Source organism: Staurois parvus, unplaced genomic scaffold, assembly GCF_062004578.1.
Source record: "Staurois parvus isolate SC_StPar_1 unplaced genomic scaffold, SC_StPar_1.0 ptg000454l, whole genome shotgun sequence".
Taxonomy (NCBI): Eukaryota; Metazoa; Chordata; class Amphibia; order Anura; family Ranidae; genus Staurois; species Staurois parvus.
Window position 1 is genome coordinate 3,055,817 of NW_028318250.1, and position 72,089 is coordinate 3,127,905.

The following is a 72,089-nucleotide window of genomic DNA, read 5'->3' on the forward strand; positions in this document are numbered from 1 at the left end:
GCGTCGGAGGATTCAATTGGGGAATTTTATATTTGTTCGGCTCGATTACAGAAAGCAATCAATACATGGAAACAGAGAAAGATCGGACTCTGCTAGAGGAGAGAAATATTGAACCTACCCAACTTATTATGTTGAAAGGACATTACAATGTTTTTATCCTAGCTGTGCTCTATCTGGATTCACTAGCAAAAGCTTTAAAAATATCAATAACATATCTATTACATAATAGAAGTATATTGCTCTCGCATATGCATGTATACACATACAGTACATGCACTCACACACAGTAGGTTTGCCATACATAGACAGATTGTAATTGCTATTATTTTTCTATTACCATTTTATTCTGTAATAATGTAAGGAACACTGAAAGCATTGCAAAATGTATGAACCCTATATTGAAAAAAAGTTTTTTTCAGTATTGAACAGAACGGACCCAGAAAAATCATTTAATCTCACGTAGGCTCCAACAAGCCAATAAACTAATACAAACAACTCCAAACTTTCCATTTTTTGGTGGGACTGATTAGCCTAATGTGTGTGGATGAATTAATTTTGTGTAATATATTTCCTATTCATATTATTTATCATATAGTGGCATTAACATTTGGCTCCACTCCAAGTCCTTATAACATAAGGTTATGGTGACTTAAACGGTTTGATTTACTAAAATTGGAGAGTGCAAAATCCGGTGCCACTGTATATACTCAGTCTCCATGTTTCTTTGTCAAAGCCTAACTGAACAAGCTGAAGTTAGAAGCTAATTGGCTACCATGCACAGCTGCACCAAATTTTGCACTCATCAGTTTTAGTAAATCAACCCAAAAGTGTAACTATGCGTAAATTTAAAAAAAAAACATATATTGATAAATAATTTTTTTTTCATTTTAAATCCCCCCTTTATGTTTGTTACCTGCAAAACCTTCCAGTGGATCTGTTATGTTTCTGCTTCCTATAATAGGCCACGTTTTCCTGTAAGAGTGGCATTTGGAAGAGCTGGGACAAACCATTTAACACTGCAAGCTTACCAAAGTCTATTTTCTAAAATGGTTTAAACCCTTTTTCCAGAAGAAAGCACAAAAGCCTGTTGCTTTAACTACCTAAAAGTGTTATGTAGGCTTTAATTTTTTTTGTCTGTTACTTAAAATAACATGTCAATCTAAGACTACCCTAGCCAGAGGGTGACATTGCCGGTGTGCGATTTCCTTGCAGAATTAACAGTGTTGTCACCCTATTTCAGAAAGTGGAAAAATAACAGACCTACAGGCAAGATCAACAGGTAATAAGACTTCTGTATGTTACAGAGGGGCTTAGAAAGAAAAAAAAACCTGATGAGTTGATTCTAGTGACAGACTGCATCATCTATGTCATTTTTTATTTTGCCAACAGCTACAAATTAATAAAATAAACCAATCTCTCTCAAAAATGTCAATGGAAAAACATCTTACTCAATGATCAGTCTTTTTATGGTAATTCTAGTAAATGATCTATGTATGGGATACCTGGATGTAAATAAGTTTTACTGATGCTATACAATGTTAATTTTAAAAAAAGTATGGAATTTTTTTCAGCTAATTATTTTAAATTTTTACAAAATAAAAGGTACACAACATTGAAAGCTTCCCAGTGCTTACCAGTTAATCCACATCTGGACTACTATGTTTCATAAATCAGTAGTCATTCTGTACAGGACACAAACGATAATGTTTTGACTGTGTATGTCAATCTACTGTGAGATCAATTGCCAATTACAGTGCTTTTTTCCTAAAATAAGAATCAATTAAATGTTTTTTCAACAGAGTCCCTTCATCACGGCAGGTAATTTCAGGTCCTTGTGTCTAGGTTGCAAGCTTCTAATTAAAAACATAATTACATGTAAATGATGCAAGGCCGACAATAAAAGAAAAAAAGCTATTACTACTGTGCATTTCAGCACAATTCGAAAAAGCAAAATGTAGCATTACAACTGTAAGATTTATTCAAATATGATTGTTATTGATCGGAAAAATGAATGTTCCTGATTTGAAACGTTATCTGAGTTATTTCTCTACAGAAGCAATTTCAGTTGATGCAGGCAGCAAGTGTGCCAGTGCTGGAGCTCCTTTTAGCTTTCTTTCTGTGTAGTGGGGTTTCCTCAGACGCATGACATTTCGCCTGGTATATAACTGAAATAACAAAAATACTCAAACATTACAGCTAATATTGATTCATATCATGGAAATTATTCTCTCTGCTGGAATAATATTTTTAGGGATAACTAAAGTAACATATGGGATCTTCTAGCTGATCGGTAATATGAGGCACTTCATATGTCTTACTAAATTATATAACACGTTTTTTTTATTTTATTTATATTTTTTACTATACACATTATAAAATAAATATATGAAATGGACCCCTCTGCATAGTTTGTATCAATAAAGGCAAGTCACAGTGGGGTTGATTTACTAAAACTGGAGAGTGCAAAATCTGGTACAGCTCTGCATAGAAACCAATCAGCTTCCATTTTTTTGTCAAAGCTTAAAAGAGAAGTATGGCAATTTTCTTTTTTTTTTTAATCATACTTTCCTAGGTGGATGCAGCCTCAATCCAATGCTGCATCTGCCCCCTCTGGCTCTAAGAATGAGAATTCAGTGATCTCATGACTGTGGGTCGCTGAATTCTCAAAGCCGCAGTGAGCAGAGAGCGGTACTGTCAGTCACCTCTGTCTGCTCTGTCCCGCCCCCCGAGGAGAGAGCTGCTGGCTCAGGCTCTGGGGTGGATCCTGACCATATGATCGCGATCCTTCCCCAGCTTGCACTGGCTCTGTGACGTCAGCCAACAGCCTCTGCAACGTCAGCCAATGGAACAAACTACACTCCTGTGATCCATAAGAGAAGTACAGCCAAAAGAGCTTTGGCTGTACTTCTCCTTTAATTTAGCAAGTTGAATTTGGAACTGATTGGCTTCCATGCACAGCTGCACCAGATTTGTACTCTCTAGTTTTAGTAAATCAACCCCACAGTGTTGGGGTGTCAAACCTATGAGCACTGTGCACTCCTTGGTTTAAAGGGAAATGTTTTCTAAGCTAACTGCACTTAGCAGTGCTGCATGGCAAAATTAGAACCAAATTCCAAAGAAACTTTGGCATAGACAAAGATGGTAATTTCGCTGTTAAATAGATTTAGTTGAAATTGGCCACTCATCCCTCCTCTTTTCTCAATACAGGTCTAAAGTAAGAGACTGAATAATGGAGTTTAGGTTAAAGTATGAATTCTGTGGGAGGCTACATCTGCCTTTTGAAGATAAATATATCTAAGTACCCAGTTCGGTCACATGGAGTGAAGAGGAGACCCTACAAAAGGGCTGCCTTTCTTGACTTCCAATGGCCAAAAAGATCAGCAAGTGTAAGTCTGCTGTAGCCAGTGGGTCTGGATGATCTTCTTTTGTAAATCCTTTACTTAAAGAGTTTAGAGCCTGTGTATAGCCATTGCATGATATCGAAACAGATTACAGTGCAACTCCAAATCCAAACAATTTGAGGCAAAAGACATACTCAAGTAACCTGTTTAGACAAATACAGTACTAATTCCTCATAACATTGTAAAAGTAATTTAGTACATTTGAACATACATTTCTGACAATAGAAACAAACTACAACATTGTTGCACTTGTCTCCTGTACTGTAAGGCCACAGTCAAAGTGCATCCATATAAATGAAATTATCACTGTAATCAGGATACTAATCATTTTTCTCTAGGGATAATAAAAATTGTGTGGGTAAGGGTAAGAGGGTAGGGAAGAAAAAAAAGAGGTGGAGGAGGAGGACAAGAAGAAGACAGAAAACTTAGAAGAGAGTCAAAAGGTTCTCTGGCCACACGGGACAGAATACCAGGCACATTCTCATATTGGGTTCCAGAAGAGCTTTACCTTCATCTGAGAATATAAACATATTCCAAAACAACCATGTTTTATAATAGCTTTTTGGTTTTGTTTTGTGATGAAATGATTATATGTTCCATTACATTCAATTCTTCAACTTTTGAGATCTGTTGTGGGATGGAAGGGAGACTAGGGTTTTTCCATATGAGTGCAATGCAAGACTTGGCAGCAGTAAGAAGATGGTGAAAGACCAATTTCTTATACATTTTTGCCAGAATTTCCAAGCTGTGGAGAAAAAAAAAGTCAAGGCCCACTGTGGGGGTAAAATTCATGAATCTCCAGCTGCCTGGCTTTCTCTCCCTTCACTACACTGAGTTGCTATCTTAAAGTTTGCAGCAGGTGAAGTCAGAATAAAGTCAGAACTTCTGATTTTCAGATTATTTATTTCAGGTACTTATATAGCGCTGTCAATTTACGCAGCGCTTTACATATATATTTTACATTCACATCAGTCCCTAACCCTCAAGGGGTGTACAATCTAAGGTCCCTAATTGACATTCATACATACACATACTAGGGCCAATTGAAACAGGATCCAATTAACCTACCAGCATGTCTTTCATACGCATTGCTGGTCAATGGCTGAAAAAGTATTAAAGATAAGGGGGTTACTATTAAGGAAACTAGTGTTTCTAGAAGGAAAGCTCAGCAATGACAAAGTTTCCCCTGCCATTAAGAGCCTGTCCTACCATTATTTACATTAGCTTGGATAGGTATCCATACTGGTGAATGAGTAATTGCATAATCTAAACAATTCCAATGTATCTGTGTATGGTCCTTGAACATGGAAAATTAATCTTAAATGCATCTCAAATGCCATGTACACTATTCCTTGGTCTAAGGAGAATGTGTCTGAAGTATTTGAAAGGATTAATGGAATATGACCGAATCCATTTTGTGCACACTAATACAAGATGCTTGTTTAACATACATATATATATATGAACTTTGTACACACTAACAAAACTGTCTATGCCTGCTTTATGTAGAAATAAGTGTTTTAACAAACCTTACAAAAAAAGAAGATAACCTCTACTCTCATTTCTGAAAAGTTGTAACCACAGCTTGGGCGTTGGGCCAGATTATAGCCATAGTCTGGGCGTTAGACCAGATATGGTGTAAAAGATAAGGCAGAAACTTAGGTGTAATGCAGACATCATACAAATAATTGTTGAGTAAAGGTAAAGATAATGTACATGTATTTGATTGGATGGTCTGAAAGTGTGTTATCTGGAGTCTGCCCAAAGGCTACAGTATAAAAACTCTGATGTTATGCCAATAAAGCTGAAGTGTTTGCAGCTTGACTTGAGTGCACTCACTTTCTGAGATCTCATAGCTGTGTCCAGGTGTGACCATTGGTACCTAAGGTGGCCCCCAAAGAACAGGAAAAAGACCACCTACCTACCTGCAGTATTATCAATGAGAGGTTTATTTTGAAAGGAAAAAGCAGTTATTGTGGAAAAAGCAGTTATTGTTTTACAGAAGAAAGAGATCAGATATACTGTATTTCTAGTAACTGTAGTCTTCTCTTCTTGTTCTCCTCAACTTCATTTGGCTACAGAGAATAATGATTCCTATAGGGAGACAAATACATCTGAAGGGTACCTATGTCGAATTAAACTGGAAGTTACCTGGTTTCTTGTTTCTGTAATGCAGTTTACAGGTTTCAAGGTAACCAGGCACTATATAAATGAACTATTCATGCAGACAGCAGGAGGTACCTGTACTGTCATCTAACTGAATCTTCCCTTTAGCCAAAGTGGTCACACCTTTGCTTTAGTCTTTTGCATTTAGAACAGTGGTTCTCAACCTGTGGGTCACGACCCCTTTGGGGGTCGAACGACCCTTTCACAGGGGTCGCCTAAGACCATCGGAAAACATATTTCTGATGTGTAAAGAGCAGCTACTGTGTAGAAAGAAGCTACTGTGTAGAAAGCAGCTACTCTGTTAAAAGCAGCTACTTTGCTGAAAACAGCAGTATTGGAGGTAAAACGACACTTCATGAATTATAATTACTGGGTAAATAATGTTATGGTTGGGGGTCACCACAACATGAGAAACTGTATTAAAGGATCACGGCATTAGGAAGGTTGAGAACCACTGATTTAGAATCTTCTGTAATTGCCGAATGCCAGTATCTTTTTTATTTTTTTTGGAATGTAGTTTTTGATCTGTAAGATATACCACAGCTGTCAAACCCACCTGTGCAACGCATGCCTTTCCTTAATACACAAAGTATACATGTGCTGCTGCTTTATTCTCGTATGAAATCTGTACAGTAACTGAAAAGTAGTAGGGTGCTTTTGTAATAGGTAAATTAATATTGTCATCAAAACAAACCACTGTAATTCTGTATGGTTTCCTCTTAAAGTCCCCAACAGCTTAATGAGGACAATTTCAAAATAAAATAGCATGGAAAATAATGCATTTACATCACTAATTACAGGCTAATTAAGTGTGCATACTGAGTTAGTGAAGCAGTAATAGTGGTGATTAGGGCTAAGTTACGAAATTGTTATTTATACCCGTTTCCGCAACTGTGGTCTGCAATGAATTTTTCCTCTGGCAACAAGAAGTTGAAAAAAAATAGCTCCTGAGTAGTTCCTCATTTCTGACTGTGTGTAACCTGCTGGGCTGATCATGCAGTCACATGTGTTCACAATAGTAAGCTACAGTACATTACAGACTAAAAGATGTAAATGAAAGGTTTTATTGTGTTAGGTCTAAAACTAAATTTACTATACAATTCATAGAGATATCAATACAAAACACTGCATTCTTGTCATTCTAGTAATACCCTCTCTCAGAAATATTAGCCAAAAATAACCTTGGTCCTAAAAAGTCTAGTCTGCGGTTAATACCAGCAATGGCACTACACTTCCAGCTTTCAGTACCTTGGTCAGTGCCATGAAAATATAGGAATTTAAATTATGTGACATCTCACCCACAAGATAAATTGTACATCTGACAGTGATCTCCACTCATCTTCCAGCTAAGCTAAGCACTGCCACAAAACCTATTTATCCTATTGAAGGAGAATTTAGGAGCTGAGATTACCGATACACTAATCTAGTATTGGATTATGTGCAGTTATTGTGCAATTTTTTTTAAGACTACTTGTGCTATCTATTCAAAATAATTTCTCAGTATCAGTAGTGCAAATCAGTAGAAATGTTGTGGTCCACTTTTGGATCTAAAAGCATGGTTTTTAATGTTTATCCATGTCTAAGTGACACAGTTATTTGGCTAAGGACGGGACTGCGGAATGTGATTGGTCAGGAAATTCAACAACATGAACCACCTATGGAACAATAGACATAGTTGTACAGTATGTGAACAACATGCATTATCAGGTAGAAATGCATCTATCATACCTGAGAGTAATATGAGATATATATATATATATATATATATATATATATATATATATATATATATATTACAGGTACTTATATAGCTTTGTCAATTTATGCAGTGCTTTACACATATATAATACATTGTATATTCACATCAGACCCTAACCCTCAAGGAGCGTACAATCTAAGGTCCCTAACTCACATTCATACATACACATACTAGAGGAAACCGGAAGATCTGGAGGAAACCCACACAGGCACAGGAAGAACATGCAAACTCCAAGCAGGTGGGGTTAGGATTCAAATATATATATATATATATATATATATATATATACAGTCATGGCCGAAATTGTTGGCACCCTTGATATTTCTCCAGGAAATCATGTATTTCTCACGAAACGTATTGCATTAACACATGTTTTGCTATACACATGTTTATTCCCTTTGTGTGTATTGGGACAAAACAAAAAAAGGGAGGAAAGAAAGCAAATTCGACATAATGTCACACAAACCTCCAAAAATGGGCTGGACAAAAGTATTGGCACCCTTTCACAACTGCGGATAAATAAGAATGTTACAAGCATGTGATGCTCCTGTAAACTCACCTGGGGCAAGTAACAGGTGTGGGCAATATATAAATCACACCTGAAAGCAGATAAAAAGGAGAGACGTTCACTTAACCTTTGCATTGTGTGTCTGTCTGTGCCACACTAAGCATGGACAACAGAAAGAGGAGACGAGAACTGTCTGAGGACCTGAGAACCAAAATTGTGGCAAAATATCAACAATCTCAAGGTTACAAGTCCATCTCCAGAGAACTAGATTTGCCTTTGTCCACAGTGCGCAACATTATCAAGAAGTTTGCAACCCATGGCACTGTAGCTAATCTCCCTGGTCGTGGACGGATGAGGAAAATTGATGAAAGATTGCAACGCAGAATAGTCCGGATGGTGGATAAGCAGCCCCAAACATGTTCCAAAGACATTCAAGCTGTCCTGCAGGCTCAGGGAGCATCAGTGTCAGCGCGAACTATCCGTCGACATTTAAATGAAATGAAACGCTATGGCAGGAGACCCAGGAGGACCCCACTGCTGACACAGAGACATAAAAAAGCAAGACTACAGTTTGCCAAAATGTACTTGAGTAAGCCAAAAGCCTTCTGGGAAAACGTCTTGTGGACAGATGAGACCAAGATAGAGCTTTTCGGTAAAGCACATCATTCTACTGTTTACCGAAAACGGAATGAGGCCTACAAAGAACAAAACACAGTACCTACGGTAAAATATGGTGGAGGTTCAATGATGTTTTGGGGTTGTTTTGCTGCCTCTGGCACTGGGTGCCTTGACTGTGTGCAAGGCATCATGAAATCTGAGGATTACCAAAGGATTTTGGGTCGCACTGTAGGGCCCAGTGTCAGAAAGCTGGGTTTGCGTCCAAGATCCTGGGTCTTCCAGCAGGACAATGACCCCAAACATACGTCAAAAAGCACTCAGAAATGGATGGCAAAGAAGCGCTGGAGAGTTCTGAAGTGGCCAGCAATGAGCCCAGATCTAAATCCCATTGAACACCTGTGGAGAGATCTTAAAATTGCTGTTGGGAAAAGGTGTCCTTCCAATAAGAGAGACCTGGAGCTGTTTGCAAAGGAAGAGTGGTCCAAAATTCCGGGTGAGAGGTGTCAGAAGCTTATTGATGGTTATAGGAAGCGACTGATTTCAGTTATGTTTTCCAAAGGGTGTGCAACCAAATATTAAGTTAAGGGTGCCAATACTTTTGTCCAGCCCATTTTTGGGGTTTTGTGTGACATTATGTCATATTTGCTTTTCTGCCTCTGTTTTATATTTGTTCCAATACATACAAAGGGAATAAACATGTGTATAGCAAAACATGTGTTAATGCAATACCTTTTTTGTGTGAAATACTTGATTTTCAGGAAAAATATCAAGGGTGCCAACAATTTCGGCCATGACTGTATATATACAAAATCTTAAAATTATTCCCAAGTGTAGCTCGAGGTTAACTTTCAGTATCAGCTACACTCGGGATTACCCTGCAGCACTCCAGCACTTACCTTGTCCTGCGCTCCCGTGATGTCCCCCCTGCAGAGTCCCCAGCCTTCTCCTCCGGCCGATGCCGGCATCCGTCTTCTGGGTTCCATTCCCTGCAAGTGTCGGGACGTACAGAAGGTACAGGGGATGGAACTGGCGGGAAATTTAAAAATTCAAAAATGTGACATTCACTCAGTACACTAAAATCACATAGTAAAACATTACTGTATCAAACCATTTCACATACATTTTGTCCGGAGTGCTTTGTCCTGTGCCCTGCCTGCATTTTTACTGTTCTTTCTGCCTGGAGAAATTTCCATGGTGTCCAAAAAGTGTCCCTTTAGGTCAAAAGCAGTTTTAGACCAGCTAGAGAACAGTGATAGTAAATTAGAACCACTTGCAGAATTGAGTGATAATGATTTGTGGGGAAATTTGCCATCAAACACTGAAAACGATTTTGAAATTAAGATCAGTGATGTGCGAACTTGGCGCTATATTTCAAATTTCAGTGTTTTTGGTTTGATTATATTATTGAATTAAATTTATTATTAATATATTATGGTTTTTTATGATTATTTAATATATTATAATTTATGATTTCGTGTTTCAAATTTTATCATACCCGGGATGTTTACTAGACTCTTTTTCGGACAGATTCCAGTGAGTTATTCCTAAGAATTACAGGCCTACAATACAAAAACAACATATGTCCATGCAAAATAATGTACCACTTTGAGCACAGAAATATGGACATAATCAGACTGCTAGGGAAGTTAAAACAGAAGTGGATATGCAGCTTATGTACCCTACTGGGTAAGGGGCAGGGGCGGACTGACCATTCGAGCACTCGGGCACTGCCCGAGGTCCCAGGGTCAGTAGGGGGCCCCATGAAATGCCCCTGGTACCTTTTATAGGCTTTTTAGGGTGTTCTTTGAGTGTGGGCAAGGACACAGGGGACCCATGATCCCCAATTGCCCGGTGGCCTCATGAGTTGTCAGTCCGCCCCTGGTAAGGGGCAAGACCAGGCCGCAACATTTGCGCACTTATGTAATTGGGTCTTATTCTGTTTTGTCTCTGGATATTTTTGGTTCATTTTAGCAGGGAACCTGTGATTGTGAGAGGGTACAAGAGATGTTGAGAAGTGTCAGAAGACTAAGTGCAGATTAAGAAATATGAAAAAATTTCTCCTTTCCCTCTTTTAGTGAGTTGTACAGTTAAGTAGGTGGCAGTGAATGTAAAGCAGACATCATGAATGCATTAGATTTTGCTAAGATAATATCACAACACAAGGGGTGGAGCTTGAACAAAAGGGTGTCATTATCTGGGTGCATCTAGGGAAGCTGGGTGTCAAAATGCAGCTCTTACTATTTGGCAATACTGTACATAGTCTGTCGCTCTCCCAACGCACATACATGAGAAATTCCTGTATTTAGGAGCACACCACCGAAGCTTTCATGCATACCCATTTTAAGGACACATCACTGACACTGCTAGATGATAACTTTGCATATATGTATGATCTGATGTAAATACAAGCACAATACAAGCTGCTATTGTGTAGCTTTTTCCTTCTGCATAAAACATGATTGAGGTGCACTCTGCATTATATAAACACAGATCATCATTTTGTGTAACAGAGAGATGAATTGCTCTGTGTAAGTTAGAAGCCAACGGCTCTGCAAAAATATAATATCACTGCTTAACATTATGTAAACCAAATAAAAAATAATTAATTCTCAGGTAGACTTGTCAGCATTGTGTACAGTGTGATTACCATTATTCTCAGGCCATACAAGACTGGAAGTCTATGCACATGCTATAACCTCTAAGGACAGAGCAGACTGGGGGTGAGCTGTGGAGCAGTATATTTAGATAGCACGTTTTCACATGTGTCCCCAAGGAAATGTCCTTGCCATTGAGGTAAATAGCCGGGGAGCACAGATTAATGACTACCACTTGCCACATTAACAAAGGTCTGAGGAATGCACGTTCTGGGGACACAAATGCATAAACACAAAGTGCTTCACAAGTTTTTTATTTATATATATATATACATATATATATATATATATATATATATATATATGTGTGTGTATATATATATATACATATATATATATATTATATATATATATATAAAAATATAATATATATATATACATTTATTTATTTATAAATACTGTATATATATATATATATATATATATATATATATATATATACACACACATATATATATATATATATATATATATATATTTTTTTTTTTTTTTATTTTTTTTTTCTTTTGTTTAATGATTTTCAAGTAGCCTAATAGTGAATCGAATAATACAAAATTTTCCTCAGCCCTTCGAGGGTATGTATATGGTTATGTGGCACATGATTTCTAAGAGTAATTACACAGGTACATATTTATTCTTTAACCACTTGCCTGCCGGGCACGTATACCCCCTTCCTGCCCAGGCCATTTTACTGCTTTCAGCGCTGTTGCACTTTGAATGACAATTGCGCGGTCATGCAACACTGTACTCATATAAAAAAAATTTATAATTTTTTTCACACAAATAGAGCTTTCTTTTGGTGGTATTTAATTGCCAATTGGTTTTTATTTTTTGCACTATAAACAAAAAAACAGCAAAAAAAAAAGTTTTTCTTTGTTTCTATTATAAAATTTTGCAAACAGGTAATGTTTCTCCTTCACTAATGTGCGTTGATGAGGCTGCACTGATAGGCAGCACTGATAGGCACTGATAGGCGGCACTGATGGGTACTGATGAGGTGGCACAGATAGGCAGCACTGATGGGCACTGATAGGCAGCATTGATGAGGTGACACTAATGAGGTGGCACTGGTGGGCATTGATGAGGAGGCACTGATGATGCTGCACTGATATACAGCAATGATGGGCACTGATAGGCGGCACTGATGGGTGAAGGGCAGTGCTGACTGATGGCACTGACTGGCAGCACTGACTGATGGCACTGATTAGTGGCACTGATGGGTGACACTGATGAGCACAACTGCTGGGCAGCACTGCTGGGTGGCACTACTGGGCACTGGTGGCAGGCACTGCTGGGCATTGGTAGGAGGCACTTCCAGGCTCTGCTGGATGGCACTGCTGGGCAGCACTGCAGGGCACTGATGATCAGTACCCTGATGACCAGTGCAGATCTACTCTGTGACAGCTGCTGGTTATCAGCAGTACTTTCTTCATGCTGTGGCAACTGTATTTTCTCCGTGATCTGCTGTGTCATTGGACACAGCTGAGTACATGGCAAAAGGCCGCTGTAATTGTCCTTTTACCTCATCCAGTGGTGTATTTAGGTTTCGTGTTGCCCTAGGCAACAAAAAAATCAGCTCCCCCCCATGGAGAGCCCTTGACACTAACAAACACCCCCCTCCTCCACAATAAGAGCCTGAAATTGACCAACAACACCCCATTTCAGCCCCCCCCCCACGTGAGAGAGCCTTCCACTACCACCGCTCCATACACACTGGCAACCACCCCCACCCTGACGAGAAAGAAGACACTCAACTTCACAGCTCCAGACATCCCCGGGAACAAGAGTCAGGCTCTGCATACACCATCAAGCAGCCTCTCTCAGATCCCACCTGGTCCCCATGCTGTGTGTGTCCTTTCTTCCATCCCTTCTTTCGGGGGGCGGTGCTGCCCCCCTGAAAAATGCTGCTGCCCCCCTGAAAACATGCCGCCCTAGGCAAATGCCTTGTTTGCCTTGTGGTAAATATGTCCCTGACCTCATCACGTGATCAGCTGTGTCCGTAAGACACAGCAATCACGGAGATCGTCGGGTGCGCACCCCTGGGGGCACCCCGGAGGGTGCATTCTGGGAGGACGTCACGTGACACTCTCCCAGAACTGGATAACCACGCTGTAGTCATCACTTGGCTAGCAAGTAGTTAAACTGAAGGCTCCTGCGTGATGGTTAAACACAGTTTCTATGTGATTCACAATAAAGTAAAGTAAACAAAAAACCTCCTTTACTTTCCATTAACGAGCCAAAAAATCTTTTATTTGTCTCTCACATACTCCCCTTCCCAGACACTACAGCTTCAACTGGGAAGGTTTCAGCAACAGAGGCATTGCTATCAAGCCAGAAAGTAGTGGGCAGGACCAGGGGTGGACTGACAACTCATGGGGCCCCCGGGCAATAGGGGATCATGGGGCCCATGTCCTCGCCCACACCCAAAAAAGCCTATGAAAAAGCAAATGAAAGGTACCAGGGGCATCTCATGGGGCCCCCTACTGACTCCGGGCCCTCGGGCAGTGCAGGATTCAGCATGTTTCTACAGCTGGAATCACTGGTGTGTACATTTAGCTGTGGACGCTCTGCCAGTGTGACTGAAAGACAAGCTGATGGATATGTCCTTGGCTATCCATGCATTATTTCCCCTGGACTCAGACACTCAGTCCTTAACAACAGTTAACCACTAGTTCTGGGGATACTCCTCCCAACCTGTCATTGCTTTATACAGGCTGAGCAGCCCCCGATGTTTGAATACATCTGTCATCCTAGCTGCTAGTCATGTGCAGTTCCTTTCGTTCCGAATCGAAATTCGGACAAATTTTCTGTTATTTGGAGATTTAGATGTAACCAAATTCCGAATTACAATAGTAATGGATTTAAACAAATCTGAAATCATCAAGCAAAATTCAACCGAAATTTTAATCGATTCGAACTCGAAAACACATTTGAAAACACATTCATATTCAAATTAGAATAAAACAGAACAGAAAATAAAGTAATAGAAAATAAAAGAATAGAAAAGAATAAAATTGAAAAGAATGAAGAAAAAAGAACAGAATTGAAAATAAAAGAATAGAACAGAATGCAGTAGAAAAAAATATAGTAAAACAGAACAAAATAGAATAGAAAATAAAGGAACAGAAAATATTAGAATAAAATAGAAAACCAAAGAATAGATTAGAAAAGAATTGAAAACATTAGAACAGAGAATCAAAGAACAGAATAGAATAGAATAGTATAGTATATAAAAACAATAGAAGATAATAAAATAAAAAGAATATAACTGCTTTCCGAAATTCAAATTTAGAATAGAATGAATTTAAATTTGAATAAAATACATTAGAATGTAATAGAAAATAATAGAATAAATTAGAAAAGACTAAAATACTTTACAAAAAATTGTGAGCTGTGCTATGGCGACTTGAGTAGTAATCAACAAAGGCACTGTAAAAATTTTGCTGAAATAGAAATTTTCAACATGGTCAACTTTTCATATAGTCCATGTACCATCAAAAACATATATGGATTGTAGATTATGGATTGTAACGTTAGAATTATTATCAAATCCATTAGAATTATTTTCAAATCCATCTGAATTATTTTCAAATCCATTAGAATTGTTTTCAAATCCATTGGAATTATTTTCAAATCTGTTAGAATTATTTTCGAATCCATTAGAATTAATTTTGAATCCGTTAGAATTGTTTTAGAATCGGTTGGAATTATTTTGAATCCATTAGAATTATTTTTGAATCCATTGGAAATATTTTCGAATCTGTTGGAATTATTTTCGAATCCATTAGAATTGTTTTAGAATCCGTTGGAATTACTTAGAATCCATTAGAATTATTTTCGAATCCATTGGAATTATTTTCGAATCCTTTGGAATTATTTTTGAATCCGTTAGAATTGTTTTCGAATCTGTTGGAATTATTTTCGAATCTGTTAGAATTATTTTTGAATCCATTAAAATTATTTTCGAATCTGTTAAAATTACTTTCGAATCCGTTGGAATTATTTTTGAATCTGTTGGAATTATTTTCAAATCTGTTGGAATTATTTTTGAATCCATTAGAATTATTTTCAAGTCCATTGCAATTATTTTCAAATCCGTCAGAATTGTTTTCAAATCCGTTGGAATTATTTTTGAATCCGTTAGAATTGTTCAGAATCCGTTGGAAATATTTTGAATCCATTAGAATAATTTTCGAATCCATTGGAATTATTTTCAAATCCGTTGGAATTATTTTTGAATCCATTAAAATTGTTTTCGAATCTGTTGGAATTATTTTCAAATCTGTTAGAATTATTTTCGAATCCATTAAAATAATTTTATAATCTGTTAGAATTATTTTCAAATCCGTTGGAATTATTTTTGAATCCATTAGAATTGTTTTTGAATCCAATGGAATTATTTTCAAATCTGTTCTGAATCCATTAAAATTATTTTTTAATCTGTTAGAATTATATTCAAATCCATTAGAATTATTTTAGAATCCAGTGCAATTATTTTCAAATCTGTTAGAATTGTTTTAGAATCCGTTGGAATTAGTTTTGAATTATAGATCAGTCAGAACATATAGCATAAAGTACAGAGTGCAAGGGTCAGGACTTCATAATGTAAAACATTTCATGTAGAGTGCAGGGGTCAGCAGTACAACATAGAGTACAACACAGAATGCCAGCATATTAAAATGTAGGTTGTTTATGTAAGCAATGCCACTGGTATCCTCAGCAAGTAAATACTAAATCCGTGAGCACGTCAGGTGACGAAACGCGTAGGGAAGAGCTTGTGTATGTAAGCTAACAACGTTCCCTGATCTGCCGGCATCCGCGGATGCCGGGGGAGGTTGTGTCCCTCATTGCTGAGAATGCGGTTTTATGCTGGTGTCGGCTTAGACATCGTTTATTGTGAGTGCAATTATCTATTTTAATAAAATATGTGTTTTAAACGTTACTGCACTATGAGCTTCTCTTCTCTTACTTCCTGAGTACCATTCTGAGTTTATGAAGAAACGGGTGCCATACTGAAATATTCCATATATGCTGAACGTTCTCCTGCAGAGTATTGCTCCCAGAGCACAAAGCACCTATGCTGATTTATAATATGATCAGCATATTACTCTAGTGAGTTTATTCAATTTATTTGGTGGTGGATTGGTGCACGGTGATTTTGCTTTTTGCACAAAAAAGTATTTTTGGAACTGAAACTTGTTTATTGAACAAAGAAATATATCTTCGTTATTGGTGTCGGACTTTTTTGCACATTTAGTTGGATACTTTTAATAATTGATTGATATATAGATTTATATAATTTGTAGATGTGGATATATTTACATTTTTCGGTGATATTATAAGCGCAAACCTGTTTTTTTCATTAAATACTATAGATCTGTCCTTGCTGAAGCACAACTGAATCCTCTGTGCAACCATTATTTAGTAATATATGCACAGGTTCATACAATATAAATTAAATTACACAGCAGAAAACATCTGCAGTAGAAGAGATTTGGTCATATATATATTTAAAAATACAAACGATTTGGCCATATTCAATATATTTAAAATAAATAAATAAATAAATAAATAAATATATATATATATATATATATATATATATATATATATACTGAATGTTGAAATGCGTTTTTTATTTATTAAAAAGTATATGAAAAATAATTGTAAAAATACATTTTCAATTATATGTCTTTGAAAATACATTTATTGTAGTCTACATTTTTGGAATGCATTTATATATGTACCGTATTTGCCGGTGTATAAGACGACTGGGCGTATAAGACGGCCCCCTACTTTTCCTGTTAAAATGCAGGGTTTGAGCTATACTCGCCGTATAAGACTACCCCTCTTCCAACGCACACCAAATAAAAATGAAAAAACATCAGATTTGATTTCAATATGGTATGCTATTTCAGTATGGTATTCCAATGATGGGGTGCTATTCCTCCCACTGACACCAATGATGAGGCACTACTCCTCCCACTGACACCAATTATGGGGCACTATTCCTCCCACTGACACCAATGATGAGGCACTACTCCTCCCACTAACACCAATGATGGGGCACTATTTCATCCACTGACACCAATGATGGGAAACTATTCCTCCCACTGACACCAATGATGGTGCCCCATCATTAGTGTCAGTGTGTGAGGAATAGTGCCCCATCATTAGTCAGTGGGAGGAATAGTGCCCCATCAGTAGTCAGTGGGAGGAATAGTGCCCCATCATTGGTGTCAGTGGGAAGAATCGTGCCCCATCATTGGTGTCAGTGGGAAGAATCGTGCCCCATCATTGGTGTCAGTGGGAGGAATAGTGTCCCATCATTAGTGTCAGTGGGAGGAATAGTGTCCCATCATTGGTATCAGTGGCAGGAATTGTGCCCCATCATTGGTGTCAGTGGGAGGAATTGCGCCCCATCATTGGTGTCAGTGGGGAGAATAGTGCCCCATCATTGGTGTCAGTGGGAGGAATAGTGCCCCATCATTGGTATCAGTGGGAGGAATAGTGCCCCATCATTGGTATCAGTGGGAGGAATAGTGTCCCATCATTGGTGTCAGTGGGGAGAATAGTGCCCCATCACTGGTGTCAGTGGGGAGGAGGAATAGTGCCCCATCATTGGTATCAGTGGGGAGAACAGTGCCTCATCGTTGGTGTCAGTGGGGGAGGAACAGTGCCTCATCGTTGGTGTCAGTGGAGGAGGAATAGTGCCCCATCGTTAGTGTCAGTGGGGGAGAGGAGCGGCTGCTCCTTCTTCCAGTGCGGCCGCTCGATTTTCGCGGGGCCGCTCGGCTCCGCCCCCTCGCCGGTGATTGGTCGCCTGTGTGCCTTTCCAGTGCTGGTGCCCAATCACCCGTGAAGAGGCGGAGCGGCCGAACTGAAAGAAGGAGCAGCCGCGCTTCCTGGACCGTATCGTCGTGGGACCGGAGCCAGGTAAGGTACAGCAGCCCATCTGCCCACCCCTGTACTTGGTGTCTGTTGGAGGAGGAGGGGGGGGCGGCGCCGCGCTGCCCCTCGAAAAAGTGCCGCCCTGACACCGGCTCGCCCCGGCGTATAAGACGACCCCCGACTTTTCAGAAGATTTTCAGGGGTTGAAAAGTCGTCTTATACGCCGGAAAATACGGTAAATATATATGTTGAAATTACTTTTTTATATGTTAAAAAAAATCTGAAGTATATTTTAAAAATATATATATTTTTAAATATATGCCTTTAGAAAATATATTTAAATTTACATTTTTCAGAATAAGTTAAAATATATCGGCGCAGGCCAATATATTATAAATATATGTCACATATATTATTTTTTTTCTAAATGTATTGGTAATTTATTTCAATTCCATGTGGGAATGCTAACAGTGACCCAAACACTAAGACTCTCCACATGCTGTGGCATTAGTCCTACCACCTACTCAATACCAGCTGGTAATGCTGAAGTATGTAATATGTCTGCAGGCGGGGAATGGGGGAATGGGCAGGGTATAGGTCCAGCATGCCAGGTAGCAGTATATCAGGCACGATGAGGATGGAACTCTAGGGGCACCAATAGGCAGGAGACCATTCCCTGTGCCAGTAACATGCAATGTTTGCTCTAGCACCTAGCACCATCACATGGAGTCTACAGGCCCCAAGATATATTCTGTACTTTACAATCTGATTGTACAATCCCCTTTAAATCTGTCAAATGCAATGCAGTGCAAAGACCAGCTTGACTGGATGCAAACTAAATGAATTGTTTATGCTAGCCCTTACATTAACTACATTTGCACAGAGATTGTACAATTAAATTTGAACCAATTTAAAGATGAAAAATTTTTACAGGTAAAACAGATCCCAAATACTGTGTGTATTTAACTGGTATATTAAGTAGTTTGCCCATGGTTCAGTTTTAAAGGGACTCGTGCATAAGTAAGTTTGACTGTGGCCCAAAACATATAATGCCATATGCGAGAGCAGCAAAACTCTACCTACTGCCAAAAATCCCACTTAACAGGTTAATGTGGCTGGAGGGGTTAGACCTTAAATAGCTTTTGGACAGTGTTTTCACACCACTTGATAGCTAGAGATATTTTTGGATTTCATTTTTTCCACTTAATACATTGAGCCTTTGGGGTATGCAATCTGTGCTACATCACATCAAGTTCAAGTTTGCTGTTTTGCATATATGCCCAACAACAGCAGTAGAATGCATACAGAAGATGGATTAGATAAATGATTTCTGAAGAAATTAAGTACAGTTTGTCCATTCATGTACCTGAAAGGTAAATAGTCAATAAGCACTCATGTGTCTTGTAATGTAAAATGTTTGTCATTTGTTTTCTAAGAAAGCCTATCAATCTTCCACCAGCTAACAGGCCTGTCTGACTGATATTCTGTTACATGGTTATAAGTTGTGCTGCTCAGAGAAACTTATAGCTCCTTTGAGAAAGGAAGTTTGCTAAGTGATTGCCAGAGCAGAAGAGAACAGGTTGTATGACAGGTAGGGGGGTTTTCTGGTGGATAGGCCTCTCCATAACTGGAACTGGACACCATTTTGTTAGACAGATGCGTAGAAGGCTAACCCCCTGGGGTTCTTCTGGGTTACACTAGGCACCTTGGAATAGGGCCACTTCCCTGGCACATGGGGTACCTTTACTTGTAACATCAATGCCCTGGGACAAGGCTAAGGCTGCTTTGAGGGAATACTCAACTTTAAGATGGACCTCCAACTTTAGAGATGGCCTTGCACTGTGTACACTTGAACAATAAACTGTACTCCAGTTAACTCTCTCATCCCCATGTCAATGTACTCCTTTACTGTCACAGCTGCATTTCGGAGGGACACGCTGAGCCTATGCCCACTCCACCTGTCCAGCGTATTTCCGCTACCTCATACCCAGTAATAGAATGGGGTCTCACCAAGCACCTAGTGTGGACTTTGCATTAACTCTTCCTCTACCGTACCTCTACACAGGCTGAGGAACTCCACATTGCCGATCTGCTCCCATTACTATGGGAGACAGACCACTCACAGAGAGTGTCAACAGCATCTCCCTTGCTGCAAGAGGCTGTCCCACCTGTCACAGGCACATGCTTCACAACAGGCTGCTTTCTAGACCTCAGTTACCCTTGGTAACCACTTGCTTTACTCCACACCATGTTATACCTGTAGTGCTGTCTTCATACCCATGCGGACCAGGGGTGGACTGACCATTTAAAAACGTGGGCACTGCCCGAGGGCCCGGGGTCAATAGGGGGCCCCATGAGATGCCCCTGGTACCTTTTTCATAGGCTTTTTTGAGTTTGGGTAAGGACACAGGGTCCCCATGATCCCCTATTGCCCGGGGGCTCCATGAGTTGTCAGTCTGCCCCTGATGCTGACCCATGCTGTAGACTAATGTGTGTGCCAGTTACTTACATACACCCCTTTAGTAACTTCAGACCAGGAAGAGGACAAAGTTTCAAAAGCTTTACTGAAAACTTTCTATCCCAGATAGAAACAGAAACAGTCTTTTCCAAACACCCCTAATCCCAAACTTAGGCTTGTGGCTGCCCCAGCATACCTGAACAGGTTAGGAGTCCATAGATGGCAGAGTCCATAGTGGCAGAGCTCCAAAACTGGAGTCTTCAAGGTGGACTACAGGTCCTAGCAATCTCCCCATGCTGTGAAAAGCTCCTGAAGCCAGGTGATCATCAGCAGGAACTGTGGTCTTGGCATGATAATGATGACTAGTTCTGGCAGATGGCTCACAGGATCCAGAAATCTGTCCTTTTATATATCTACAGGATCACTGTGTCGGGCCCAGAAAAGCCTGCTAAGAGAGACCCGGGATGTGGTGGCACAGTGTTAACTCCATCTCTCTCAGCTGAGGCAGCACCTTTACTAAACTAATAGTAGGAAACCTCCTACAAGGCAACTGATCAAAGGTCAATGTTGGGGGCGTACACTTGGTAAGGAATAAAGCCAAAGATGAACAAGTGAATGCTCACAATTTGAGAGGTGAACACCTGGGAGCATGTATATGCACATAACCCTGTAAAAAGGATGGTAGCCAAGGTGAGGCTGCAGGTGCAGAAGGTAAGTGTATCACAAAGTAGAAACTAGGGAATACCTGTTCAACACAGACATGAGCAAACAGTACACATACATGACAGGAACACACTACACATTCATGACCAAGAGATTCTTGCCCAGCAACCAAATGTCCTGCAGTGTGTTAGCAGGTGCAGTTAGCTTGCTTGACACTTGGCTGTCCCCAATATAGTCTAGCATGGGGAAAATGGTAATTGGCTCTTAGAGCCCTTTTAGAGAAAACGTTCCTCTAGTGATGTAATGGTTGGAGTTAGTGCCCCTATAAGTGCCAGGACAGGAAGGGCCTACTGTGTTGGGGCATGGTAACCAAACACCTTAGAGCTATCCGGATGTAGTCCATTACGGCCCAAGGGGCCTTAACAGAGCTCAAACTCTAGGTGAGGTTGCTCAACACTCTGTAAGAACAGCTGTAATAACCCTGACTCTTTTAAAGTCTTCTGTAGGCTGTGAGCAGAATGAAAAAGGCCTTTCAGGCCAATTCCAGAGTCTTCTGAAGTGAGTAGTAGTACACCTGGGTGTATGCATGCCCCGCTGGGCAGAACTATGGAAGAGACATTAAGAGAGACTGGTGTACTAATGAGTGTACTTTCATTCTATGCAGTGATGGAAGCTGAATGCTATAGTTTTAGCATACATGGGGAAAGTGTTACCAACTCTGTGGTGCTCCCAAAGAGAGAAGAGGTGCAATATGGTTTACAGGTTATGTGCTGGCTTTCTGAGCCTAAATGACAGCTACAAAATTTTGTATGTCAATGTGATGTCAGATGTCACAGCCATCTTTGAGACATTACTGTAAAATGCAGAAAATGTATTTCCTGTGTGGACATTCTACTATTTCTAAATATTAGGGCTTACAGCCGGGAATGGCCCCTACCACAAAGAGTTTGATATGGTAAAGGGTTCCATCTAAAAGCAGGTGGGTAGTTGTCCTATCCAAAAATCAGCGAGTGGAGACCTGTGCAGTTTGGTGCCAACACACAGCCAATTGCAAGCCCCCTCACAGTTCTATGACAAATTGTATGAGCACCCAGCGTATGAGAAACTGGCAGGCAATTGATAGACCACAAAAACAAGCAACCAACAGGGGTTGACTGACAGATAGCCACCCAACTGATAGTCCCTGCTCCATTAAGCAAGGAGTACCCTTTAAGTAAAAAGGTTGGGAGAACCACAATCGGGCTCAGGGTAGGATTTCTGCTGCTGTTCCTAATTTTGAGATATGGATTGCGTGCACGCCGGAAAATAATTACATGGACAACTGTCCAGTACAACCACTTTCACATCATCTCATCTCTGTTTATTGCAGGGCGGTGCTTAACCTTTTATACATAGAGAACAATAGAGTACACGTCACTATTACGTATATACAGTCACATTCTCAAAGGCACATTTTGCTTGGTTGAAATATAGGAGAAATGTAGAAACTTAATGCTTGCTTCTCATCCCGTTATCTTTTCACTCCTCCTCACATTCCCAAAGTCTAAGTGAAATCGTCTCAGTGCGAAGGGAGGGGTTGAGAGCATCGCTCTGAACAAAACAAGTTAAGGAGGACTGCAAAGCCCAGCAGAAAAATATATATATATATATATATATACAACACATATATTTAGAAATATAAAAAAGTATAAAAGTAAATATGTATAAAATGTATATTTTTAACAGAAAACAGAATAGGCATTTTACCAAATCCATCACAGTCCCCCCTTAAAATGACTATTTTACTCTGTCCCTATGAATCCTAGCTCATCTGTCCTTATGTACCTTGGAACTCTTTTATGCTGTACGTTAGACGGGTGATGACTATTTCATCACCCCCCTTGCCACAGACTTTGTACATAAGGAAGTCAGATGCTATCCTTACAAAATTGTGAAATTACTATTGGCGGGGAGGGACCGTAGAGGAGTGAAAGGTTTATCCTCTTCCATCACAAAAGGGTCCTTCTCTTCTTGATGGAGAAATGTAGGTGTGCTGTTGTCTACAACCTTACTTATTAACTTCTTTACAAATTGTAGAATACAACATACAATCAGAGCTAAAAGAACTAGAATTATTCATACCGTTACCCCTATTTGGGCGAGCACTTTTTGCCACCCACTCATCCAGCTAAAATATTGGTCCCACGGGTCTGTGATACCTGAGTTCTTTTTCAGCTCCACTAACAGACCTTCTAATTTCTTTATAGCCAATGTAACCTTATTATTCGGGCCAGTATTGTCAGGAATATATGTACAACATGTTCCGGTTCCTTCTATCATTTTACAGACACCTCTTTTTTCCGCTAAAATCATGTCCAGAGCCATCCTATTCTGGAATGTCATGTAGGATGTAGGGGCTAACTGGTCAACGATTCCTTGGAGGGCATCCCTGGTGTAATTAACAAACCTCTGTTGGTTGTAGTATATGTAATTTATCCAATCTACATTTTTATTAACAGTTATTATGGGGATCAGAAATTCGAAGCCTGCTTTTACTTGGTCTCTTGCTTTGAATTTATTAGGCACCCCCCTTGGGACTCCAATGGCATCTATATACACATGTGGGTCAAAACTGCCAGAAGGAGCTTTTCGCTTCCTCCTACGGCCAGGCGTTGGGTCATGGGTATTTTCTGCTAGGATGTGGAGAGGCATAATGGCCTTTGCAAGGGCACACTCACCAGTCCAAATCCCTTCCAATCTGGTTCTAATCTTTTGGTTCCCAGTAATCATCCGTGACACATATGTATATTTGCTCACTACTATCGGAACATGCTCATTATGTCAAGATCATATAGATTATGGTCATAGCACCACATTGGATCTATACTACAGAAATCAAAGGTGAAAATAGCTACATGAGTATTGGATAAATTGTACCAAAATATAGTGGTGTCACCTATTTTGGTGATAGCCACCTGTTGAGCCTCTGTCAGACTTATAAGAAAAAGGATATACAACATAGTTGTCAATGTGTAGATGACGCCTTTTCCTCAGGGTTTGGGACTTTCTTGCAGTGGGAGGCGTGTATCCAAGTGTTCTTCCCGGCCACCTTGACAGAAGTGGCTGTGGTCAGCAGAACTTGGAATGGACCATCATATCTTGGCTCAAGGGAATATTTCCTCATAAATGTCTTTACTAATACCCAATCTCCGGGTAATAGACTGTGAGTTCCTGTATCTGACTCAGGATCTGGAATGGAGAAAACACTTGGACATGGATACGGGTTAATTCACGTGATAATACAGTCACATAATCAGTTAACACATCAGATTGTAATTGCAACTGTTGCGGAAAGTAACAGCCAAGTCTGGGGGGCTGAGCTAAACAAAATCTCATAAGGGGACAGGGCATGTTTCCCCCAGGGGGTGGGTCTGACACTAAACAGAGCAATGGGCAAACTGTCTGGCCAACTCATGTTAGTCTCTTGGGCCATCTTTAGCATCCTGTTTTTTAGAGTCCCATTCATCCTTTCTACCTTCCCACTGCTTTGAGGGTGATAGGGGGTGTGTAAGGCCAACTCAACCCCCAGTGCTGTCCAAATCTCTTTTGTAAGGGTTGCTGTGAAGGCTGGACCCTGATCACTCTCTATCACCTCTGGGACCCCAAATCTACAGACTACCTCACTCAGTAATTTCTTAGCCGTGGTCTTGGCTGTCATGTTTGTAACAGCATAGGCTTCCGGCCCACCAGAGAACATGTCCACCACCACTAGAGCATATTCATATCGGCCACTTTTTGGCATTTGTATATGATCAATCTGTATCTTCTGGAATGGATAGAGACGTTTTGCCAGATGTTTTTGCGGTGTCTTTTCCGTCCTCCCCGGATTGCATTTTGCACATACTACACACGAGGTGCAGTAATTTCTGGTTAAGGTAGTTATCCCTGGAGCTCAGTAATACTTGTTGATCAGTGAGTTCATTACGTTCTTAGAGAGATGTGCATGTCTATGCGCCCATTGGACAACTGCTGGATACATATGTTTTGGTAAACAAGTTTTTCCTTTCATCGAATACAATTCTCCATCCTAGTCTGTTCCTTTATCAATCCATTCCAGCCTTTCTTCTGTATAAGCAGCCATTTGCATAGAAATCAGGTATTGCTTGTCAGATGGCACATGCACTGCCAAAAGTATCTGTACTGAGGTCTCACTCTCCTCTTCAGCCACCTCAGACGTTTTTCGTTGGTTTTTTTGCTGCTTCTTTGGCAGCTATATCCGCCAAGTGGTTCCCTCTGGCCTCTTGAGAATTCAGTTTACCATGTGCTTTAACTTTCAAGACAGCCACTTGATCAGGCAGAAGCAGTGCATCCATTAAATCCTTGATGGCTGGGCCGTGTTGTACCGGTGTTCCAGCCTCTGGCTTTCCAGATGATACCGAAGTCATAAGCTACTCCAAAGGCATACCTTGAGTCTGTGTAAATATTGGCTCTTTTACCTTCCGCCATCTTACACGCTGTAGTGAGGGCTTGAAGCTCTGCTTCCTGGGCAGATAAAGTTGGTGATAATGCTCCTGCTTGTAGAATTTCAAATTCCGAGATCACAGCATAACCTGTGTGGTACTTGCCTCCTTCATCTGCATATCTGGAACCATCCACAAAAAGTGTGTAATCAGGGTTTTCCAGAGGAATTTCACTCACTGTAGGTAGATGTGTGGTTTCCATGCGCATCATTTCAAGGCAGTCATGTGGAGTAGTGCAGGGGTCTCCTTCTTCACCTTCACCTTCTTCTCCCCCCTCGAAAAATGGCAGAAGAGTGGCTGGGTTGAGGGTAAGACACCTTTGGAGGGTCACATTGTCAGGAATGAGGAGGGAGATTTGCAACCGTAGATGTCTAGCTGTGGACAGGTGTCGGGGATGTACCTGATTCAGGATGGCGGCAATGTCATGCGGTGCCAGAAGAAGTAAGGGGTGTGCTAAAACGAGGTCTTATCCAGCAGAGCTTGAGCAGCAAAGACAGCTCTTAGACATGTAGAACCACCCCTAGCTACGGGGTCCAAATGGCAAGAATAGTACCCAATGGGTCTGGTTTGCCCTCCATGTTCTTGAGCTAGGACCTCCGTGGCGTGGCCTTGCTTTTCTGACACAGTTTGAAAGGTTTCTCATAATCTGGAAGTCCCAAGGCAGGAGCGGTGGATATTGCTTGCTTCAGCAGAATAAAATTGTCCAGGGCCTCGCTTGACAAGGTAAATGGCACAGACTTGAGAGCATCATAAAATGGTTGCATACGGACCGATGCATCAGGGATTCATGTCCTGCAGTAGGATATAAGTCCAAGAAAGGCATGCAGTTGTTCAGCTGCTTTAGGTTGGGGAATATCCTGAATTACAGCTACACAGTCCCCCAGTCTTGTTTGAGAATACTGCCATAAGGGGTGACACGGGTTTGCCCATTTCCTAACGAGAGTTGGGGCGTGGTGGTTGATATTCGCACTGCCCTTCCTGGGGGTCCCTGTCTTGTCTGGGATATCTTGGGGCTCTGCATTCTCTTCTAAAATGTTCCCATTTTTCACAGTTATAACAGATGGTCCTTTCCCTGATATTTGGCAAAGGTGGTGGACGAGTGTAGGTGGGATCTTCGTCATTGACCACCATAAGGGGCGCTGGGTTTGTTTTTGTTTTTTTTTCCCTTTTTGGTTTTCTATGCCTCTGGCCACCAACAGTAAGTCAGACATCTTCATAGAGCGGTATTCAGGGCGGGCCACCATCAGACCTTTCCTAATATCCTCTTTGAGCCATGAGACAAAAGCAGTTGAGAGCATGTGTGTGTGTGCCTTTTCATATTGAGAGAAGCCCAGATCATCAAAGACCTGTATGAGTCTGGCATAATACTTCTCCACAGACTCCCCTTTATCTTGGGTGATGTCTTGAATCGTGGTAGTCTGATCCGCCAATTTCTCCTTTGCCCAGTCATGGAGCTGGGCACAAAACTCCACGCCTGAAGAATAGGAAATAACACTTGTCAGGCAGGCATCATTAAAGGCCGTCTGCATAACCAGCCAGAAAACATGTCCTGCTTTAATTTGGCATAGACTGAGCAGGTCTTTCCAAGCAGCTGAGTAAGTTTGTTGTATCTGCACTACCCTGCGGTAAAAGGGCACTGGCTGTTTCTCTGGGTCAGGCAGACTCGTCACTAAGGCCGCTGCTTGTGATGGGGTAAAAGCGACATACATTACCGGTGCCCCTTCCGGTAATCTTAAATGACGGTGTTGTCTTGTGTACTGTTCCTGTTTAGGTTGTACTCGACTGTGCGTGGGTTTGGGAATCAAATCTATTGGCGCCCTTGTTGCTTGCAACTGTTGATCACTCCATTCAGATGCATTGTCATTCAGTTTGGACATCTGGCATAGGTTTGGGAGTCATACCTATCGGCATCCTTCCTGCTTGCGGTTGTTGATCATTCAGCTCGAATACATTGTCATTCATGTATCCGGCTTGTGAAGGTGACGCTTCCATATTGGGGAAAATGGGAGTGTTGTAGGAACCATCCTGGTTTAGAACAGGGAGAACTGGATAAACTCCTTGTTTAGGCCTTCCGGGTGGCCGCTGGACAGAAGTGCACTGGGCTGGGCAGGAAGTGACAACACAGGTGTAGCAAGATGGCTGCTAGCAAGAAGTGTACTGGGCAGGGCAGGAAGTGACAACACAGGTGTAGCAAGATGGCTGCTAGCAGGAAGTGTACTGGGCTGGGCAGGGCTGGGGTGGTGGGCATAAAGTAGGCGTTAGATGAAGGGCAGGGCGGTCCCTCCTCTCCTTCACCCCACATTCCAACATAGGGCGGTGGTTTTAGCACACTTCCATTTACAATTTTGTGATACAAATACATTATACAATTGCCATTTTCTTGAATTTCTTCCAACTATCCTTCTTTATGCAACACTTTTCCAGTTCTGTACAAAACTTCTGTCACGTTCAGCAAACCTTCATCACATAACATTCCTCTCTGTTCCTACAATGATTTATGCCAATCCTGACCTTCAGTTTACAAACTTTCGCTACTTTAGATAACTTTTTAACTGCTTCACTTCCTTCTCTCCTTTTTACAATATCACATACTAATAATCCTTTCTGTGGCTTGACTATCTTCTGACCCATCTTCCCCCCTCTCTCTGGGTCACCCAACTTCTCACTCTGTTCTGTTCTTTCACCTTAGTCTCAGCTAACGGTTTCAGAGGCAGCGAGGGCAACTATTAGATTAATATCCCTATTCCGCTGCTTTCTGTCTTATCTCAGAACAAACACTAATCCACAAATACACTCAGAACAGGACATTACACCTGCCGCCCCTCGCTCCGTGAAGTCTCAGCAGCTGAACTAAACCCTCAGGGGTCTCACACCGTCAACCCCGAGTCACCATCCGTAGACGCTTGTTGCAAGGTTCCATCTTCCAGGGGCCCACAGCTCACCTGGTCAGAAATCTCATTGCAACATATTGCAAGGTTCCGTCTTCCAGGGGCCCACAGCTCACCTGGTCAGGACACTCATTGCAACTTATCTATCAGTCTACTGAGTTATCACAGTCGGACAGGACGACAGACATTGAACAAATACACAGTCAGCAGAGATCCAATGGCAGGTTCGTTAAACAGCCCCAGGTGAGAAATAAAAATTACCTGCCGCTCTTGATGACCTCTGGAAGCCGACAAAACTGGCGCCAAGGCTGGACAGAAACAAATCGTACAGTGGTAAGTATAAAAAGTACCTACCGTACTCTCAGGGGTGCGCAAATCCCTTTTGGTCTGTCCCAGCCAGCCGCTCAGTCCCTCACGTGGCCTTCCATCGATCAGAACCTGGGGCCCCACGTTGGGCGCCAGCTAAAAAGGTTGGGAGAACCACAATGGGGCTCAGGGTAGGATTTCTGCTGCTGTTCCTAATTTTGAGATATGGATTGCGTGCACGCCGGAAAATAATTACATGGACAACTGTCCAGTACAACCACTTTCACATCATCTCATCTCTGTTTATTGCAGGGCGGTGCTTAACCTTTTATACATAGAGAACAATAGAGTACACGTCACTATTACGTATATACAGTCACATTCTCAAAGGCACATTTTGCTTGGTTGAAATATAGGAGAAATGTAGAAACTTGATGCTTGCTTCTCATCCCGTTATCTTTTCACTCCTCCTCACATTCCCAAAGTCTAAGTGAAATCGTCTCAGTGCGAAGGGAGGGGTTGAGAGCATCGCTCTGAACAAAACAAGTTAAGGAGGACTGCAAAGCCCAGCAGACAAAATATATATATATATATATATATATATACAACACATATATTTAGAAATATAAAAAAGTATAAAAGTAAATATGTATAAAATGTATATTTTAAACAGAAAACAGAATAGGCATTTTACCAAATCCATCACATAAGTACTGCAGGCTCTATACTGTAGGTTGTGAATCTGAGTAACTCCTTTAAAAGGGAAAGCAAATATCAAAACCCACTCTTCATTATAAATGAGTCCCTCAGTGTAATAAAAGTTGAATTATTCTGAGGTATAAAAAGAGGTATTGTTATAAAACCTTTTTTTTTTGTTGAAACACCTGTTATGAAAGAACAGCAGTCTTTTTGGTCAAAATAGATTTCTTGCAAGAAATTAAAATCTTGTTCCTCTGACAAATTTCTCAGTAATGCTTGAGGAAAAATGTATACATGTCAGATCAGAGTTATTCTCTGCCACCATAAAAAAAACAAAACGTTATCTTCACCTAAAATTGACGAGCCCAGGATAATGAGGAAGATAGTAGCAGCAGTAGTGAAGAACAGACCAGCATTTCCATTTGTTTTCCAGAAATTTTGAGAGGTGCATTGTGCTTCATGGTATGTTCATGTTTTAATGATTTACACTGGAAATCGTCTCACCTTAACATACTAGCCTTATACAGCATTCTCTTGGGTAATTTTGCAGTCTCTCATGACAATCTCTGAGACACATTAGTCTTACATGGCATTCTGTGTGGTAATATAGCAGTCTCTTTTGGCAGTCTCTGGCAATGTAGAAGTATTAGAGTCACTAAAAAAAGTGTACACAACTATATCCATTTTACCTGACCTCTTCTGTACCAAAACTTACAAGTCAATAACAGCTATACTAGTCATCCTATGTAATCTCATGTTTTCCAAAAAGGTAACCTTGGCACAAATAAAAGCTTCACACCAGTTTTAAATGTTAAAAAAAAGGTCCTGTTTTATTGGAAATTACACTGTGGACATCAATAGGAAGAAACAGGGATATTGACAATACCACTATAAAAGTTACATCAAATTCACAGAAGAAACGTTATGGATGACATATTACTAAATGGCTATGCATTGCTCTCCTAACCACTACATTTCTTGCTTGCTCCTAAAGGGCCAATGTGCTGCTAAACTGGCTTTGACAGTATTTTTTTAATCCCTCTAGTAAAGAGGATCCCTTAGGCTAAGGGGGGTGTTGTGCTACCATCCAAAGCAATTCCAAGCTCACTCCACTTCAAGAGTGTCCCACAATGTGGCATTGGCCCCTTGTAACTTGGCAGCCTCTTTTCTAACATGAAAGTACACCTATGTGATAAAAGCTGTGCAAGCAGGTTTCAGGTAGGGTTATACAAACACATGAATAATCAGCTCTTCACTGACTGTACAGTGCTTATTTCACATTGTACCATTTCTAATAATTCTTTATTTATAAATGTCTTCAAGCTTATCTACTTAACTGCACAATTCTCTAAAATCCAACACAAAATGTTCTATTTCACTACTACAGTAATAAAACATTTTTTATTCAAACAATGCTCTGTCTGTTGGACACTTTGCAATCATTGTGGGTAGTCTGCAATATGACAATGCCAGATTCTCCGAGGTTTGATACACTCTCCTCCACATGCTGTATTTTGACAGAGTTAGCAATGGTGACAAGCATTTGTCTTTTGGAGAGCAAGTGTGTGGGAGCTGCTTTTATGGTTTTCTCTGTATTGATCTTGGAATACTTTTTGAAGAAAATGTAATTGAATAATCTATAAGAAGAAGATGTAATATCTGCGAATAAACAAATATCATTCATTCCTGGGATACCTTGCTGTTGGGCAGAAAGGTATAAATTGATCACCCACAGTACAAATTAGATGAAACTCAAATGCATGAGTGATCTGTTCACTTGGTCCTGGTTTATTGTAACTTTATATATTATATATGTTTATTTTATATACAGTTATACTTTATGTTTAATTTCCTCTTGGACCCTTGAAAAGTGATCCTAATCCTGAACCATTCTAAGTTTGAAAAATAAATTCTTCCTGTAGACCTCTGGAACTCAATGGGCTCAGTGTAGCTCTATCTTTTGCACATTTTTTCATACATTCCTTTGAACAAACAGTCTTATTGTATCAGCTAGGTTTGGGGTTCCTATTCTATAGACACTATATTGATGATCTGTTCAAATTAGTCAACAATCTCTGAGCTTGAATCTAAAGTTGATGGACTTTATGCATTGGAGTATCTAATTAAACTCTCCCTCACTTGCTCTGATCAGGAAATCAATGTTCTAGATCTAAGTATCTATAAACAACATACCAATGCAGATACTATCCTCACATCACATTTGTTTAGAAAAATTACTGACTGCAACAGTCATTTGCATGCACCAACCTCACGACCACCTTCATTTATTAAGGGTATTCCGCTAGAGCAGACTTTGAGAATTTGACTCTATAATTCTTCAACAGACTCAGCCAACGAGCAGCTTGATGAAATGATTACTTGTTTTATACAGAGATGATACTTTTGCCTACTGCTTGGAAAACTCTCCAAGGCTATGCCTCAAGAAGAGTTATTGTCCTGGGTAGACCAAAAAAAGTTAGGCAATTTCTTACATCCATCTATACTATAGCAATTAAGGCTATAACACAAAAGGTTACGTTTAGCTGGTTGAGTATAGCTAGTGAACAAACATGACATTTGCAAATAACCCTCAACCCTAGGTGTTAGTGCGAAGTTCGTAATCTTCATGACCTGTTGGTTCTGCACTGGCCTTCTTCCACCAAGTAGCACAGATACCTTGGCTTCCACAAAACAGACAGGGATGTTCTTGATGCCTCAACTCAAAAATCTGCAGCCACTTATTCACAGGAACTTTCTTTACCCATCCACAGACGGGATGTTATAAAATAATTAGGCACAGATTGTCATGCAACATGAAGTATGCAGTGTACATCCTATATTGACGATGTGGCATCTATTATGTGGGCAAACCCATCACTACACTATGTGAATGACCTTGTAACCATAAGTCCTCCATCCACAAGGTCTTGGAAATGCGAACTTCTGATTAACCAGTTGCCAGGCAATTAGAGCAACAGAAATATTTGTTACCAAGACATTCAATGCGTGCTTATTGATCACATCACACTTTGCCCAGCTAAGTTTTGTCTTATCTTTACGCTACCCCCTCCTGGGGCTTTCTTACAATTTAGGAAAGTGGTTCTTTGGATATAAAATGTAGGTGACTCTAAATGGTGGTAGCCTTAAAAAAAGGGCTGTGTCCCACTGCTATGTCAGCTTTATATTAATAAAAGATTTTTCCTTATCAATACTTCTTCTGCTAGGTCCCATGAGGGAGGGCCTGCATCACTTCTAGAGTTTAGTAATAATCACTGCTTACCAAACTTTTCATGATTGTGTACCTCCATCACAAACTTCTTAAAATGTATGTCTATACAAAACAAATTCCCATTCCACCCCATTGACATGGACAGCCTCCACTGATGTCTTCTCCTCAATGTCCACAACACAGGCTTGGAGAAATTGTCTCACTAACCTTTCAGTAATTTCTGCCACAGCTATCTGACATTAAAATAAGAATATTTCTCCACAAGTATGTACTGTAAGTGCTGTATGAAAAAAAAGACTGTTTGTATTGTAAAATCACCAAAACATGTACTGCTCCGTAATACTGTAAAGATCTATCTTATTTAGCCATTCTGTACTTCCAGTAAATAGAGAAAGTTTTACAATGCACCCCACCAACTTGCCCCATTATCCATGACTCTGTTGTTTCCTTTTGTGTGATGTAATCTGTTTTATTTGAAGACCATTTAAATAAACAATTCAAAGCATTACATCAGGCTTTCATACATAAAATATGGAGAGCCGAGGCTTGATTGCATTTCAAAAACCGCTGAGCGTTTAAAAACCAGCCTGTTATATAGTGGATCTTGTGTTTTTTTTCCACTCAGAAGCCCCAGAAAAGCCAGGGTGTATAATACCGATCAAACAGCGATGGTCTCAGATTAAGGAGTGTATGATAAATGACCCTGGGGAACGTTGAAACACAATTACAATATTAAACATTATACAGGGAAAAAAATAATCCATCACAAAATCATAAGCGATACAACCAGGCAATCATTTATTTAACCTTTCCTTTGCTGAACACCTCTATTGCAATGCCATAGTTGTGATGGGGTTAAAGAGGTCTCCTTCAGTTAGCAAAGTAATCAATTCCTTCATTTCACAGCTAGTCTGGACATGGTAAGGATTAAGTGGTCAGCGTGACCTTGACCGCCCTCCCAAGGGCTGGGCTCCTTGGGATTTCTATTAATCAGATTAATGGCACAAAATTTTTACTTGTTTTTAAACCCCATTGTTATACAGCAAGTGGCTACAAACTGAGAGTCTTGTCCATTTATGTTCCATTTGCATACATATCCTAGTAGCTGCCATGTAAAATGCAGATTGCAGGTTGGGAAAAACAGGAATTCTTTTAACATCGGGTTTCTGTAGTCTATAGTGTCTAACTGTTCCTAATTTCCAAATTGTGGAGATGAACCCATATATTTTATTTTAATTCTCCCCCTAGAATTGAACAGCAATTAAGTTTACAGTAACACAGTTTGTTTTTGTTTTTTTGTGGTGGTGGGAAGATTGTTACATGGAGTTTTAACTCTCTGATCATCATTCTAAAATTTGTTAAAGATTTTAGGAGTGGGAGGGGTGGATGCGGCAGACTGCTGGCACTTTCAGATATTACAGAGGGACCTAGAAAGTTGCTCATGGTTCACACATACATTTGTAAACACATACAACTGAAATCTTTGTTTTAACCCAACTTTATTAATATAATAACATTTTATATGCAATGAGTACATTGGCTTGAGAGGTACAAATCTAAACATTGGTCTCTTGTGTTCTCTAATTCTATGCCAGTTACTCTCACACTGTATTTGCTATTGTGCAGACTACCTGCACAACCTACTGAGAGCCCCCATTGCCACAACCATGTTTAGAACTATCCTTCAAATAATATTGACTTTTAGAAGACCAACAGCTACATTGCAAATGACCTAGGCACTCTTACTGGCAATAACATCCCAGGCACATTCAGTCTCAGGTGAAGTTCTATTCTCTGAGTGTATAAAGAATGGTCACCAATTACTTTAAAGCTAAATTACAGAAATGCAGCCACTTTGTAACAAGTGCGGGTACACTATGAGTTAAGTCCAAGGAGATGCATGACTCCTGAACTTATCTCTATTTATATCTGACAGGTTTATGGCTTTGTCAGAAATGCATTTGAGACATGCGGCTGTGAAAGAGGAGAAGGGCACACAGAGCAGCTACTCCCACCCCTCCCCTCTACTGCCCTTTCAGGGAAGTCTTTGTATTTTGTGAATGAGTTCTCATAATTTAAAGGCATCTTTGATTGGGCAGGAGGAGAGGCGGGCATAGCAGCTGGAGCTACTCTACTGTGAAGATGCTGAAGATGCTGAGACCTGAAGGATTATAGTCAGGCTCCTGGAAATATAGGGAAAACTGTCTTCAGGGATTGCTTTCTGTCAGATATAAATAAAAGAAGTGAGTTTGTGTGATGCCATGCACCTCCTTGGACTCATAGTATGCCTTTACTTTTTACAAATGAGCTGAATTCCTGGAATTCAGCTTTAATGAGTTTAAAACAAGGACTAGTTTATCACATATGAACTTTAGAAAATAGGGTGAGGTGCAGATCATTACATCTATAAAACATATGGATGGTCTCAAACTTCATACTAGGTTTTTTTATATCTTTTTAATCTCTCATTTCTGATAAAGGCTCTTTCTGTAAATTGTGAACACAGGCTATGTTGACTGGACACTTACAGAGCATTGGCTCCTTGGTAATTGAGGTTCAATCTTTATGTTCCAAGGCAAGCAACATGGAAAGGTTCATGTGCATATCTCCTACTAAACCAGCCACTCACCACATCTCCTTTTTGAAGGACAGTTGCAGCTTGTTTGTCGCACTCGCCTATTCTATGCTGGGCATTTCCCTCTTTGTGTGGCCTCCTGCTTCCTCTGGCACTGCAGCCAATGACAAAGGGGGCACTGCATTAAAGGGCTATCATGCAGGTTGCTCAGTGTTTGAGCAACACATCCACTTACTAGCAGCTGGACCCCTTGGGTGCTCTAGTGCCTTCTTGCATTATCTTAGTGACCCCAGCATTCCCCAGTGTCATCAGCCATTCCAGCCTAGTGATCCCTAAATATTTCAGCCTGCATTTAGGCTTGTAATCAGGATAAAGAAAGATATTTGATTAAGAAACATTATGGGCAGAAACAGATAAGCGTTGTGACTTATCATGTCTTTTAACCGTGACAAATAAAGCTCTTTTTAATCACAAAAATGTGTGCCGCTGTTATCCATTATCTATTACTCTTATCTATGCTTGCTGGCGAGCAGGAGCCAATAGTATGCACCATATCTGCACTGTTACCTGAGGGCGCTGAGGGTATGAACAGCGGCGACCTTTTTTTTGCTCATTTAATCTTGTAATCCCTGTGTATTCCAGCTTGCATCTATTCTTGTAATCCCTGTGTACTCTAGCTTGTGCCTTGTGCCTTTGATACAGAGCCTGCTCCTGTGATTCTTGTGTTCCCCCATCTGCAACCTGTTCCAGTGTCCCCGTAAACTTCTGCAAGCATCTAGTCTTCCTTCACTCCCGTTTCTCCGTCTGCAATCCAGTCCACTGTCTGATCTTCTGCACCAGTGGGATTTCCTTCTAGCCAGCCTCTCATTACCAGACTCTTGTATTCCAAGTATTAGTTTCTCCTCTACCTCTGTATGTTCTTGTGCATTCCTATCAGTTGGGACTGTGCTAGCTACAGGCTTGCGAGTACAGCATTTTCACCACTGCAAGGGATCCTCACCTGCTCTCAGTGGTTGCATGCATAAGTGAGTCAGAAGATCACAATCTGGGAAACTCCTGCAGCATAATATCTCCACCTTTTGTTGCTTTGGTGAAGACAAGGCAGTTCTTTAGATTCTGCTCCTGGGCCCTACTTAGGGCTCCCACTCTGGTTAACTGAACAGGCATGCCAAACTCTCTGTGCATTTTCTGTGGCTTTCACTACTGTTGCCACTAGCTGCTACAGCCAAGTCCTGGTCAGCCAGTCTATGCATGGTGGGATAGGATTCCTGAACTGTGGCATTATTTCTAGGCCAAAAACTCTTGGGCTCCAGCAGTTAGCATTCATTTTCAGGAATACCTCCCAGAAGGAGAGATCCCTTCTTATCTTCTTTCCCTAGGCCCAAAGGCCTGGTAAGAGGGACATATCTTTTAATAGTGCAGTCCCCACAAGGAAAAGCCCATGAGGGAAGATGCAGGACAGGACGTTTCCCAAATATTGAACAGTTTTCCCAGCATGTGTCGCCAGGTCCTCAGTCTTAACAATTGGCTAGATTGTTAAACATTCATAACTCAGAATGATACTTCTCTAGCACACCCTGCTGACCTGAGAAAGCACCCTATATTCTTAAAAATTACTCCTGATGAGGTAAAGATAGGCCAACTGCAGCCCAATGTTTCCTTTAAAAAAAAATCAAAAAAGGATATTAGAAAAAAAACCTACATCTGTATACTTGCAATAGCAAGTACTAGAGCTCCCTTTTTTTCTGAGACACTCTGAGAAAGATAGTGTATGTGTAAATAATCCAACATATCCAAATGGAGGGTAACACACCATTAAATGTATGGAATTTAGCGGGCAAGAAGGAATCTCTACATTTTCAATCCATGCTGATTTTGACTCAACTTAACTCATTTCATGAAGCCATTGCTACATATGTTGCATATGTCTCCACTCAAGACTGTTTATATGTCTTTCTCTATATGTTGACCTTAATAGTATTTTGTGTTTATGTAGCTCCTATAGGATGGTTGTTGGTAATAGCATGCACAATATTTTCAGACAATAAAATATTGTGTTGTAAAGGCTGAAACTCCTATTATTATAATTTCCCTTGATATGCTTTATGATCCATGATACTCATCTAAAACAAAAGTATGTATTTGCTTGCAAGATTCGAGTGACCCTGGTAGCAGTTTATGAGAAAATAGAAAATGTTATTTATTACTGATAATGTAAATGCTTGCAGTTGCTAATAGAAACATGACCAGGAAGCTTCTGATTAGGTTTTACAGCAAAGACTCATTTTTAAATGCCCACATTTTCAGTACAAAATGCAATAAATGTTAAGAACCAAATATTCTTCATTGGCCAGGCAGTTTAAAGAGCTAAATCAAACACAAAGCAGGTACACTTTTTAGCAGAGATTGATTTCAAGTAAAATTTGATTATTGGGTATGTCCAACCAAATGGGTATTCCAGGTCTTGGTAATAATAGCAGATTCAATTCATTACTGATTTATTTTTCTTATGATCTCAAGAAGCCAGTGTTTCAGGCTATCTTCCCTCTATCTGCCTTGGCCATTGTGAATCTAAGAAGTGGACACTCAATCATCCTGCTGTAGTCTTCATAATGTAAAATAAATGCAAACGAGAAGAATTCAGGTACAAAGGCAGAACTCCCTGAAAAAAATGTTTGAGATGGAAAATCCATCCAGTCTAGCCAAAGTTTTTGATGTTCCTATGTCTTAAAATTAGGTGAGTCTAATACATTCATATAATATACTGTTTTGGGTTATATTCATAGACATTATGGTATATCCAGTGTAATCACGCCCATATTTTGCACAAAAACAACATTTTGACTTTGGGTGCCTCATGCTTTAATGAGTAATATAGAGCAGACCCTTGGAAAAAAACAGATATGATTTATACAGTTGTTTACATCTGCTATATAACTGGAAGGCTATGCATGTCTACAGCCACAAACAAGTATTTGGTTGTATAGATGTGCAAACCATGTAATTAAAATCTTTAAAATGACACATAAATGACATGTGTCTTATTGTCCCTGATATGTTTAATCACAATATGACAGTTGGAAAAAATGTAAAGGACAATACCTTGGGAAAGCTACTTTAATTAAGGTATGTTATATGGCAACACAGTCAGTACTTCATTCATAAAAACTGCTCATGGGTAGAGTGCATAGGAAAACTGTAAAGCCTCTTGCACACTGCAGCTTGGAAAAGCTCAGTACAGCGTTTTTATTTTTACTGATCTAAAATGCAGCCCATTGTTTACAATGTGTCTGTACACACAGGTACGTAAACATGCACTATGCATTCTTGAGTAAAAAAATATAGAAAAACGTGTGTTCCTTTTCAGTAATTTGCACATGTGCATGCAAATTTGAGCACAAAATACGCACATATGAGCATAAATATCAATGGATTTTGCCTAGGAATATATTGTGCGTGAGAATGTGCATGCATATACGTGCAAATATATACAAAACTAATGCCTAACATTATGTCCAAATTATGTCCAAAGATGCTGATCCTCAAACATCAGTACCATGTGCACGTTCCTAACCTCGGAAACCACTAAGCAACTTATACACTCCCTTGTTATATCTCGCCTTGACTGTTGTAACTCTCTCCTCATTGGCCTACTTCATCGCAGGCTATCCCCTCTTCAGTCTATCATAAATGCTGTTGCCAGAATCATCCACCTTACTAACCGTTCTGTATCTGCCATCCCTCTCTGCCAATCCCTCCACTGGCTTCCCGTTGCCCAAAGGCTAAAATTCAAAACACTAACAATAACCCTTTGAGGACCATAAGATTACGGAACGCCAAAAGAATCAATTTTTTGTTTTTAAAGTTCGTACACTTCAGTTGCTGTAACTAAGCCATTTCATGAAATAATTGGCAAAAAGCTAGATCCATTTGTTGATAAGAACTAATATTTTGACTCAAACCAAAAAAAAAAAGTATTTTAAGTTCTTAATCAGATCATACAATCTATCAGACTATCGCCTACTCTGCTCACTTTTAGGGGATCTCTGAAAACCTGTCTCTTCAGGGAAGCCTATCCTGCCCTCAGCTAATACTGGAATCTTCTACTCTTCCAACCAGTCCATCCCCCACAGTTACTACCTTTTGTACCACTAGCCCCTCCCTCCTAGATTGTAAGCTCCGAGGAGCAGGGCCCTCTTATCCCTCTTGTATTGAACTGTATTGTTGCTGTATTGTCTCCCGATATATTGTAAAGCGCTGAGCAAACTGTTGGCGCTATATAAATCCTGTATAATAATAATAATAGTGTGCAAGAGGCCTTGTAGGTGCATATAAACAGAGATCATTCCATTATACAGGCAAGTTTTTTGATTACAAATGTTCGTACAAACCTGGGGAGACTAGGGTTGGTGGAACCTGACTTCTTGGAAAATAGATGATTATCTTTAATCAATGAATCTATGACAAAACAGCAGAGACAACACCATGCTTTACTGCAATATATAAAATATCAGAATTAGACTTTCAGCCCCCCAAGAAAAGAATCTTGTGTTTAACCCACAGCTGACTAGTGCTAATCCCATTTTTTAAAGCACACAGCCACATCATCTTAGCTGGTTATTTCATATATACTGTACATACATGACAATTCACTTAAATGTACCTGGTTTAAACTTTATTGGTCTGAAAAATGGAAATGATCAAATAAGAACAAGCAATGTCCCAAATTATATTCTATTATTTTGTTATTTTTGAATTTTAATAATAAAGCCTTGTGTCCAAAAACACAAGCAATGGACAAAGAACTAGTCAGAAATATCTTTAGGCTCCTTGAAGCTGATCTTTTCGAAATAAAAAAAAACAAAACAGTACTTTGCTTTGCAACGGATTGGATGACGGAAGTCAGCAAAGGTTCTCCTTATTCACTAAGCTAAAGGTAACGTCCATTAGAAAAGTGAAAATTTCTTGCCTTTGGTAAATCAACCTCTTTGTCTCTGTGTGGAGTTGACCATCAGGGAGGATGCAGGGCTTAATTTACTTATGTCAGAGCCTCTAGCAAGATTCCCATAGAAGTCAATAGCCTGTAATCCACACCTGAAACCAGACCGCACTGTTTAGAAATCGTACAGGACTCTTTTTCAATCCACACTGAATGCGCACTGCCAGTGCACCAGACATATGTGAACAGGCACCATAGGAAGCAATGTTATTTCACATGTCATGCAGATTAGATGTGGTTCAAACCGCATCCAATCAGCATATATGTGAACCGGCACTCATTTTCATTCTTTAAGTTCTCATTCAAGTCAAGTTCTCATTCTTCCCTATAACAAAGCAAACCTTCACTTATGAGCTCAGGTACACTTTTCATTTCTAGCATCTAGAAATTCTAGAAAATTATGTGGCTAAAGCCTGATTGCTGTGTATCTGAAGTGTGAAACCAAAGGCACGATAGTGATTTATCGTGAGATTTGGGAGTTACTACATGCCCATTGTCCTCTACATTGAAGACTGTAGGATCTAGCTATTCCTTACCTTCCCTGGTACTGACCTTATCCTACTTCTGGACCTCACTCTGCTTGCTTCCCTAGTACTGACCATGCCTCTGCCTTGCCATCTATGACCCCGGCTCACCTTAACTACACCTCTGACCCTGGCAGTCACCTGCTACTTAGCTACCGACACCCATGCTTCTTTGAGCCTTGTACCTCTATCACCATATTCAGGGGTGCTCGGACCAGTTAGAAAACGACGTCTAGCACTCAAGTCCACATTAATGATTAGATGTGTTTACCTTCTTTTTTCATTTTTGCTTTTTTATTTCCTATGTCAAAGTATTTAACTGCTGACACTCATACTCATTGACTGCACAGTGCCACTTTGGTTGTACCCAAGATGATATTGTAAATGCAACCTTCAAATCAGACCCTGCCTATAGACAGCATTTAAGAATTTGTCCGCATATGTGCATAGAAGGTAAAATGCTCCCACAAGACTCTGATTGTCTCTGAATGATCAGTTCCATTATATACGTGCTTAAGGGATCCCTTCATCCATAGTTCAAACCTATTAGATTCTAGTGGAATCAAATGTTCAGGTTCCCTAGCAATTTTGTCATCACTTGATGTCATCACTCCAACCACAGCACAGATAATTACAGGTCTCCTGTTAATTATACTCACTTTTCACAGCACAAATCATGAACTGATGGGGGTCCAGTGTGTGAAATGTAGGCATGGTTGCATATACAGCTGCTGCCTCCACCTATCAACAGAAGACATGGTGCTTTTTTAAGACTCATGTCTCAGTACAACAGAATAAACTTTATTTTAACAGTGTTTCTGAAAGCAACTTATTACACCAATTTTTTTTTGTACAGCAGAGAGTGCAGAACAGTCCAGTATTTACTGATGTAGAGGCACTCACTTGTTCAGCGTTATTATATTATACTCCATCTATAGGGACCTTTCATATATCGGTGCCCCTATGCATCATTTTCGGAAGTTTGAATATATTATGCACTGTGAATGTAAATTTTTAGTTGGACTAGATATGGACTCGACTAGAATGTGTAAACATTTTAAACATATACATGATTTTCTTATGCATTAAATGACTATGTAATCAAATAGAAAAGCACCAGGACCTCCGTCCTTGTTCTGCTAATCCTTCCACCAGCATCATTGCCTGCATAATATGTTTCTTGGTCAGTTTTCAGTCAACTTAAAAAAATAGCAGGTTACAGCTCTACACACACCTTCAGTTTCTGCTGTCAGTTTTGTGTTACCTTCCACAGATACTGTTAACTTCTATAGATACAGTATACATACAGTCTACATTTAGATCCATGCTGCAGTATAAAGAAATCACACTTTATAAGCAAGGCTTTCTCATCTCATCGCAGTAACTTTCCTGCTGTTCTGTGTATTGCTCTGTACAAAGCTTTTACAAATTTGGGAGCAGTCTGGGATTCTTCATATCTCCCTCCCACTGCCTGCATATGGCCAAGCAAAAAACAATGAGAGGAATAGACAGCTTGTATCTGTGTGTTTGTTCTACCCCCACCCTCCCATCTTCTCTCATCACCGAGGAGGGATCCCTGCTGAGCGCAATCAAGATACAGACTGTACCCTGCATCCACAGACATGCATATTCCAAGCTCTCTGAACAAGCAGAAAGCAGCACAATTTTACATACTAACCATACAGACAAGTGGGCCAGAGTTATAGAAAGAAAAATACCAGAACCTATCATTTCGGAGCACTCTTCTCTTATTTTAACTCTTTAGTACTGCTAGCACATGGGCTAACTATTTATAACTACTTTACCATGAAAATGAGGTTAAATGGACAGATTATTGGTGCACTAAATGAGCACCAAAGCTAGTTATGCACTAATACATGTTCAAATGATTGTTTGTATAACCGTTTGCACAAAAAGTGTCTGGACATTTAATGATCTTAATCGCCTCCCGCCCGCCGTATAGGTAAATGACAGATGGGCAGGAGCTCTCTTGTCCTGTGAGGACATCATATGATGTCCTCCCACTCTAGCTGCGCATGCACGCCCCCAGGGGCGCACAGCGATTTGGGGCACGCTGTGTCCCTTGGATACAGCGGATCACCGATCGCGGCACAGAGCCGATGATGTAGGCTTTACCATGTGATCAGCTGATCACCAATCACAGCTGATCACATGTAAACAAGAAAAAATCAGTTCCCATCAGTGCCACCTTTCAGTGCAGCCTCATCAGCACAGCCTCATAAGCACACAGCAGTGAAGGAGAAAAATTACTTATTTACAAAATTTTATAACAGAAAGTAAGAAAAACTTTTTTTTCAAAGTTTTGACTTTTTTAGTTTTGTTTAGCAAAAAATAAAAAAACAGTGGTGATTAAATACCACCAAATGAAAGCTCTATCCGTCTTAAAAAAGATAAAACTTTGGTTTAAGTACAGTGTTGCATGACCGCGCAACTGTCATTCAAAGTGCGAGAGCGCTGAAAGCTGAACATTGGCCTGGGTAGGAAAGGGGTGAAAGTGCCCTGTAGACAAGTGGTTAAGAATGTCGGGTAAAAGTATTTTGAGTTTTTGTTTCTTTTTAACATTTTGGAACAAAAGGATTTTCCTGAATGAAAACCACATATGCTGTTAATAATTCTTTCCTTCCAGAAAATTTTCCATCCTGCTCCTTCTGAATTTTCTTGTCACTGCAGTCAAAACTGAATGCCAATTTGACTCCACTAGCAATTAGAAAAGTGAATGGACATTCTTAAAATGAAACTTTTCGAACCTAATTCTACTAGTGTATGGCCAGTTTTAGGTTGAACATACTACTGCCCACTCAAGAGTCACCACTATCTGCACACACGCACACACAGGCACATGCACACACAGATATACACACACACCTACACACCAGAATCTGCAACATATAAACAATGGCCAAGAAAGGGCAGCTTACTAGCTACAGTTTTGTGCTCCTTCAATCTATGTAGTTAGATATTAAAATAGAAGTTGAGGAATTAAAAAGAAAAAATCCATACTCACCTAGATGGTCCGACGCTGCATCTGTCCCCCACTGCCTCTAAGACCGAGAACTGAGCAATCAAAGACCACTGATCCTTCACTTCTCGGTCTTCACTGAACAGAGAGCTAATGACTTTTCATCACCAACTCTCTGCTCTGCCCCTCCAGCTTTGACTATAGCTTTGAAGGGGAAGGCTTGCTCAGGCTCTCAACAGCTCACTGAGTGGCTGAGCTAGCTGCCAGTCCAGGCATCTAGGTGGATCCCAACTGTAAGCCCTTGGCGCCGGCACCTCCCGGCCCTTTAAGGGTTTCAGAAGCCAGGAGGCGGCGGGGTTTTAGGGTCATGTGGCTGCCGTGATTCGCTGTCATGGTGGTCACATGATCAGGAAAGGTCCCGATTGCAAGGGGAGATCAGGACCTTTCTGTGAGTACCGGACATGTGTGCTGGGAGCGCGCAGGGCACGCATGTTTTTTTTAATTGCACGCAAATGTGCTGCCGCTTGGCATCAAGGCCCAGACTCCAAGAGGCCGCACATTTGCGTGCACTTGGAGTGAAGAGGTTAAAGTGATTCTAAAGGCTTATTTTTGTTTATAGAAAAAAAAAACATGTCTATACCTACCTGCTGTGTGCAGTGGTTTTGCACAGAGCAGCCTGGATCCTCCTCGCTCTCCTAATCCCTCCGTCTTGTTGGGTGCCCCCACAACAAGCATTTTGCTATGGGGACACCCGCTGCTCTGTATGTCCATTCACCCACAGAACTGTGGCTTGGCCCAACCCCCTCTCTTCTCATTGGCTCACTGGCTCCTGCTTCTGTCTCAGCCAATGAGAAGAGGGAGTCTCAGGATAGCCAAAACCTCAGCAAACATAGCTGGATCAAGAGGGGGATTAGGTGAGTACTGGGGGGGGGGGCTGGGGGATGCTGCACAGAGAAGGTAGAAAAGGTAAAAAATCTTGAGCCTTTAGAACCACTTTAAAGTCAGGAGCTTTCCAAAGCCTGGCCTGGCTTTATGACGTCAACTGACAGCAGACTTTAGCGCTACCTCTCCTATAACTACAGTTAGATGCAGGCTGACAAAGGCAACCCTCGCATCTTCTAGCAGCCTGATCTGTAATATCAAAACTCTTAGAGAAGTAATATTAGAATAAAGTCTAGCTTATCAGTATAAGTGAAAGCATTCTTTATAGATGTACTGTATGCTACATGTTGGTGGTTTTGGAATTAAAACATATTGGAATCATTCAATAACACCATAAAAGGAGTAAAGCAATCAGTGCAAAGAGCAGTTCCCCCTAGCAACAACTTCTGGCCTGATTTTAGTTATGTGAATTCCATTGCTATAGTTTATTGTACTTTTCAGCAATTGTTGTGTTGTTTCTTGCGCTGTTTATTAACTAAGCCTAGAAATAACACAACTTCCTGTCCTATACCTTAACCACTTCAATACCGGGCACTTTTACCCCCCTCCTGCCCAGGCCAATTTTCAGGTTTCAGCGCTCTCACACGTTGAATGACAATTGCGCGGTCATGCAACACTGTACCCAAACTAAAATTTTATCATTTTGTTCACACAACCAGGGGCGAACTGACAACTCATGGGGCCCCTGGGCAATAGGGGATCATGGGGCCCCTGTGTCCTTGCCCAAACTCAAAAAAGCCTATGAAAAAGGTACCAGGGGCATCTCATGGGGCCCCCTACTGACCCTGGGCCCTCAGGCAGTGCCCAAGTTTCCAAATGGTCAGTCCGCCCCTGCACACAACTAGCGCTTTCTTTTGGTGGTATTGAATCACCACTGGGGTTTTTATTTTTTGCTAAGTTAACAAGAAAAGTTTGAAAAAAAAACAAGTTTTTCTTGTGTTTCTGTTATAAAGGTTTGCACATCAATAATTGTGCTTCATAAATTTAGGCCAAGATGTATTCTGCTACATTTCTTTGGTGAAAATAACCCAAATCAGTATTTATTATTTAGTCTGTAGGAAAGTTATAGAGTTCACAAACTATGGGATATATCTGAAAATTGATCAATCCTGAAGTACTGACGGCCAGGCTAATTTCTTGAGACCCATAAATGTCAGAACAGTACAGATATCCCCCAAATGACCCCTTCTTGCAAGTAGACAGTCCGACATATTTCATGAGAGGCATGGAGAGTTTTTTGAAGTTGTAAGTTTTTTGTCATAATTTTTCGAAAAATTAAGAAATTTAAAAAATAATTTTCACAATTTTTTTTTTACATACTGTCACCAGTGCAGTACAGTGTCATCATATAACTGGTGTGGCGGTGATCAGGGACACTGTCTGGTGACAGTATGAAAAAAAAAATATATATAATTCAATTTTTTTATTATATGTTTTATTTTTTATTACATTTTTTCTCTTTTTTAAGATTTTTTTTCATATTGCACTGTGACCTTTGTCATTGTACTACTTTGGGGAAGTGATCAGTATATATTTTTTTTTACACAATTTGATTGCTTATAGCAAATTATGTCTTTGCTATAAGCAAGCACTTAACTGAATGAATGAAGTATTTTTGGTTGTGATTAGCTGTGATTGGCCACCGCTAATCACATGACACAGATGGGCTGTGATTGGCCTAGCCTGTGCATGTGATTGCTGTGACTATTCACAGCTAGACACAGTTGTATACAATGGATGGCATGAAAGGAAGCCATCCATTGTATACAACTATCATGTGACCTGCTGTGATTGGTCACAGCAGGTCACTTGGTACTGGCAACAGGGCTGGTATATAGATTATTATTATTATTACACAGTATTTATATAGCGCCAATAGTTCGCTCAGTGCTGTACATTACAATGGGATACAATACATGAAACAGTACAATAACAATACAATACACGAGGGGTTCGAGGGCCCTGCTCCTTGGAGCTTACAATCTAGGACAATGTCCGAGGTACATGGCCAGTGACAGATCTCGCCACAGCACAGCCCTGCGGGCATGAGCAAAGCACGATCCGGGAAGGACATCTTGTGATGCCCTCTCAGAGGGACGAAGTGTTCGCCCGGCCGTCATTTGACCATAGGCCGGGCAGCAAGTGGTTAAACCCAAGTTGGTACAAAACTATACAATTGAAATGATCAATAATTGCATCTTAAATCTGATTGATTGTTTTAGGATTATAAAATAGTATACAAGAAATAAGATGGATGAACTTTCATGAAGCAGTCACATTTTTTATACCATACTAACAATTTTCACAATGTATACATGATGGCTATTTATTATTATTATTATACAGGATTTATATAGCAACAACAGTTTGTGCAGCACTTTACAATGTGAGAACAAACAGTACAGTTACAATACAATTGAATACAGGAGCAATCAGAGATCCCTGCTCGCTACAAAAAAAAAAACATTGAAAAACAATATTAACCTAGACAGTTAAAGTGTATCACTAGGCAAAATGTGTTGTGGGGAAGGGTTAGACACTCAAATATTTGTTTTTGTCTTCTTCCCATTGGGGAAATTCATCCCTTTATTTGTCCTGAATAATTAGGTGAGGAAAATAACAAAAAAAAGGTATGATAAAACCTTCCAATGGGGACCACTGTTCTGGGAACAACTGTCTAAGAGGGGAATTACCCTCATTTTGTGAGATGCAGTGTGATTCATGTGTGAATTACATGCAGTGTCACGCACCGCATACCGTGAACTCGAGCTTACAGTCCTCTGTGAATTGGAAAACTACAACTTCTAACTGCCGTAGCGGCTATCGGCTTGTAGTTCTCAATGGACTACCATGGCACTGTTGATCGCTGTGGTAGTTCATTGATTCTTCCTGTCAGTGTGTGCACGTATGAGGTACAATCACACAGATACATGGACAGTTTGCAGGAGTCCTGCATGGCACCATGATGCAATGCTTTACAGGCTCCCAAAACAAAAAATAGTAAATGCACATTTTATTATCTGCAAATGATGGAGAATGGACACAACCAATTTATTGATTTACACCCTGGTCACATCAGGTGCGACTTGGCATGTGATTTGCATACCATGCATTCTGCAAATCATATGCCAAGTTGCACCCTATTGTCCACAATTAGAACGGTCAAATCAGTGCGGTTCCGACTTGGTAGGAGTCGCATCGATTTCTAAAGTAGCCCATGTACTACTTTTGGTGAGATTTGCATAGATGTCTTGCAAATCTCACCTGAAATCGGCATCTCACCAGACTTTGAAATCGTGCGACTTCACTGTAAGTCGTACAATTTCAAAGTTGGGCTTGATGAGACGGGTGTAAGCTATAGAAACAAGTATTTGATACAGGTGCTTATATAGCGCCATCAATTTATGCAATGTTTTACATACACCATTTTGCCAAAAGTATTATGACACCCCTCCAAATCATTGGGTTCAGGTGTTCCAATCACCTCCATGGCCACAGATGTATAACAAAAGCACCTATACATGCAGACTGCTTCAACATTTGTGAAAGAATGGGTCGCTCTCAGGAGCTCCATAAATCCAAGCATGGTACCATGATAGGTTGCCAACTGTGCAATAAGTCCATCCGTGAAATTTCCTTGTTACTAAATATTGCGCAGTCAACTGTTAGTGGTAATATAACAAAGTGGAAGCAACTGAGAACAACAGCAACTCGGCAAAGAAGTGATAGGCCATGTTAAATGACAGAGCGGGGTCAGCGCACAGTGCACAGAAATCGCCAACTGTCTGCAGAGTCAGTAGCTAGAGACCTCCAAACTTCGAGTGGTCTTCAGATTAGCACAACAACAGTGCATAGAGAGCTTCCTGGAATGGGTTTCCATGACCGAGCAGCTGCATCCAAGTTTCACATCACCAAGTGCAATGCAAAGCATTGGATGCAGTGGTGTAAAGCATGCCACCACTGGACTCTAGAGCAGAGGAGACGCGTTCTCTAGAGTGATGAATCATGCCTCTCTGTCTAGCAATCTGATGTTTGTGTCGGGGGTTTGGCGGTTGCCAGGAAAACTGTACTTGCCTGACTACATTGTGCCAAGTGTAAAGTTTGGTGGAGGGGAGATTATAGTGTGGGTTTTTTTTTCAGGGGTTGGGCTTGGCCCATTAGTTCCAGTGAAGGGAACTCTTAAGGCATCAGTATACAAAGATATTTTGGACAATTTCATGCTCCAACTTTGTGGGAAGAGTTTGGGAATGGCCCCTACCTGTTCCAACATGACTGCACACCAGTGCACAAAGCAAGGTCCATATAGACATGGATGAGCGAGTTTGGGGTGGAGGAACTTGACTGACCTGCACAGAGTCCTGACCTCAACCCGATAGAACACCTTTGGGGTGAATTAGAGTGGAGACTGTGAGGCAGGCCTTCTCGTCCAGTATCAGTGCCTGACCTCACAAAAGCGCTTCTGGAAGAATGGTCAAACATTCCCATAGACACACTCCTATACCTTGTGGACATCCTTCCCGGAAGTGAAGAAGCTGTTATAGCTGCAAAGGGTGGGTCAACTCAATATTGAACCCTACAGAATAAAACTGGGATGCCATTAAAATTCATGTGCATGTAAAGGCAGGCATCCCAATACTTTTGGCAATAGAGTGTATATTGTACATTCACATAAGTTTGATACATTCATTTGCATACATTAATTTGCATCTAACCATGAATATATATATATATATATTAATTGTTATATATGTATTTTATTGTGTAAAAATGTGTCAGTTCATTATCTGTAGCTTTGTAGTAAATATTTTTTCTTTGAAAACAAACCTAAATAGATAAATATTTGGAATCCCTCCTTTCTATAGTACTTATTGTAGCCTTACAAAATCTCTAGTAGTCTACGTGACAGATTTTTTTTACCCTCTTTTGTCAGATGAATATGCATTTACTTTCTATGGTATTGTACCAACTGCTACCCATATATTCATTTTGCAAATGTTCATAAAATTAATAGATTTCCTTCTATAAACTATTCCAAAAAAAACAACAATATATGCAACAGAGATTTTCTTTTTTTTAAGCAGTGCATCCTGACAATGACAACCTGCAATTCTGGCAACTCTTGACAAGACTCTTGTTATTAATGAAAGTAGATCATTGCAAAATGATTCAGCAATTGTAGTAATTGTCTTCTTAACACTGAAGAGATGAGTATAATCATCACTGTTCTTGTATCCAGCCTTTTTTCAAACATGGGTATCGTATATAGTTACCGTTCAATCTATACAAAGTAGGGATATTTGTTTATGTAACTAATGATATTTTGTTGATAATGCTGAATAGGGATGAGCGAACCAGGCAAAGTTTGTTTTGCAGAGGTTTTACAAACCCAGTGGGAAATCTGCAAACCCCAAACAGTCCTGAAACTTATTATGAAGTCGATAGCAGCCAAATCTTGATATTTTCTGGCCTTATTCAAAGCTAGTTTAAAAAATTGTATTTAAAAAAAGGCATGGGGGATGAGCATACCATGCCATGCCTAGTGACATTAAAAAAATAAAAAAAATGCTACCCCTGCAAAATGACGGATCTCCGGCAAAGTAGTGTTTGCAAACAAAGTGGCCAGGGATTTGTTGTGACATCACCCAGGATCTCCAGCTGATTTGTTTACAACCAGCAGCTGACCAGGGATCTGTCACTTTGTGGCTGTGGCAGCGGGAAAGCTAACATGGCACTAATGCTAGCAGTAGTGTGCCAGTAGTGCTATTGCAGCTAAATATGGTCACTGACCATAAATATGGTCAGTCAGGATCCCTGGTTGGTTTGTTAACAAATCATGTTACATCACAAGTCATTTAGCAGCAGTAGTGTATTGAGGGGCCATCGTCGGCCAGCAGGTTATTGTGGTGGTGGGGCAGCATTGACAGGCAGGCATTGACAGTCCTATATTACTGGACATAGTTTACCTAATGTCACCCAAGATGCCTGGTTGGTTTGTTTACAAACAGCAGCCATTGATTCGCAATGCACTATTTGTACTGTCCTACTAACGGTTAGCCAGCAGCTAACTAACAAATCTGACAAGCAAATTGTGTGCTATATTCACAATACCTCCAGAAGAGTTTATGTGTATGTCTAAGATAGGGTAATTCGCATTAGAAAATCCACTATTTATTATTACGGGTATTTATATAGCACTGAAAACTTATGCAGTGCTTTACATATTGTACATTCACATCTGTCCCTGCCCCCAAAGAGCTTACAATCTAAGGTCCATATTTCACATACATATATACATATACTAAGGTCAGTTTGGACAGGATCCACTTAATCTACCAGCATGTATTTGGGAGTATAGGAGGAAGCCAGAGTACATAAAGAAAAAGTCCAGATCTAACATGCAAACTCCACCTGTTCAGGCTGGGATTTGAAAAACGGACCCGAACCTGAAGTTTGACCCGGACCTGAAGCTTGCCCTCAATGCTAAACAAATACTGTACAGTATATAACATATATACAGTATATATTAAATAGCACATTGAAAATACTTTGATCACACTAGAAGACAGGAGTGATAAATATTATATGCTTCTTCTGTGTTTAAGTGCTTATTATCAATACTTAACCTAAATCTTGTTAACCACTTGCCTGTTGGGCACTTTCACCCCCTGCCTGCCCAGGTTAATTTTCAGCTTTCAGTGCTGTCACACTTTGAATTGCATGGTGGTCATGCAACATTGTACCAAAATTAAATTTTTAGCATTTTTTGAGACAAATAGAGCCTTCTTTTGGTGGTATTTAATCACCACTGGGGCTATTATTTTTTACTAAACAAACAAAAAACAAAAATTGAAAAAAAATATATATTTTTAGCTTCTGTTATAAAGTATAGGCACTGATGAAGCGGCACTGATGAACACTAATAGGCTGCACTGATGGGCACAGATGAGGAGGTACTGATGAGGATGCACTTATATGCAGCACTGATGGGGACTGATAATGATAGACGACACTGATGAGGAGACACTGATAGATGACACTGACAGGCATCACTGATGGGCACTGATAGCCAGAACTGATGGGCATAGACAAGCATCACTGATGGGTACTGACAGGCATTACCGATAGGCACTGAAAAGTGGCCCTGCTGAACTGCACTGATAATCAGGCCACTAATTATTAGTGTAGATGACCCTTGTTTATATCGCTGGTAAACAGCTCTCCTCACATGCTGTCAGTGAAAGAGAAGACTGCCGGAAACTGGCATTCGACACAGCTGATCACATGGTAAAGGGCAGCAATGATTGGCCTTTTACCGAGATGTCTGATCAGCTGTGTCTGAAGGACACCCGATGCGTTCCCCCTGGGGGGGCACGCGGGGGGGGGCATGGTTCTGGAAGGATGTCCATGGATGCCCTCCCAGAACTACCCGACCACAATGTAGCTGTCTTCTGCCTACAGCGCAGTCGGCAAGTGATTAAGGAAGCATGAACCTTCATTTAATGAATTAAAGGAAAAGTTGGATATGTATTATTAAATCTATTCAGTCAATAGTTAAAACTATATGAATACTATCTTTCCTATGCCAAATACAAATATAAGTGATTGTCATTGTTTTTTTTATGCACGAAAACACAGGCTGAAAACTCAGCTTATATCTTACCTTATCCCATAAGACCCATGGAAAAAAATATATAGATAGATAGATCGCTAGAGACAGATTTAACAGTCCATAGATGATTCCTTTTTTTTCCATTCAACTAGCAGATTGAATAAAAAATAGAAAGACTCAATTCCCCCAGCCACACATTTTGAGGTGGATGGGGGAATCCTTCCGCTGTGCCTTTGTACTCTGATGTTGGGGAGATTTCCCTGCTGTCAGAATACACTGATTAGGGCTGCCAGTTATAGCCTGTGGCTCTGACTGAGTGGCAACAATCCAACAGGGTGGGTGCACAGAAGTCAATCAGTAGATCAACTTCTATACAATAACCCTGACCATACACAGATCACACTATGGCTGACCTAACTCTTAATTTTGATCCATCTATGGCCGGCTTAACTCTTGACTTGCAGCACTAAAGATTACAAATGATACAGTAATTCTTATCTGTTGGCTGCTAATATATTTTTTATCTAAGACATAAAAAAAAAGGAATGCCAATGTAAACATACTGCGGTGGAATGAGATGAGTTGCTGATGAATATTTGTAGGACTTGTGAAAGGATAGCAGCGAAGCGAGAGGCCAGACTATGAGACAGCACTTTCAGCTATGGGGGGTTTATCTCCAGCAGAGAAGGCATTAAACATGTAGAATTCATACCCATTATCTGTCAGGTCACCTCAGATCATCTTGTCTGAAACATCCCAGCAGTCCATAGTAAAGCTTAAGAAAAGCAAGTAGAGAGTACATCCACCCACTTTCAATTAGTGAAGCTAATGGCGAGACGGAGAAAAACGAAACTTTGTTAACGATTACAATATCTGTAACAATAGAACTGCACCCATCATTTTTAGCTCTTGCTACCTGCTGTAACATGGTTGCCACTTTGACAACCTTTGACCTTTCCATTGTACGGAGTCAGTGTGTGAGTTGCCTTTGATATTTCCTGTGGTCATAGCCACTTCTGCCTCTGCTGGATAGCTATCCCACTGAGAAGTTGTCATTTAAATGTTCAAATCTGAAAAGTCAACAGAAAGTTACCAGTCAATTTTTTAAGGGTCGCTTAACAGAAAATGTGTATCCTCGATCTGCAAAGACTTGTAAACCATACTAGTTAGTTTCTGGAATGACAAATACATGTATGTTTGGTTTTTCAGTGAATAAAACTCCATCCAGAAATGTTGTCACTGCTGCTCTGGAAAGAGGATTGTTAAATGTGCTATATTGAGCTGCCACTTCAAGATCCAGTCATCTATCTGACCACACTACACACTAAGAATGTCTATTATTATTTATTTCAGGTACTTATATAGCACCGTCAATTTACGCAGTTCTTTACATACAGTGAGGAACAGAAGTATTTGAACACCCTGCGATTTTGCCAGTTCCCCCACTTAGAAATCATGGAGGGGTCTGAAATTTACATTGTATGTGCATTCCCACTCTGAGAGACAGAATTTAAAAAAGAATTTCAGGAAATCACATTGTATGATTTTTAAATAATTTATTTGTCTTGCACTGCTGAACATACAGTAAGTATTTGAACACCTGAGAAAATCAGTGTTAATACTTGGTACAGAAGCCTTTGTTTGCAATTACAGATGTCAAACGTTTCCTGTAGTTCTTGACCAGGTTTGCACACACTGCAACAGGGATTTTGGCCCACTCCTCCACACAGATCTCCTCTAGATATGTCAGGTTTTGGGGCTGTTGCTGAGCAACACGGAGTTTCAGATCCCTCCAAAGATGTTCTATTGGATTTAGGTCTGGAGACTCGCTAGGCCACTCCAGAACCTTGATATGCTTCTTACGGAGCCACTCCTTGGTTATCCTGGCTGTGTGCTTCGGGTCGTTGTCATGTTGGAAGACCCAGCCACGACCCATCTTCAATGCTCTGACTGAGGGAAGGAGGTTGTTGCTCAAAATCTCACAATAAATGGCCCCATTCATCCTCTCCTTAATACAGTGCAGTCATCCTGTCCCCTTCCCAGAAAAGCACCCCCAAAGCATGATGTTACCACCCCCATGCTTCACAGTAGGGATGGTGTTCTTGGGATGCAACTTATCCTTCTTTTTCCTCCAAACACGATGAGTGAAGTTTAGACCAAAAAGTTCTACTTTGGTCTCATCTGACCTCTGGATCATCCAGATGGTCATTGGCAAACTTCAGACAGGCCTGGATATGTGATGACTTGAGCAGGGGGACCTTCCGTGCAATGCATGATTTGAAACCATGACAGCGTAGTGTTCTACCGACAGTGACCTTTGAAACTGTGGTCCCAGCTCTCGTCATGTCATTGACCAGCTCCTCCCTTGTAGTTCTGGGCTGATTTCTCACCTTTCTTATCATCAGTGATACCCCACGAGGAGAGATCTTGCATGAAGCCCCAGCCCGAGGGAGACTGACAGTCATCAAGCTGCTTGGCAATTGCCCGTAGCCCTTTCCAGCCTTGTGGAGGTCCACAATTTTGTCTCCGGTGTCTTTTGACAGCTCTTTGGTCTTGCCCATGATAGTAGTTGGCGTCTGACTGACTGTGGGGTGGACAGGTGTCTTTAAAGAGCTCAGACAGGTGCTACTAAGTTAGATTAATGAGTGGAGTAGAGGTGGACATTTTAAAGGCACAGTAACAGGTCTTTGAGAGCCAGAATTCTTGCTGTTTCTTAGGTGTTCAAATACTTATGTTCAGCAGTGCAAGACAAATACATTCTTTAAAAATCATACAATGTGATTTCCTGATTTTCTTTTTTAAATTCTGTCTCCTAGAGTGGGAATGCTCCTGCAATGTGAATTTCAGACCCCTCCATGATTTCTAAGCTGGAGAACATGCAAAATCACTGGGTGTTCAAATACTTCTGTTCCTCACTGTATATACATATATATTGTACATTCACATCAGTCCCTAACCCTCAAGGAAAATCGAAAAAGAATTCTCCTGCGCTCCAGGACTCAGACAGGTGGCACAAGATGGAACCAGGCCTAGGGAAAACGATCACCACTGCATAAAGGGCTGTGCAGCTCCAAACCAAGGCTGGGGAAGCCCAATCAGCACTGCAAAATGAAATAAAAACAAGAAGCGCACCAGCCTTGCGCATTACCTCAATAACCAAAGTTTATTACTTGTAAAAAACATACTCACAAACAGCGAATAAAATCAGGCATGTAAGTCCTCTCAGGGACTTGAAGATAACATGAGTCCCATCAGGGGAATGGATGTTCAGTACAGCTGACGCGTTTCGAAGGGGGTCCCCTCTTCCTCAGAGCTAACTGAACCATGAGTGCTCCCTCCTATATATACACATACCTCTGGACTAAAACTAGGCCCTCCCTACCCGGGTTGGGCAGTCTCAGGATAGTAGGAGGGGCCAGAATCTCATAAACTAACCATCAATATTTGTAGTGCCATTAGAGAGAGATAACATATAATTTATAAAATGTATAAAATACATAAAAAACATATATAAAAAACATATAAAAAATATACAATATATATAAAAAAAATAAAAAAAAACCCACATTTTGCATACGCCACTTAGTGTGCATCCAATCCCTCAATTTGACTGTGACACCAGAGGAGATAATGATCATCAACAATTATGAATAACTATCATGTTTCGTGTTACACTAGTGACACACCAGTGAGCAGTGCGTCCCATGGACACCCCACCCGGAGGACCCGTCACAACGCCGGACGAAAACACAGCGATCAACGTTACAACAATCACAGATTTTCCATAGTGGCACAACCACATGTATATAAATGTCAAAACATATATAGGCAAATCCACCCACGCTCAGACCTTTAACCCAAAGCTGTGTGTTTTTTTGTGTGTATTTTCTACTACCAGACAGCTGCATGCGTTTCATGGCATGAAGAGGATTAAATCAGAACTCTTGAATCCACATGTATACACATTTGTAAACCCACAGACTTGTATATATATATATATAAATACACATCCACACCCCGACCTTCAACCCGATGCTATGTATTTCTCATATATATATATGTATATATATATATATATATCACCAGACAGCTGCACGCGTTCCCCGATCCGTTGATGAAGGGGATTAGATCAAATGTTCTTGGATCCATGGTGCTTTGTGGTCAGCTGCAGAGGGAGGACATGAACTTCCCTCATTGCTTCCTGGTTTAGCCTGTGTATGGAACACGCTAATACTCCAAGTTCATAACTGCGCATGCGTGAACCAACATGCGCATGCGCAGTATGAGAAGAGAAGTCCGTCTGCGCGGTCACGTACGCCCCCTTCACGCGCATCTGACGGCCACTTGTACGCGTGCGCTAACCCCGCTCTACTGGATCAGAAGCCCGACATGCTCTCCCGCCCCCAACCTCTGACGAGGCTCTCCTTGAGGGAAAGAACCTGTCAGGGAATTCCCCTCTGGCCGGCTTACTGTTATATGTACCTTCAAACCAATCCAATGAGGTGGTCAAACCGCTCAGGCTGAGAATCATCAAACCTGAATTAGCAGTACATTAAAGATCTTGGGGGCTTATTACTTCGCACCAGACTACTAAAAGCCGATATAAAAAAACTAATAAAAACTAAAGAGACCATATGTGTCGATATAGTCTGGAACAGTGAGAAGAACAATTATTATTGTCAGGGCTAGTATCAGGAAACCGCATTCCTTACACTAAAAACATTCCTGTTGTTAACAGAATATGTGTTACTGAATACAAAAAATATATATATATATATAATCAATATATTAAATACATCGAATACATCAAACATATTCAATATATTTAAATCGCAAACTGAAATAGGGGTGGAACAGTAGAGATCACTAATTGTGTTAGTACTTCCTGGTGACTAAATAAGAGTATGAATCTCCAGGTCATCATTTAAGCCTCTAGGGGACAGAGTACCCAATGTGAAGATCCAAAAACTTTCTCTTCTACAGAGTTCTTGGTATCTCCTCCCACTATCTAAGTCCTTTGTGATTGCTTCTATTCCAAAAACTTTCAGTCCATCGTAATTACTCTGATGTATTTCTTTGAAATGACGGGGGACTGAATATTTATCTTTTGCCAATTTTATATTACTTTTGTGCTCGCTGATGCGTGTCCTAAGACACCGTGAGGTGCGGCCTACATAAAGTAGGCCACAGGGGCAAATTAAGCCATAGATCACAAAAGACGTCCCACAGTTGATGAACTGTTTGATGGAAAATCTCCTGCCGTCTGTGCTCTGGTGCGAAGTAATAAGCCCCCAAGATCTTTAATGTACTGCTAATTCAGGTTTGATGATTCTCAGCCTGAGCGGTTTGACCACCTCATTGGATTGGTTTGAAGGTACATATAACAGTAAGCCGGCCAGAGGGGAATTCCCTGACAGGTTCTTTCCCTCAAGGAGAGCCTCGTCAGAGGTTGGGGGCGGGAGAGCATGTCGGGCTTCTGATCCAGTAGAGCGGGGTTAGCGCACGCGTACAAGTGGCCGTCAGATGCGCGTGAAGGGGGCGTACGTGACCGCGCAGACGGACTTCTCTTCTCATACTGCGCATGCGCATGTTGGTTCACGCATGCGCAGTTATGAACTTGGAGTATTAGCGTGCGTTCCATACACAGGCTAAACCAGGAAGCAATGAGGGAAGTTCATGTCCTCCCTCTGCAGCTGACCACAAAGCACCATGGATCCAAGAACATTTGATCTAATCCCCTTCATCAACGGATCGGGGAACGCGTGCAGCTGTCTGGTGATATATATATATATATATACATATATATATATGAGAAATACATAGCATCGGGTTGAAGGTCGGGGTGTGGATGTGTATTTATATATATATATATACAAGTCTGTGGGTTTACAAATGTGTATACATGTGGATTCAAGAGTTCTGATTTAATCCTCTTCATGCCATGAAACGCATGCAGCTGTCTGGTAGTAGAAAATACACACAAAAAAACACACAGCTTTGGGTTAAAGGTCTGAGCGTGGGTGGATTTGCCTATATATGTTTTGACATTTATATACATGTGGTTGTGCCACTATGGAAAATCTGTGATTGTTGTAACGTTGATCGCTGTGTTTTCGTCCGGCGTTGTGACGGGTCCTCCGGGTGGGGTGTCCATGGGACGCACTGCTCACTGGTGTGTCACTAGTGTAACACGAAACATGATAGTTATTCATAATTGTTGATGATCATTATCTCCTCTGGTGTCACAGTCAAATTGAGGGATTGGATGCACACTAAGTGGCGTATGCAAAATGTGGGTTTTTTTTTTTTTTTTTTTTTTTTTTTTTTTTTATATATATTGTATATTTTTTATATGTTTTTTATATATGTTTTTTATGTATTTTATACATTTTATAAATTATATGTTATCTCTCTCTAATGGCACTACAAATATTGATGGTTAGTTTATGAGATTCTGGCCCCTCCTACTATCCTGAGACTGCCCAACCCGGGTAGGGAGGGCCTAGTTTTAGTCCAGAGGTATGTGTATATATAGGAGGGAGCACTCATGGTTCAGTTAGCTCTGAGGAAGAGGGGACCCCCTTCGAAACGCGTCAGATGTACTGAACATCCATTCCCCTGATGGGACTCATGTTATCTTCAAGTCCCTGAGAGGACTTACATGCCTGATTTTATTCGCTGTTTGTGAGTATGTTTTTTACAAGTAATAAACTTTGGTTATTGAGGTAATGCGCAAGGCTGGTGCGCTTCTTGTTTTTATTTCATTTTGCAGGCCTAACCCTCAAGGGGCATACAATCTAAGGTCCTTAACTCACATTCATACATACTAGGGCCAATTTAGACAGGAACCAATTAACCTATCAGCATGTCTTTGGAGTGTGAGAGGAAACCGGAGTACCCAGAGGAAACCCACGCAGGCACAGAGAGAACATGCAAACTCCAGGCAGGTGATGCTGTGGTTAGGATATTAAAGCTTCTCAACATTTTTAAGGCTACAGTTATCTATCAACTCATTTATTTTATTCAGTTATGTAGAGAGCAGAGAACACTGAACCATTCAGATTAGTTCCTGACTTCCAAGGAACATTTTAGTGTTCCTGCCTCACCTCAGTCATATGCAAGCAAACACACTATGTTGTCAAATATATGTGGAAGTCAATTAACCTACCTCATGTCTTTTCCTTGTGTGAGGAAAGCAGAGCATCTCATGGAAACTCAGACACACAGGGAGGGCATACACACTCAACGGAGATGACATATTGAGTGGAAGTCACACCAATAACCCCAAGACTGAAAGGAAAGGCACATGCCATTTACCACCCTATACAGGTGTATGGGGAAGGAAAATTCTTCCAATGGTGAAAATGTGCTAGTGACAACTGTGTAAGATAAATTACCCTTTTTATGGGGAGATTTTTTTTCTGTTTAGACAAATATATTGTAAAAAGTTGATGCATTCAGAATTATACAAAATTGGACTACTATACTAATATAATAGTTGGAGTTCTCTTCCCGACAATTTTGGGCAGGTGTCCCCACTCAAACTACTATCTAAATATATTAGAAAGGGAAAAACAAGTCTCTACTTGTCTCCAATCTAGAAATGGTGCCCATATCCACTGTTTCCCCTTTCTAATATATTGAGATATTGTATGTTGCATTTTCAGGACAGGAAGTGACCCAAAATTAGAATTCAGAAAACAAAGAATAACATGGTGGGTGTATTAACCCCTTCCTATAACATCCAAAACTAAAATATCTGGTTTTCCATACAATGTAAAATGCACTTAGACCTTGCTGGCAGGATGATGTCATACTCCTTCTGACTTCTTACATTAGGCTGAAGTGTCTTCCCATGAGATTTTACCTGCTCTGTATTTCTTAGAAATCTTCTGGAAGGACAGTGACACCATATCCAGCAAGGAAGAAGACGGGAAAGGGAGGGGGGCTAAGGTCATTATAAATCTAACTTTTTTCTTTACAGGTAACTGTAAATTTATTAAAAGCAGATAGTTTTTACAGGATGAGAGGTCCCAACAATATATGCAGACCTTACATTGCACTGCAAAGTCCACCTAAAAGAGCCACAACAAAATGTGTCCTCATTTTTTTTAAACCCACTCAGTGCACCACAATGCATAGTGCATATGTGAAGGACAGGTGCACTTTTTGCACTTTATACTGTATGTTCATTCAGAATTTAGAATAAACGGCAACACAACATAATGCGCATATAATAATGATTGGAAGGCTATCATTTGGAATTCTAACCTCTATGTTGAGAACCCTTCTTCACCATAGTTTTGAGCTGACTCACTCATGAGGGTCAGCCATTCCCCAGAATAGAAGCAACTCACTTGAGCTTTATGGTATAGATTGACCAGCCCAGTGGCATTCTACACTTTTGGTATAAGAGCTGCCTGTAAAGGTGGAACTCATTTTAACATCCTTTCAAATAAAACACCCAATAATACCACTATTCTTATGTATATATGTAATTATTACTTTGCATAACATTTAAGAACAGTATACCAGCTGTCATTTTATTGTATGTATGATGTATAGTGCATTTGCTGAATGTAGGGGATATGAAAATAAAAAATAAAAAAATTAATATCTTTTACATATTTCAACAAACTATAATATATGTTCATAGCAGATGATATGATGGCAAGGAACAGGTAGGGGATGAGAATCAAAGAGAAATTTGGAGAAAAATTTAAAGTCATTCATTTTTACTTTCTTTTGAATTCACACAATGGCAGTGATCAGAAAGTGACTCATTGAACTTTCAGACTAAATGATTATGTGAATGGATTCAACAGTAATGTATAGAGTGAGTTCATTCATCAAAGTCTTAACAGGGAAAATGAACAAAAAATATGCGCATAGCTATAAAAATAAGCTTACCTTTTTGCCTGCTGGGGTGACACTCTGAAGATCTAGAAATGAAACAAATATGCCCTAATCATCATTTGGGTTACAATGCAACATCATATTCTATGAATAAGAGCTCTAAATGCACAATCACTGTGAAGTGTTGGTGGAATAATTGCAAAACTATGTATCTGATTCTGTGCTGCTCTAATTTAATTTTGTCCAGATTGGCATGTAGTACTAGTGCCCATTCTGAGACAAGTTTTCTAGCTGTGGCATTCCAGGTGTAGTATTTGCCTTGAATTTATATTGCTGTCCCACAATGTTATCTTTTGAATCTGCGAAAATGCTGTACCTAGAAAATACTGAAGTGCTTTATCACATACCCAGAAAAATCTTTATCACATACCCAGAAAGTCCTTACAGCAGTATATGTTTTATGATGTGTGGTATTCTTTCTGAACTATAAATGACAATTGTCATTGAAAAAAAAGGGGGGACAGACTTGCCTACAGATGTTGTTTCAGCCCTTTGTTTTCTTTGTATTAATGACATCCATTTGTTGACAATTTATTGTAACAATTGCTCATTTGTTGTCCATGTGTCTATGTGTTATACTGACTACCCATTAGTAACTGCAACAATTGCCTATTTTCTACCTATGTATTGCCATGACTCACAATTCGTTGTCCCCAATTTACTGTGGTACACTATACCTTGCTCTAAAGCCCTCCTTCCATCAGAATCTCAGGTTTATGGGGTTACAAAATTTGCCCAGTACGATCACCTGGTTCTTCTGCATAATATTGAGAGGACCAGATGGAGGGAGGCATGTACTCAACAGGAAGGAGAGGGTTGAAAATACACTCACCTGCCACTTTATTATGTGCCAAGAAAATACCCCCCACACCATTGCACCACCACCACCAGCCTGAACCATTGATACAAGACATGGATGCTTTCATGTTGTTTACACCAAATTCTGATCCTACCATCTGAATGTCACAGCAACCAGTCTACCCATTCTCCTCTGACCTCTGACATCAACAAGGCATTTTCGTCCACACAACTGCCGCTCACAGGTAATTTTCTCATTTATGGACCATTCTCTGTAAACCCTAGAGATGGCTGTGCGTGAAAATACCAGTAAATCAGCAGCTTTTGTAATACTCATACCAGCTCATCTGGCAGCAACAACCATGCCATGTTCAAAGTCACTTAACTTTTCGGCACTGGCGCCTCCCGGCCCTTTAAGGGGTTTGTGACGCCGGGAGGTGGGGCAGGGTTTAGTGTCATGTGACCACCATGATTGGCTGTCACAGCGGCCACATGAACGGAAAGGTCCTGATCGCAAGTAGTGATCAGGACCTTTCCGTGAGGCACCAGTAAATGTGCCGGGAGTGCACAGGGCGTACACATGTTTGTTTACCTTTGGTATGCAAAAAATATGTGACCGCTTGGCGTCAACAGGTTAAATCCCCTTTCTTCCGCATTCTGATGCTCAGTGTGAACTTCAGCAAGTCATCTTCACCACGTCTAGATGCCTAAATGCATTGAGTTGCTGTCATGTGATTGGCTGATTAGCAATTTATGTTACCAAGCAATTAAACACGTGTACCTAATAAAGTGGCCAATGAGTGTATATCAGGCAGGCTTCTGAGTCTAACATTGACCCCATATCCTTTTCAGAGTACCTGGCAGCCCCATGAATGTGCTTTGTGCTACTGGTTACTTTTTCTTTGAACCCTATCTTACGTTGACACACTGACGTGCCCAGTGATTCTAGCATTTCCCTGCAATAAACTATCGCTCCACCACTGCATGCAAGATCATGAGCCACTATCTTCTTTCTCTATGTCATTGGGAACCAGCAGTCTTTTCTAGGTCCTTGCAGCCAATGCCCTGAAGATAAGCTACTGTGTCCTTCCTCCTCTAGCTGATGGGCAGAAGCAGATACCTCCTGGGATGGCTGAGATATCCAATGAGGCCGCTAGAGTAGAGCTGATGTCATTCTCACCTAGGAAGAATGGAGGCAGGTAAAAAAGGTGGAACGACCCTCTCCCTCCCTCCCCCCCCCCAAAAAAAAGGTTTAAAAAAGGTTCTGCTTTTCAAGTATACAGAGGGCTGCAGAGTCTTTTTTAAGTGTGCCCTGCTTGCCAAATTCCTGTGTATGTTTTCTTATTTTCTGAATGGCCCTGAAAAACAAATCCAGTTTATAAGCACCACCTCTATAGTTCTTATAAAGGGAGTTTGTATAAAATTTAATTTGACAAGAATTCTCTGATTTAAAGCCATTCTCCAGTTTGAAGTTTTTATGTTAGGCATACATGTTTCTTCTTGTCACAATTTCCTATTCTCACAACTATCTTGTTATCACAACTATTTTTATTTGGGAGAACATGGTTTATATGAAGACATCATCTCTATCTCTATTTCATTATAACTACCTTAGAGGACTACTAAACTTTAGAACAAAAATGTCCTATATTACAGCTTGCCAGTCTCTAGATGTTGTGGCTACACTTACACTGCAAGTACAGAAACCACCCATCAATCTTTTTAGTAATGCAGTGTCCTTTTCACTTCTTCCCCACCCACCCAGGGCCAGGAAGTCAATATAAAGGGGAAAAAAACTCTGAAAAGAAGAAAAATAATGCAGCCACCACATTTAGTAATGAAAAGCTGCAATATTATGTTTTTCGAGGCTTTAGATCAGGGTTTCTTAGCCCAGGAACCCTAGGGTTCCTCCAAAGGTTGCTAGGGGTTCCTTGAGCAATGACCAATTTTTGGATCTCAGCTAAGTTCCCATTGACATCATTGATCTTTGTAGTTATCTGTATGGGGGTGATTCTTCTCAATTACCACAAGTGTAAGGAGCATTCTTCCTACTGACTATTACACTAATGCATCACGAGTTGTAAATATAGTCATTTTTAACAGGGATTCCCTGAAACCAGAACGCTATTTTAAGGGTTCCCCTTCATTGAAAAAGGTTGAAAAAGGCTGGTTTAGATACACTTTAATATTAGGTTCTACCAAGTTAATAATTGATCTTACTTTTATTGCTTTTAGTCCAACCATTATATCAGGTCAATACAAAAGCAAGAATGAGACAGTTATGGGCAGGGGTAGGAATATTTAGGCTATTATTAGGCATTCATATTGTTGTTATTACTGAGAGTAGTAGTACCTAAGATAAACACCTACTTCTGCAATGCAGTGATATATGCTCTGTATGTCCTTTACAGAAATTGGCAATATACATTATTAGCTTTGACAAACTTTAGGAAAACCTACACTCTTTAGATATACAAAATTTAAACAGACACTTCAGCTGTTCTTCTTTCTCCTACTTTGTCATAATCTATATAAAATATTTATGACAGATTCTAAGCCCAGCTGTATAATGTTCCTTTCCGAAGGGCAGTAAAACTTTTCTCCCCACATCATTAAAAAGATTAACCTGCTCAGCAGATCAATTCTTGATTTGGTCAGAACATGTAGATCAATGGGACTGCCTGAAACTCTAAACGATAAATGAGTATATCACTGGCTAATCAGGAATATTATTAAAAGCCAACTGCTGAATTCAAATGAGTTGAAAATAGAATAATGTCTGCCTATTTGCTATTTTAATAGCAGTATGCTTAAAATAAACAACACTGTGCTACTCCTTCACTTCTTAGAAGCAAAGAAAAGAGACTATAGTGGTAACAACTTCTATAGAGAATCAGACCACAAAATGAAGATTAGTGGCCTGCAGGAACATGAGTGTACTGTATGCCTCCAGTACTTCAATATGTGACTAGGTTAGAGACAGAAATGCACTGCTCAAAAACATTAAAGGAACACTTTTTAATCAGAGTATAGCAACAAGTCAATTAAACTCCTGGGATATCGATCTGGTCAGTTAAGTAGCATAGGGTTTTGTTAATCAGTTTCAGCTGTTTTGGGGTAATGAAATTAACAACAGGTGCACTAGATGGGTAACAATGAGATGACCCCCAAAACAGGAATGGTTTTACAGGTGGAGGCCACTGACATTTTTTTCCCTACTCATCTTTTCTGACTCTTTTTCACTAGTTTTGCATTTAGCTAGGGTCAGTGTAACTACTGATAGCATGAGATGATACCTGGACCCTACAAAGGTTGCACAGGCAGTCCAACTCCACCAGGATGGCACATCAATACATGCCATTGCCAGAAGGTTTGCTGTGTCTCCCAGCACAGTCTCAAGAGCATGGAGGAGTTTCCAGGAGACAGACAATTACTCTAGGATAGCTGGATGGGGTCATAGAAGGTTCTTCACCCATCATCAGGAACGATATCTGCTCCTTTGTGCAAGGAGGAACAGGATGAGAGCTGCCAAAACCCTACAAAATGACCTCCAGCGGTGTGAGTGTCTCTAACCAAACAATCAGAAACAGACTTCATGAGGGTCGTCTGAGAGCCTGACATCCTCTAGTGGTCCCTGTGCTCACTGCCCTGCACCATAACGCTTGAATGGAATTTACAATTGAATACCAAAATTGGCAGGTCCACCACTGGCGCCTTATGCTTTTCACAGATGAGAGCAGGTTCACCCTGAGCACATGTGACAGATGTAAAAGGGTCTGGAGAAGCTGTAGAGAAAATTATGCTGCCGGTAACATCGTTCAGCATGACCATTTTGGTGGTGGGTCAGTGATGGTCTGCGGAGGCATATCCACGGAGGGACACACAGACCTCTACAGGCTAGACAATGTCACCCTGACTGCCATTAAGTATTTGGATGAAATCCTTGGACCCATTGTAAGACCCTAAGCTGGTGCAGTGGGTTCCTGCTGGTGCATGACAATGCCGAGCCTCATGTGGCGAGAGTATGCAGGCAGTTTTTGGAGGATTAAGGAATTGATACCATTGAATGGCCCCCACGCTCGCCTGACCTAAATCCAATAGAACACCTCTGGGATATCATGTTTCGGTCCATCCAAAGCTGGCAGGTAGCACCTTAGACTGTCCAGGAGCTCAGTGATGCCATCATCTAGATCTGGGAGGAAATACCCCAGGACACCATTCGTCGTCTCATTAGGACCATGCCCCACGTTGTCAAGCATGCATACAAGCACATGGGGGTCATACAAACTACTGAGTACCATTTTGAGTTGCTGCAATGAAATTTTAGCAAAATGGACTAGCCTGCTCCATCATTTTTTCACATTGATTTTCGGGGTGTATTTGTATTCAGTTCTCTGTAGGTTAATAATTTTTATTTCCATCAAACGATGGAGCATCCTTACATTCCTAACACATTACCCAGTCCATATCAGTATAGATATCCAGCATGATAATTTTCCCCATTGAGATCTGATGTGTTTTCAAAGTGTTCCTATAATTTGTTTGAGCAGTGTATATAGGGTGTCAATACTGACTTCTTCTGAAAATGCTAGTTGCCTGACTGTTATACTGATACTTTGGACTGAATTATTTCTGAGCAAAACAAATAAAGAAATAATAAATCCTGAATACTTTCTGACTGTCATTGCCACATCCTTTTTCCAGGTCTTTGATATAGAAGTGCAATATATAGCTAAAAGCATGTGGAAACCCCTCAAAATTGGTATATGTAGGTACTTCCAGTGAAAGGGAACGAGGGGTAACACTGTTTTGACACCTCCAGCACTGATTGTATATAATGACAAAGGATGCTGGGGTGTGCTGAAAGGTTTATTGATGCTGGCTGCTGGAGGATCTATTGCCACTGGCGGATCTATGGTTGTGAGCATTACAATATTAAGCTGCTTACCTGGAGTTTCCCTTTAGCTTAAAAACTGCAAATTGCTTTAAATATATTGCATTTCAGTGCTATCTCCTGCAGCCTTTTGACGGCCACTTCCTGTCTACATGCAATTGCAGTGATGGCTGCAAGGCATTTTTCAGATCTGGTTTGTGACAACAGTAAACCATGCCTGCCACCTGTAGTCTACATTTGAAGCTCATGTAATAGGGTGACAATGCAAAAAGAACATTGGAAGGCAAGGGCAGAGCGTTGTCACCCTGTAGCCACCCTTTAGATTGTAAGCTCCATAAGCAGTGTCCTCCTATTCCTTCTGTATTGAGCTGTATTGTAATTGTACTGTCTCCCTTTGTTGGTGCTATATATATCCTGTAAAATAATAATAATCGGCAATGCCTGAACAAGGACCTTAATAAAAGGATCACCAGGTAATGTTTTATTTAAAGCTGAAGATTTAAAATTACATTAACATGTGAAAGCTAATAGGACATTTTAGTTATTGGGTTTATATACACAGAACAGATATTTAGTGAGACCTTATTTAGAATACTGTGTACAGTTGTGGATACCAGAGACGGGTAACAAAAATGGTGAAAGGTCTGGGGGATAAAACATATCAAGAGCGACTTCAGGAACTTAACAAGTCTGGAGGAAAGAAGGGAAAGGGAAGACATGACTGAAACCTTTAAATACATCAAGGGGGTGAATAAGGTTCAGGAGGGTAGTATTTTCAATATGAAATTAAAGTCAAGAACACAGGGAAATGAACTCATCTTCAAAACTAATCTTAAAAAGTATTATTTTACGGAAAGGGTAGTTGATGCTTGGAATAGACTTCCAGCAGAGGTAGTGAGCCAGTCAACAGTAAATGGCTTCAAACATGCTTGGCACAAACATAGATCTAAAAAGGTTAACAAAACCAAAAAACAAACACAACAAAACAAAAAAAATTTAAAAAAAAACCCACAGGCAGATGATGGGTCATTCGTTCTTTTTTCTGCCATCATTTTTCTATGTTTCTGTGTTCCTCTTTTTCTATGTTTCTACTTTAAAAAATATCACATTAAAGGTGAAGGGAATTTTAGATTTAGGAAGCAGATTTGTCTGATGTCTAATAAATACCCTGTCTAATTACCCAGGTTTACTGAGTCAGTGTCATAATTTAGTACCCAATATGCTCAGTGGTGTAACCTTGAGCAAAATGGAGAACGCCAAGGTACTGGAATCTTGCATTATTGCATACAATTATTGCAGCTGGCATACAGGATAATAGAAGAAATGACACAACAGAGTGTGATGGCGTGGTAGCCATTTAACAATTTGGAATATAGTTTGAAAGCTTAAATCATACAAGAAATGCTTCTGTGAAACAAAGTTTAACAGTGTTCATCCTAAGCATAGAAGGCTAGCAGGTATTCCTAGCTGTTAATAAAGAACAGCAGAGGAAGAGGACAGTGAGTAAGCACGGTTTAAGGAGGATTTGGCAGTGAATGGGTCTGGGCTGGGAGGGTGTGCTGCGCTGACAAATGAATTTGCTTTGGGATGACAGTTCTTGTTGATTTGCCACGCTTGGGCTGGCACTTTGGAGGGCGATGCTGTGAATTCCCCCCTCCCTACCAGACACCAAGAGAGAGGGGGACAGATGGCATCCTTCCGAGGGTCTGACCCTCTCCCACCCTTCACCTGCACATCTCATGGGAAAATATCCCAGCTCCCAGCTGCCATTTGAGAGTTGGAATGTCTGCAAATCTGAACTGGAATACTGGGGGGCAAAGAAGAGAACCAGCAGGAGGCAGTGGGGGGAGTGGATGGGGAGAGCGCAGTCTGGAGCAGGATATTATGAGGAGGGGGAGGGAGAGTGAAGATTAGGCCACAGCAAATCATGCAGGACATTATTCTAATATAGTCTGATATTGTATTGAGAAGCTTTGCACAATATGAATATTAGGGTTATTTTCATGGCTTCGTACAAAGTAAAGACAGAGAAAAAAGATAGAATTTTCCTAGAGATAACAATGTCAACATCATATTTAAATGTATACCCTTTTTTATTCATTTTTTTCATTTATATATTCAAACATTTATTATGCTGATTATTATTTTTTTTAGCATAAAGGGAGATTAGGAAGGAGATTGTTGTTAACAATCCCTATAGATAAATCTCACATATTTCCAGTACAAATGTGTCAAGGATTTTTTAGGAGATACACGTTACAATCCTGAATCTTACAAATTTTATGTTGAAGGGAAAAAAAAATCACTGTTTTTTCATTTTGTTTCTCTTTAAGTTTTCCTTTCATTTGAAAAAGGGTTGAATGGCCCCTTTTCACCAGCTGGATGGTTATTAGGTTATAATAGTGGTAAGGTGAACGAGATTAAAGTGGTGTCAGATAATGAGGAAGGAATTTGGTGGATTGGCATATTTGAAAGATGATGTTGAAATTCAAATTAAGGTCCAATCTATACTTTTTTCCCACCTAAACCACAGCCCAGCACAACCCTATACAAAATGCAAGAGCTTTAGGAATTATTATTATGCCAACATAATCTTTTTGTGTAGTTATACATTTCTGGTGCTGCGGGTGTTTTACAGTAAAAAAAATGTGTGAAGAAAAAAGGACCTTTTTTATTAAAAGAGTAAAGGTTATCACTTTTGCAAAGTGAATGTTCACTCAGTAAATTAGGTAAAGCTGTGTTCATCCAATTAATGAATGTAAGAATTTTTATTTGCCTTGCACATAATTTGGTATTCACAAATAAACACAAGTTCATCTTATTTACTATATATAGTGAATATTCACTTTGCTAAATAAACAAACTTTACTCATTTGTTCTAATGGCTTCATGCATAAGGCATTAGGGTTAATTTACTAGGTATTGAATACTGGGGCAAGGTATTGGCACATGTTATTGAACATTGGGTTACTATGATACTGTGACTGTTATTCAATATGTCAAAGAGCAACATGCAGCAATTCATAGCAATCCATTGGGATCATATATGATTGTGCTGAGTTCTCCTAAGTAAAGAAAAATTAGTTACTCTTAGGGATTTGTCATTTCTCACCTTGAAAAATGAGCCATTGAAGCTGGCTATTTGAAAACAAATTATTGCAAGATACAGACAGTTTTAGTGAAATGCTGTATATTATGTATGGGAGGGGAGTTAAACAGTACCATGCATGCTGTCTCAGAGTCAGACATTAGGAACCCTTGTGAATAAATGGAAAACAAATGTGGTGAGTGAAAATGGGGCAATCAAAGAGTTTAATCACTCATTTTCATCCCCCAATTTATGGACTAATTGACAGATAATATGTGAAACCCCTTTCTTTTTTGGAGATCAGGAAAAATTTCTATATACTATACTATTTAATATTGAGATATCCAGCCAGTATGTGGAGCTTCAAGCTCCTTTTATTACATGTTTTTCTGTATCTTCTTACTATCTGGTGTAATAAGACAATTGTTTACAGAGATCAATAGCTCAACTGCCCTTTCCCACTGTGCAGAATAAATGGGGTGGCTTTACAACTGCCTAGATAACGTCTACTCAATACAGCTGTAAAAGAGGAGCTGGATATTACTTTTACTTATCACTGAGCTTTTGAAAGTAACACCCCAAGTGGCATCAATAAGGGTCAAGGTAATAGGTCTTGGGCATTATCTAAGGAAAACTGGTAGTAAAATCTTCATATGTAGCCCATATATATCTCCTCCTAACTCTGGTTCCTATTTGGTATCTGTTAACCAGAACAATATGGCCAATATGTTTTTTTTTAATGCTCCTCTAGTGTGAAACACCCAAATAGAAATTTCACTGATGAATTTTAGTTAACACAAGTTTCACTAAATACATAAAAAGATGAACACTTTAAGCTTAATATGAAATACATGAAGCTGTTCAGTCCTTTGTTTCGAAAAGAAATCCTTTAAATCAAAGTTGACAAAGTTTAAATCAAAGTTGACACATAACTGTCTAAACAAAGGAAACCAAAAAATTGTGTTGTTTGCTAAGTAGCAAATAGTGACCAAAAATTTAAATATTAAAGCCCATCTCCAGCCACTTTTTGTATCTTCATTTTAGGATAGAGTGGGTTAATTCCAGTCAGGTTTTTATTTCTGTTTGTAAGAGAGATTTTGTAAAAGAAACAGGTAATACTGTTGTCATCAGGACAGGAAGACACAGAAAGCAATAAGAATATTTTCAGAAGATATATCCCTTCCTCCATATCCTAAAAAATGTATTTTTCTTTGCATCTCCAATGGTGAATGTTTCCATAACTTTCTGTCTTGATAGAAATCTTCCCAACAGGAACCCAGACAGCAATAAAATCCTGACAGAGGTGCATTTCCTTGCTCTGTTTACAATAATATAAAGTCTGGAGATGGGCTTTAAGTCAAATCATAAGCAGGTCAAGATGCTGCATGGACTGATGAAGTATAATTGTCCAACATAGGTTGTGGCTTAGGGTGGCACATAGCCATCTGTGCATCATGTTGTTGAATTTCAAAAACGTTGTCCCTGCATGCCACCTTCTGGTTGTCTTTTAAGTGGGCTTTAATGCCATGAAGCTGTGTGGCTTCTGTAGCATTTGACTACTGTGATTGGCTCTCATAGCAGTCCGGAGTCACACAGCTTCAAACCACTGCACTGTAGGCACTTATGTGCAGCAGATGGGCATAAAAACACACGTTCCCTATCGCCACATATATACTTTTTGTGTTAGACAAGAGGTTAAAAACATAATGTATAATACAGGGCTTAAAATTTTGAGTCTAGACCTACTAGCCAGGCACAGACCTTACTCTCCACCAGTTGCCCCACCCAAACTTGCCCAGGTCTGCCTCCAACCCCACCCCTGGTCCATCCCCCAACCACGTCCCTAGTCCTGCCCCCAACCACGCCCCCTTACAGCTTATGAAATTTCATTTTTCTTTAGAATAAAAAGTCCAAAATATAAAAAACCTGCAATTATGACATAGCTTTATGATGTCAATGTAAACATAACAGCAATAGCTTAATAGCAATAGGGTGCAATCCAAATATCAAGTTTTACAGCTTTAA